General features: G+C 45.6%; 2 pseudogenes; both read right to left on the bottom strand.

The window, feature by feature from the left end:
- Window positions 1-33,737: 33,737 nt before the first annotated feature.
- On the bottom strand, window positions 33,738-38,015 carry LOC109749118 (wax ester synthase/diacylglycerol acyltransferase 4-like; annotated as a pseudogene).
- Window positions 38,016-38,774: 759 nt separating this feature from the next.
- On the bottom strand, window positions 38,775-42,882 carry LOC109749147 (wax ester synthase/diacylglycerol acyltransferase 11-like; annotated as a pseudogene).
- Window positions 42,883-72,089: the final 29,207 nt, after the last annotated feature.

Genomic DNA, 72,089 nt, shown 5'->3' with positions numbered 1-72,089 from the left:
TGACTCTAGTAAACTCTTTGGGTATTGGTCACATGACGATGTTAACTATGAGTGTGAATCACATGGCGATGTGAACTAGATTATTGACTCTAGTGGAAGTGGGATACTGAAGGAAATATGCCCTAGAGGCAATAATAAAGTTGTTATTTTATATTTCCTTATTCATGATAAAGGTTTATTATTCATGCTAGAATTGTATTGATCGGAAACTTAAATACATGTGTGAATATAAAAAAAATACCGTGTCCCTAGTAAGCATCTACTAGACTAGCTCGTTGATCAAAGATGGTTAAGGTTTCCTAACCATGGACATGTGTTGTCATCGGATAACAGGGTCACATCATTAGGACAATGATGTGATGGACAAGACCCATCCGTTAGCTTAGCATATTGATCGTTCAGTTTATTGCTATTGCTTTCTTGATGACAAATACATATTCCTTCGACTATGAGATTATGCAGCTCCCGGATACCGGAGGAATACCTTGTGTGCTATCAAACATCACAAAGTAGCTAGGTTATCATAAAGATGCTAGCTCTACAGGTATCTCTGAAGGTGCTTGTTGAGTTGGCATAGATCGAGATTAGGATTTGTCACTCTACTACTGGTTATTGACCGGAGAGGTGTCTCGGTCATGTCTACATAGTTCTCGAACCCGTAGGGTCCGCACGCTTAATGTTCGTTGACAATATAGTGTTATATGAGTTATGTGATTTGGTGACCGAATGTTGTTCGGAGTCCTGAATTAGATCACGGACATGACGAGGAGCCGCGGAATGGTCCGGAGGTAACGATTGATATATAGGACGATACTATTTGGACACCGGAAGAGTTTCGGGGTGTACCGGGTAGTCATCGGGTGACTTGAAGGGGTTCCGGTAAGCCCTGGGAGGTCTATGGGCCATATGGGCCAAGAGAAGAGAGCACACCAGCCCGCAAGGGGCTGGTGCACCCCTCTATGGCAGCCGAACCTAGGGGAGAGAAGGAAAGAGGGGAGTAGGCCTCCTCCTTCCTTCCCTCTCCTCCTCTTTCCTTCCCCCTTAGGGGAATTATGGCAGGGGGGCGCAGGCCAGGGCAGGAGCCTTAGGGCTGGCCGGCCACCTTTGTGGTGTGCTTGGCTGCGTCCCCTCTCCCCCACCTATATATATGTGGGAGGGGGCGTGATACGTCTCGGTCGTATCTACTTTTCCAAACACTTTTACCCTTGTTTTGGACTCTAACTTGCATGATTTGAATGGAACTAACCCGGACTGACGCTGTTTTCAGCAGACTTTCCATGGTGTTATTTATGTGCAGAAACAAAAGTTCTCGGAATGACCTGAAACTCCACGGAACATCTATTTGGAAAATAAGAAAAATACTGGAAGAAAAATCCACGTCAGGGGGCCCACACCCTGTCCACGAGGGTGGAGGGCGCGCCTACCCCCCTAGGGCGCGCCCCCTACCTCGTGGGCCCCCTGACGCTCCACCGACCTCAACTCCAACTCCATATATTCACTTTCGGGGAGAAAAAAATAAGAGAGAAGGATTCATCGCGTTTTACGATACGGAGTCGCCGCCAAGCCCTAAAACCTCTCGGGAGGGCTGATCTGGAGTCCGTTCGGGGCTTCGGAGAGGGGGATTCGTCGCCATCGTCATCATCAACCATCCTCCATCACCAATTTCATGATGCTCACCGCCGTGCGTGAGTAATTCCATCATAGGCTTGCTGGACGGTGATGGGTTGGATGAGATCTATCATGTAATCGAGTTAGTTTTGTTAGGGTTTGATCCCTAGTATCCACTATGTTCTGAGATTGATGTTGCTATGACTTTGCTATGCTTAATGCTTTTCACTAGGGCCCGAGTGCCATGATTTCAGAACTGAACCTATTATGTTTTCATGAATATATGTGAGTTCTTGATCCTATCTTGCAAGTCTATAGTCACCTACTATGTGTTATGATCCGGCAACCCCGAAGTGACAATAATCGGGACCACTCCCGGTGATGACCATAGTTTGAGGAGTTCATGTATTCACTATGTGTTAATGCTTTGTTCCGGTACTCTATTAAAAGGAGGCCTTAATATCCCTTCGTTTCCATTAGGACCCCGCTGCCACGGGAGGGTAGGACAAAAGATGTCATGCAAGTTCTTTTCCATAAGCACGTATGACTATATTCGGAATACATGCCTACATTACATTGATGAATTGGAGCTAGTTCTGTGTCACCCTATGTTATGATTGTTACATGATGAACCGCATCTGGCATAATTCTCTATCACCGATCCAATGCCTACGAGTTTTTCCTACATTGTTCTCTGCTTATTTACTTTTCCGTTGCTACTGTCACAATCACTACAAAACACCAAAAATATTACTTTTGCTACCGTTACTTTTGTTACCGTTACCACTATTATCATATTACTTTGCTACTAAACACTTTGCTGCAGATACTAAGTTATCCAGGTGTGGTTGAATTGACAACTCAACTGCTAATACTTGAGAATATTCTTTGGCTCCCCTTGTGTCGAATCAATAAATTTGGGTTGAATACTCTACCCTCGAAAACTCTTGGGATCCCCTATACTTGTGGGTTATCAAGACTATTTTCTGGCACCGTTGCCGGGGAGCATAGCTCTATTCTTTGAGTCACTTGGGATTTATATCTGCTGGTCACTATGAAGAACTTGAAAGACGCTAAGACAACAATCTATCCCTCAACTACGAGGGGAGGTAAGGAACTGCCATCTAGCTCTGCACTTGATTCACCTTCTGTTTTGAGTAAGCTTGTGACACCTAAACCTGCTTCTGCTATTCGTTCTGATATGTCGCATGTTATTGATGATGCCACTTCTGCTATGCATGATACTTATGACGAAACTACTTCTATGCTTGATACTACTGTGCCACTTGGTGAATTTGTTGATGAACAACTTGCTAGGGCTAGAGAGAATGAAATTATTGATAATATTGATGAAAGTGATGATGAAGACTCTTCACCTAATAAATATGAATTGCATGTTATGCCTGAGGGCTATGTTATGGATGAAGCGATTGCTAAAGAAAATTTTGCTTGCAAAGATAGACAGGATGTTAAGAAATTATTAGCTAAATGGAAGCAGCAATCTCTTAATGCTAGAATGAAGCCTGACCCTGCTTTTGCTACTTCACCTATCTGTGTTACTGATAAGGATTATGAATTCTCTGTTGATCCTGATATAATTACTTTGGTTGAATCTGATCCTTTTCATGGCTATGAATCTGAAACTGTTGTGGCACATCTTACTAAATTAAATGATATAGCCACCCTGTTCACTAATGATGAGAAATCTCGCTGCCTATATATCCTTAAAATATTTCCATTCTCATTAAAGGGTGATGCTAAGATATGGTTTAATTCTCTTGATCCTGGTTGTGTGCGTAGTCGCCAGGATATGATTTATTACTTCTCTGCTAAATATTTCCCTGCTCATAAGAAACAAGCTGCTTTAAGGGATATATACAATTTTGTGCAAATTGAAGAAGAGAGTCTCCCACAAGCTTGGGGGAGGCTTCTCAAGTTACTCAATGCTTTGCCTGATCATCCTCTTAAGAAAAATGAAATACTTGATATCTTTTATAATGGACTAACCGATGCTTCCAGAGATTACCTGGATAGTTGTGCTGGTTCTGTTTTCAGGGAAAGAACACCGGATGAAGCTGAAGTTCTATTGAATAATATGTTGACAAATGAAAATAATTGGACACTTCCTGAGCCAGTTCCTGAGCCAACTCCTAAGCTTATTCCTAAACCAACTCCAAAGAAGAGAGGTGTTCTATTTCTCAGTCCTGAAGATATGCAAGAGGCAAAGAAATCTATGAAAGAAAAAGGTATAAAAGCCGAAGATGTTAAGAATGTACCTCCTATTGAAGAAATACATGGTCTTAATTTACCGCCTGATGAAGAAACATATGATCTTAATCCTTTACCTATAGAAGAAACTCATGTTCTTGATAACCCGACACAGGTAGTAAAGGTAAATTCTCTCTATAGATTTGATGAAGGTGATATTCCTCACTATAAGTCTGCTAGACAATGCTTAGAAGAGTTTGATAATTTTATTGTCAAACAAGAAAACTTCAATGCTTATTTTGGTAGACAGTTGAAATACAATTCCGATACGCTTGAACACTTGGGTGATTATATGGCTAATGTTAAAGGTGAACTTAAACTCATTAGTAAACATGCTTCTATGGTTACCACTCAAGTAGAACAAGTACTTAAAGCTCAAAATGATTTGCTCAATGAAATGAATAGTAAGAATAATGACTATGCTGTTAGAGTGGCTACTAGAACTGGTAGAATGACTCAGGAACCTTTGTATCCTGAAGGCCACCCTAAGAGAATTGAACAAGATTCTCAGAGAAATAATATAGATGCACCTAGTCCTTCTAAAAAGAAGAAAAAGAAAAATGATAGGACTTTGCATGCTTCTAGTGAACCTATTGCCGAACCACTTGAGAATCCAAATGATATCTCTATTTCTGATGTTGAAACACAATCTGGTAATGAACATGAACCTAGTGAAAATGTTAATGATGATGTTCATGATGATGCTCAACCTAGTAATGATAATGATGTAGAAATTGAACCTGCTGTTGATCTTGATAACCCACAATCAAAGAATCAACGTTATGATAAGAGAGACTTTGTTGCTAAGAAACATGGTAAAGAAAGAGAACCATGGGTTCAAAAACCCATGCCTTTTCCTCCCAAACCATTCAAGAAAAAGGATGATGAGGATTTTGTGCACTTTACTGAAATGATTAGACCTATCTTTTTGCGTATGCGATTAACTGATATGCTCAAAATGAATCCTTGTGTTAAGTACATGAAAGATATTGTTACCAATAAAAGAAAGATACCGGAAGCTGAAATTTCCACCATGCTTGCTAATTATACTTTTAAGGGTGGAATACCAAAGAAACTTGGAGATCCAGGAGTACCCACTATACCATGCTCCATTAAAACAAATTATGTTAAAACTGCTTTATGTGATCTTGGAGCCGGTGTTAGTGTTATGCCTCTCTCTTTATATCGTAGACTTGATTTGAATAAGTTGACACCTACTGAAATATCTTTGCAAATGGCTGATAAATCAACTGCAATACCTGTCGGTATTTGTGAGGATGTGCCTGTTGTGGTTGCAAACGTTACTATTTTAACAGACTTTGTTATTCTTGATATTCCCGAGGACGATAGTATGTCTATTATTCTTGGAAGACCCTTTTTGAATACTGCAGGGGCTGTTATTGATTGCAACAAAGGCAATGTCACTTTTCATGTTAATGGTAATGAGCATACAGTACACTTTCCGAGGAAACAACCTAGTTCATAGTATCAACTCTATTGGAAAAATTCCATCGATTATATTTGGAGGTTTTGAATTTCCTCTTCCTACTGTCAAGAAGAAATATGATATTCTTATTATTGGGGATGTGCATATCCCCGTTGAGGTAACATAGTGTTAGTCGAAATTTCTCCGGTTCCATGTTATTTGGAATGAGTTTGTTAACAAGACTTGATCAACCTTGTTAGTGGATTCCTTTTGATGAGCATGAGATGGGTGAAACTAGAAGGCACAACCTTCTGTACCCTCTTTCTTCTTTCTGTTATTTAGTTGAAATAAAGTAAAATAGTATTTTTCTGTCTGTTTTCTGATTTATCCGTGCAATATAAAATACCCCGAAAATAAAAGTTCTCCAAATGCCCTGAAAATGAAATATGATTTTTTCTGGAATATTTGAGAATATCTGGCACTGAGAACACAACAGGAGGGGCAAGCACCTAGCCACGAGGGTCGAGGGCGCGCCCCCTGCCTCGTGGGCCCACGGTGGCCCCCTCCACTTATTCCTGCACCCACACACTTCTTCTTCCTCCCAAAAAAATCACCATCCAGCTCAAGCACGAGTTCTAGCTCATTTTGCTGCGATTTTCGATCTCCTTGCTCAAAGCACCTCTCACAAAACTGCTTGGGGGGATTGTTCCTTGGTATGTGACTCCTCCATTGGTCCAATTAGGTTTCGTTCTAGTGCTTTATTCATTGCAAATTTGTGCTGCCTAGGTGACCATGTTCTTGAGCTTGCATGTCAAATTTATATGGTCCCAAGTAGTTCTAATGCTTGATATAGTCTCTAGGAACTTGTAGGAGTAGTTGCTATCAATTTTGTTGAGCTTGATTCACTTTTATTTGAAGTTACTAAAAATTTCAGGATTTTTCAGAAAATAACGAAGAGATTTTTGAGGGGCTCATCGAGCCGAAGCTCGAAGGAAAAGCAGAATGAAGAAGCACAGAGGCCCAAATATAATTTGCCTCGCACCGCGGAGGTTCGGCCATGTGAATGGCCTTCCGATGATTTCTTGAGAGAAGCCGGGATTTATGATGATTTCTATTCATTGGCCGAGAATGCAGGCCTCACCGACTTCCTCCGCGATCAACGCAACCAGTATCTCTTACTCACCAATACTTTTGTGCAAAACTTCTACTATTATCCTAAGGAAACACCTCCTTCAGTAGAGTTTCATTTATATGATGTTGTTAAGAAGATGCCACTAGATGAATTTTGCAAGGTTTGCAAAATACCTTTTGAGGGTAGTTTAGATGAACCACATCGTAAAGATGTGGACGGGTTTATTGACACTATTACTGTGGGGGAAACTAGGAAGGTTTCCGATGCAAGAATAACTAGCATACATTTTCCTATTTTACGCTACTTTGCCATATTTGCTAGTCGTTGCTTAATTGGTCGCGGAAACTGTGGAAACCTTAGTGTTCCTGATATTATCATTTTGTTCCATGGTTTATTCCGCGATAACACTGTTAGTATGGGCGGAATTATTGCTAAACGGTTAAGTTTGAACCGTACGAAGGGCCCCATCTTTGGAGGTATTTATGCTTCACGCCTTGCTGCACATTATAACATACCTATTAGGCACTATGAAAAAGAAGGAAAATTGCTGCCCAATGCTTATTTGGATTATAAGAGTATGGTAGCGCATGACTTTATTGTTAAGAATAGGGAAGGAGAGCTTAAATACAAATTGTTCTTTGATAAACATCACCCTGAGACTATTACCTTGCCTGCTCCCTCCTTGTTTAATTTATCTACAGGTCCGTATCTCGTTCCGTGGGCGGCCATTCACGCCTACCGGAACCCTACACCAGCCCCTGAGCCGGAACCACAATTTGAGCCTCCACGACAGTCTGATTACTTTTGGGATCCGGAGATGACTACCAGCCAGTGGCAATCAGAGTCTTCTTCATCTTAGTACGACCCCGGCTACAACTATGGATATCCGCCAGGCCACCCGTGGCAATAGACCAACTTAGGCCAAAAGCCTAAGCTTGGGGGAGTACGTATTTCCCACCGACATTATATTTATGTTCACACACTCATTGCTAGATGTCGGGTGCTCATACTCTTTCACTGTAATATCCATGCTAGTTTATTTTCCTTTTTATGCTTTCTCCTTGTGTGTTTGAAAACCTTAAGAAAAACCAAAAAAAATAGTAGTAGCTTTTAGTTAGTTTACTTTTCTTGCTGTAGTAGTAATAATTAAAAAGTAAACCCAAAAATATTTCCCGTTCTTCTTTTGCTTGTTGGGAGCTTTCCCGTGTAAATAGTTTTTATTTCTTTTCTTTTCTTTGGGGGTCGATAGGAGAAGACCATAATTAAATTGTTGAAGTGGCTCTTATATGCATTGTTGTTGATTTAACCAAGAGCCCATATTGCCTTGTCTTCTCCTGTTTATTGAATGCTCGCAGATTCCAACTTAGTCCAATGCACGTGCACTCTTATTTTTATTCACATCGTTCGGTCGTGCAAGTGAAAGGCAATTATGATGATATATGATGGACTGACTGAGATGAGAGAAGCTGGTATGAACTCGACCTCTCTTGTTTTTGTAAATATGATTAGTTCATCGTTCCTGATTCAGCCTATTATGAATAAACATGTTTGCAATGACAATTAGAGATCATAGTTGCTCGTGCCATGCTTGATTAGCTATGAGTTATAATGGTTTACCTTGCGTGCCAACATGCTATTAAAATGGTTGTGATGTGGTATAGTGGGGTGGTATCCTCCTTTGAATGATTTAAGTGACTCGACTTGGCACATGTTCACATATGTAGTTGAAACAAATCAACATAGCCTTCACGATATTTATGTTCATGGTGGATTATATCCTACTCATGCTTGTACTCAATGTTTATTAATAGTAATGCATGTTCATGACTGTTGTCGCTCTCTAGTTGGTCGCTTCCCAGTCTTTTGCTAGCCTTCACTTGTACTAAGCGGGAATGCTGCGTGTGCATCCAATCCCTTAAACCCCAAAGTTATTCCACATGAGTCCACTATACCTTCCTATATGCGGTATCTACCTACCGTTCCAAGTAAATTTGTATGTGCCAAACTCCAAACCTTCAAATGAAATTCTGTTTTGTATGCTCGAATAGCTCATGTATCAACGAGGGTTGTCCGTATCTTCCATGCTAGGCGGGTTATTCTCAAGAGGAGTGGACTCCGCTCCTCATTCACGAGAAAATGGCTGGTCACCGGGATGCCCAGTCCCATGCTTTATGCAAACTAAATCAAAATAATTGCAAACAAAACTCCACCTAGGACTGTTGCTAGTTGGAGGCACTCGTTGTTTCGAGCAAGCCATGGATTGATGCTTGTTGGTGGAGGGGGAGTATAAACTTTACCATTCTGTTTGGGAACCGCCTATAATGTGTGTAGCAGGGAAGATATCGCCATCTCTTGGTTGTTATGTTGACAATGAAAGTATGCCGCTCAAAATATTATTTATCTCTATTTCAAAACCGAGCTATGGCACCTCTACAAATCCCTGCTTCCCTCTGCGAAGGGCCTATCTATTTACTTTTATGTTGAGTCATCACCCTCTTATTAAGAGCACTAGCTGGAGAGCGCAGCTGTCATTTGCATCCATTACTATTAATTTATATTGGGTATGACTGGATCTCTTTTACCATGAATTACAATGTCTAGTCAGTCCTTGATCTTTAAAGGTGCTCTACATTTATGTTTTGCGGTCTCAGAAAGGGCTAGCGAGATACCATCTTATTATATCATATTATGATTGTTTTGAGAAAGTGTTGTCATCCAAGATTTATTATTATTGCTCGCTAGTTGATTATGCCATTGATATGAGTAAACATGAGACCTGAGAGTTATTGCGAATGTGGTTAGTCATAATCTTTGCTGAAAACTTGAATGCTGGTTTACATATTTACAACAACAAGAGCAAACAGAGTTTGTAAAAGTTTTTCTTTATCACTTTCAGTTTATCAACTGAATTGCTTGAGGACAAGCAAAGGTTTAAGCTTGGGGGAGTTGATACGTCTCCGTCGTATCTACTTTTCCAAACACTTTTGCCCTTGTTTTGGACTCTAACTTGCATGATTTGAATGGAACTAACCCGGACTGACGTTGTTTTCAGCAGACTTTCCATGGTGTTATTTATGTGCAGAAACAAAAGTTCTCGGAATGATCTGAAACTCCACGGAACATCTACTTGGAAAATAGGAAAAATACTGGAAGAAAAATCCACGTCAGGGGCCCACACCCTGTCCACGAGGGTGGAGGGCGCGCCCCCTACCTCGTGGGCCCCCTGACGCTCCACCGACCTCAACTCCAACTCCATATATTCACTTTCGGGGAGAAAAAAAATAAGAGAGAAGGATTCATCGCGTTTTACGATACGTTGCCACCGCCAAGCCCTAAAAACTCTCGGGAGGGCTGATCTGGAGTCCGTTCGGGGCTCCGGAGAGGGGGATTCGTCGCCATCGTCATCATCAACCATCCTCCATCACCAATTTCATGATGCTCACCGCCGTGCGTGAGTAATTCCATCGTAGGCTTGCTGGACGGTGATGGGTTGGATGAGATCTATCATGTAATCGAGTTAGTTTTGTTAGGGTTTGATCCCTAGTATCCACTATGTTCTGAGATTGATGTTGCTATGACTTTGCTATGCTTAATGCTTGTCACTAGGGCCCGAATGCCATGATTTTAGATCTGAACCTATTATGTTTTCATGAATATATGTGAGTTCTTGATCCTATCTTGAAAGTCAATAGTCACCTACTATGTGTTATGATCCGGCAACCCCGAAGTGACAATAATCGGGACCACTCCCGGTGATGACCAAAGTTTGAGGAGTTCATGTATTCACTATGTGCTAATGCTTTGTTCCGGTACTCTATTAAAAGGAGGCCTTAATATCCCTTAGTTTCCATTAGGACCCCGCTACCACGGGAGGGTAGGACAAAAGATGTCATGCAAGTTCTCTTCCATAAGCACGTATGGCTATATTCGGAATACATGCCTACATTACATTGATGAATTGGAGCTAGTTCTGTGTCACCATATGTTATGATTGTTACATGATGAACCGCATCCGGCATAATTCTCCATCACAGATCCAATGCCTACGAGTTTTTCCTACATTGTTCTCCACTTATTTACTTTTCCGTTGCTACTGTCACAATCACTACAAAACACCAAAAATATTACTTTTGCTACCGTTACTTTTGTTACCGTTACCACTATTATCATATTACTTTGCTACTAAACACTTTGCTGCAGATACTAAGTTATCCAGGTGTGGTTGAATTGACAACTCAACTGCTAATACTTGAGAATATTCTTTGGCTCCCCTTGTGTCGAATCAATAAATTTGGGTTAAATACTCTACCCTCGAAAACTGTTGTGATCCCCTATACTTGTGGGTTATCAGGGCGCCACATATGGACACAACATTGTCTTAGCCTTGTGCGGCGCCCCTCTCCACAGTTTCATCCCTCGGTCATATTTTCATAGTGCTTAGGCGAAGCCCTACGGAGATAGCTTCACTATCACCATCACCATGCCGTCATGTTGTCGGAAGTCATCCAGTACTTCGCCGTCTTTCTCGGTCAAGAAGGCGAGGATGTCACCGAGCTGAATGTGTGCTGAACGCGAAGGTGTCGTACGTTCGGTACTCGATCGGTTGGATCACGAAGAAGTTCGACTACATCAACCGTGTTACTAAACGCTTCCACTTACGGTCTATGAGGGTACGTAGACACACTCTCCCCCTCGTTGCTATGCATCTCCATGGATAGATCTTGCGTGTGCGTAGATTTTTTTTGTTTTCCATGCAACGTTTCCCAACAAAAGCTTCGTTCGCTATATCCAAATAGACAAACTCGAGGAGGATTGAAGCCCAGAAGACAAACTCAAAGAAGAAACGCCACCATATTTCCGAGCATCGCACCTGCGAGGACTGGAAACTAACCGGAACAGACGCACCGGGATTCTCCTTCCCGCCGCCGGTCGCTAGCGAGATTGGTAAATGAGACTCGAATCCACAGACTCGTCAGTGAAATATGAAGAGGAAATATTGCCATAGCCGTCTAGGGTTAGGAAGAAAATGAGAGAACTCTCTGCGTTAACCAAGATGATTTCTTATTACGGAAACGTTTGAAAATGGCGTGTCGGCCGAAGCTTCGGCCGGCTGACCACGCGTCGTGTGATTGAGGCAAATCATACGGTGTGGCCTTTATCTCACGATGGTACATAGGAGGAGCACGTGCTGGTAGCCCCAAGCACCACATGTCACACCTTATACTCTTAGATCCGTTGCCCTCCGCTTGTTCCTATCTTCTTCCTCGAGACGTCTGATAACCCAGAAATATAGAGGATCACAACTTTTTCGAGGGTAGAGTATTCAACAAAAATTTATTGAATCGACACAAGGGAAGCCAAATAATATTTGTAAGTATTAGAAGTTGAGATGTCAATTCAACCACACCTGGAGAACAAAGTATCTACAACAGAGTGATGAGTAGCAAAGTAATATGATAGTTTGATAGCGATAGTAGCAATAGCAATAATAACAGTAACAGTTTTGTAATGATTGTAACAGCAACAACAACAGCAGTAACTTAGCAACGATCAATTGTGAAAAGCTCGTAGGCATTGGATCAGTGATGGATAATTATGTTGGATGACATTCATCATGTAACAGTCATAAGCTTGGACGACACAGAACTAGCTTCAATTCATCAATGTAATGTAGGCATATGTATTCCGTATATAGTCATACGTGCTTATAATAAGAACTTGCATGACATCTTTTGTCCTACCGCCCAGTGCCAGCGGGGTCCATAAGGAAACTAAGGGGTATTGAGGCCTCCTTTTAATAGAAAACCGAACAAAAGCATTAACACATAGTGAATACATGAACTCCCCAAACTACGGTAATCACCAAAAAAGTCCCAATTATTGTCATCATGGGGTATGCGGATCATAACACGTAATAGATGCATACAACTTGCAAGATAGGATCAAGAACACAAATATATTCGTGAAAACATAAAGGGTTCAGATCTGAAATCATGGCACTCGGGCCATAGTGACAAGCATTAAGCATAACAAAGTCATAGCAACATCAATCTCAAAACATAGTGGATACTAGGGATCAAGCCCCAACACACTAACTCGATTACATGATAAATCTCATCCAACCGATCACCGTCCAGCAAGCCTACGAAGGAATTACTCACTCCTGGTGGTGAGCATCATGAAATTGGTGATGGAGGATGGTTGATGATGACGACGACGTCGAATCCCCCTCTCTTGAGCCCCTAACGGACTCCAGAGCAACCTTCTCGATAAAGAACAGGAGGTGGCGGCGGCTCCATATCGTAAAACGGAATGATTCCTTCTCTCTTACTCCCTCTGTTCCTAAATATAGGGTGTATAGTTTTTGGCACGAAAATTAAAGAACGCACGTGGAGTGAAAATTTCACAAGTTATGGGCGAGATTTTACCTGACTAATTGACATGAGAAAATATAGGATATTGCATAATATAAGTAAATGTAATCAAATCCCTAAAAAAATATGCGAACGAGTGGTGTCATGCAATGCACCTTATATTTTGGATTTTTTTCTCAAAAATCTATACACCTTGCATCAAGGAACGGAGGGAGTATTTTTTTCTAGACGAATAGGTACTTTTGGAGTTGGAGTTAGGGTTGCGGGAGCTGCCAGGGGCCCACAAGCCTGTCAAGCGCGCCTTGGGGGAGGGGGTGGGCGCGCACCTGGGCTTGTGGTGCCCTGGTGGCCCTCCTCTGGTAATTTCCTTCGCCAATATTTTTTATATATTCTGAAATAATTCTCCAAAAAATTTCAGCTCAATCTGAGAACTTATATTTCTGCACAAAAACAACACCAACAAGAGCAAAAGTGTTTAAAAAATTAGATACGTTTGGGATGTATCAACTCCCCCAAGCTTAACTCATTGCTTGTCCTCAAGTAATTTAGTTGACAAACTGAAAGTGATAAAGAAAAACTTTTACAAACTCTTTTTGTTCTTGTTGTTGTGAATATGCTTAACTAATGCTCAAGTTTTCAGCGAAAATTATGAACTAATCATGTTCATCATAACGTTTAGGTCTCACATTTACTCATACCAATGAAATAACCAACTAGCGAGCAATAATAAGATACCTCAGATGGCAACAATTTTTCAAAACAATCATGGTATAATATGATAACATGGTATCTCGCTAGCCCTTTCTGAGATCGCAAAACATAAATGTAGAGCACCTCTGAAGTTCAAACAACGACTAAACATTATAACTCATGGTACAAAAGATCCAGTCATGTCACACTCAACATTAAATATACTCAATGTATAAGAATGACGATAGTGCTCTCCAACTGGTGCTTAAATGAAAGGGTGATGATTAAACATTAAAAGTAAAATAACATAGGAGAAAATGGATAGGCCCTTCGTAGAGGGAAGCATGGATTTGCAGAGGTGCCAAGCGGAAAGGTAAAGTTTACTCCCACTCAGCTGATAAACACAAGCCATGGCTAGCCGAATCCTCGGGTGCCTGATACGTCTCTGTCATATCTATAAATTTTTAATTTTTTCATACGAATATTCAACAAATTTCATATACTTTTGGCAACATTTTATATTATTTTTGGGACTAACATATTGATCCAATGCCCACTGTCAGTTCATGTTTGTTGCATATTTTTTGTTTCGCAGAATATGCATATCAAACGAAGTCCAAACACGATAAAAATTTATGGAGATTTATTTTGGAATATATGTGATTTTTGGCAAAAAGAATCAGCGCGAGACGATGCCCGAGGGGGCCACAAGCTCAGACGGTGCGCCCCCTACCCTAGGCACGTCGGGCAGGCTTGTGGGTCCCCTGTAAGGTAGTTGGTGCCCTTCATCGGCCGCAAGAAAGCTAATATCAGGATTAAAAATCATGTTAAAATTTCAGCCCAATCGGAGTTACGGATCTCCGGAAATTTAAGAAACGGTGAAGGGCCAGAAAACAGGAACGCAAAACAGAAGAGAACAGAGAGAGTGATCCAATCTCGGATGGGCTCCTGCCTCCGGGAGACATGGAGACCAAGGATCAAAGGGTAACCCTCCTCCCATCTAGGGGGAGGCCAAGGGAGAAGAAGAAAGAGGAGGGCTCTCTCCCCCTCTCTCGCGGTGGCAGCGGAACACCGCCGGGGCAATCATCGTGTGATGGCGATATACTTTTGGTTGCCACGAGGGGAGGTAGAGGGAGGCGGTGAACTGCGAGGTCGAGCAAGGGAAGTGAGGGCGGCGGGGTGGAGTGAGCAGTTCACTCCGTGGGAGGAGGCCCGCACTGCGACTAGGTCACAATTGCCATCTAGCAACCACAGTCGCCCTTCGTCGCTGGGGGAAGGAGGGAGGTGGAGCAAGATAACGATGGCGGCGCTCAACTGCGGGGGTGGGGGCTCGGCCCATTCCCGTGCGCCGGCAAGCCAAACGGTTGCGTACGGGGCCAGACAAGGCCTAGTCGCCGTTTTTTGAGTGCGTGTTGTGGATGGATCCAGGATTGTTTGTGGCTCCTCGACGGCGAGTGGGGCCGGCTGCAGTGGAGGAAGGAGCCGCATGGAAGCGTGGTGTCCGAGCGGGACGAGGAGGCGCGGGGCGGCAGGGTGATGCGAGCGGCATGGATCGGGATGGTGCGAGGCAGCAGGGTGGTGCGAGCTGTGTGGATTGGGGGCGGGATGGAGGCTGGGCGGGCCCGCAGGGTAGTGGCCTAGTCGGCTTCGCCGGAGGAAGGTGGTGGCGGTGTTGGTCCAGGCGGCGCCGCCGGAGAAGGTGGGGGACGACGCGGGGGTGATGAAGGTGGGGATGGGGTTGAAGAAGAAGCTCGGGGAGGTCGCCCGGATGTGGTGGGGATCGGGGGTGCAGTGGGGTAGGGGAGAGGGGGTTTGCTTCGGTTTGTTTCTGGTGCAGTGCGTTGCCTGGTGTTAGCAGAATAAGGCTCCGGTGTTAGCATCTTAAGGGTGTTAGCAGAACAGACCCACCACAAAAAACATTCTATACAAAACATTTAAAAAATGTTGACCAAGCATTCTAAAAATGATAAATATGTTTAGAGAAAAAGTTTATCACGTATACAAAAATGCATAAAAAATGTGTACAAACAAAATTGATCATGTGCTTAAAAAATGTTAACCTAGCATTTGAATTTTTTTGAACAAGTATTTGAAAACTTTTGATCAAGCATTTGAAAAATGTTAAATGTGTATAGGTCATTTATTACAAAAATGTTGACCATTTATTTAAAAAATGAAGAAATTTATGTATCACATATATAAAATGTTAATCAAGCATCTAACAAAATGTTGAACAAGTATTTAAAAATGTTGAACAAGTATTTGAAAAAATATATGTGTACAGAAAATATCCAGGTGTGGTTGAATTGACAACTCAACTGCTAATACTTGAGAATATTCTTTGGCTCCCCTTGTGTCGAATCAATAAATTTGGGTTAAATACTCTACCCTCGAAAACTGTTGTGATCCCCTATACTTGTGGGTTATCAGGGCGCCACATATGGACACAACATTGTCTTAGCCTTGTGCGGCGCCCCTCTCCACAGTTTCATCCCTCGGTCATATTTTCATAGTGCTTAGGCGAAGCCCTACGGAGATAGCTTCACTATCACCATCACCATGCCGTCATGTTGTCGGAAGTCATCCAGTACTTCGCCGTCTTTCTCGGTCAAGAAGGCGAGGATGTCACCGAGCTGAATGTGTGCTGAACGCGAAGGTGTCGTACGTTCGGTACTCGATCGGTCAAAAAGGCCAATCCGAGTGACGAGAAGACAAAAGTGATCCAGATGTGTGGGGGTCTCGGGATTTAGATGAGGGGTAGAAGTTCCTTCCCCGCCATGATCCTTCCCGAGCCGGTCCGAGGGTGGCAGTCGACCTGGTTCTACTGCAAAGATCAGCCAACTCCAGGTCAGTCGACTGGACTTCCCCCTTTTTCCATGGCCCGAGTGGGGAATCCTTCCGCCTTGAAGGTGATCCCGGAGGAGAAGGCACAAGTGAAGGTGCTGGTCAATCGAGTAGTTCAACTTGTCCGTGATGGGGTAACCGGTATGGATCTGGTGGAGGTCTTCCTCAGGCGACGCATTCAACCGCTTCAAGCTCATGACCATACGATGTGGATGTATTCGGGCACTGATGACACCACTCGGATCCATCCAGAAGAAGTCGACGAAGCTACGTTGGAGGGGTGGCTGAGGAGTATCACTCGCAACAAAGATAACCCCAGGGGAGCCAGGAGAATTCCTCCACTCGACCAATCTTACGAAGCAGATAAGGTCCAACTCTGAATTGCCGAGTGCTATCTTGATTTATCATGCAACTTTTTATAGTCAACCGACTGACTTTGTCTTGCTTGTTGTCTTCTAGGCCCTGACTGAGATGTACTCGATGCCCAACGGGGAGCAGGAGCAGGACCCAGAGGGAGAGGCGAGCGAAGGCGAAAGCGGCGAGTGGCATTCTGACGGTGAAGGGGACGAGGAGAGCGACGATCCGAGTGATGAAGAGGAGGTCGACTCACCTCCCCACAGGGAAAGGCGATCCAAGCTCACTCACGATCCCGCAAGCGCCCGCGACAAGGTAACCGTTCCGACTAGGCAGTCGTCGAAGCGTCCTCGGACATTTTCTCCAGCGCCGACTGAAAAGTCTCCGAAACAATCCAAGGTCGTACCGCAGAAGACTCGAAAGGCGCTGCCCAGAATCAAAATTGACATCCCTGTCGCCTCTGCGTAAGTGACTTGTCTTCAGTTTTGCCGAAATTCTGTGTTGTTTGTTTTTCCTTGGTTTGACCAATCGAATCTTGAAACTAGCAGTGCCGCTACCTCTGGGACCTCTGCTTACAAAAACGAGGATGAGAACATGGAAGATGCGGTCACCTCCCGCCCAGGTATAATCTTTGCGATCTTGTCTTTGCTTTGTCGTTTGAACTGCGATATAACCAATCAAAGATGATCTTTTGGCGACTGAACTTTTACAGCTCCTCTCAACGTCATTGACCTCCCCGCCGACGACGAGGACAAGCCACAGAGGCCCTTGGTGAGGAGAAACAGGAAAATGTCCGCTGGCAAGACACCTCAGTCGACGCCGGTGGTGGAACCGGTAACTCAGGACGCCGGCGATGCCAATCGGACTTCTGTCTCCTTCGCCATAGCGCCGTCGAGTGCTCAGCCTTCAGCGTCAGCCGCACAGACTCCCGTCGACCCACCATCCATTTTTGCTGCGCATCACGTCCCAGAGGACCAGGTGGGTGCTGCAGAAGAGGCTATATGCCAGGCGGGCATTATGATGGAGAAGATGAAGATGGTGCGGGAAGCCAGCCAAGTTGCCTATGATGCCAGCTCCACTCTCCAGAGCAACGTCCAGGTTAGCAGATCGTCGACTGACTCTTCTGGCTTGTTCTGTTAGGATATGGTACCTGAAAACTTTCTTTCCAAGAACCTTTGCATCTGTCTGCGCCTTGCATCTGTACACCCACTGGGTGTTTTGATTTGTCACTAAACAGACTCGCACTTTGAGCTGATAATGTTGTTGTCGATTGAATCTTTTGACCAGTGGGGGCACGCTGAGTGCACCCACTGGGTGTAGTCCCCGAGACCATAATTGACTGCGGGCAGTCGACTGTGGTCTGAGCATCGGAATTTCTTCACTCGGCCTGGACGGACCATGACGAGTGGAACCTGAACCAGTGGGGGCACGCTGAGTGCACCCACTGGGTGTAGTCCCCGAGACCGTGGTCGACTGCGGGCAGTCGACTATGGTCTGAGAGCAACTTTCTTTATTTTTACACTCAACTTGGACAGATCGTGTCAAGTGAAAATTGGACCAGTGGGGGCACGCCAAGTGCACCCACTGGGTGTAGTCCCTGAGACTACTGTTGGATGTTTGATTCAGCAGTAGTCTTAGAATTTATTGAGTTTAACCTTTTTTCTCTCCGAGTGGACTGACTTGCTCTTTGGGTGCAGAAATCTTGTGATCTTGGCGCTCGTTTTGCTGACCTGGAGAAGCAGCAGATTCAACTCAACCTCGATCTAGAGTTGGCCAAGACAGATCTGCAGAAAGCCAAGGATGACGCCGCTGGTAAGAAAGACTTGTCGACTAATTTATCCCTGAACCGGATTTCATTCTGCTTTTTCTGAAACAAGCATTATTTCTCCCAGAGAAACTGAACCAAGCTCTGGCGAAAAAGGATCAAGATCTGGCGGCCGCACAGAAAAAAGCTGATGAGAAAACCGCTCTAGCCGAACAGAAGTTGGCTTCAGTCGGCAAATTGGAGGAAGAAAACGCCAAGCTAAAAGCTGCTCTGGACGAAGCCAATAAGGAAGCAACTCGCCTGAAGAAGGACAAGGACAATCTGAACGAGAAGATGGAAAGCATTGCTCGCAGGAGGAACGATCTGGAGAGTTATCTGGGAAGCCTTGCTAAGAAGTTGTTCGTCATGCTTGAAGGTATTTTCTTTGATCCGACTGGTTTGTTCCTGTCGACTCGACATATAACCATTGACTCACCCTTGAACTGTGCATGCAGATTTTTGCCGGGACTTCGAGGAAGAGACCGGGCGAATTGAACCAAGCTTGGACCCCATCAAATCTCCAGTGAAGGATGAAGCTGCCATGAACGTGCTCCGACTGGAATCTCGCATCGCTGGTGTTGTTGATTATCTCGCCCGATTGAAAGTCGCAATGTCGCGGATTGACACAACTCTCTGGCCCATGGCAACACTCTAGAATGACCTCGAGTTTCTAATGGCTCGGCTCAATGAAGTTCCCAGTCGAATTCAAGAATGGAAGAAGTCCTCTGCCCGGTGCGGCGCTGATGTGGCTCTATCTCTGGTTCGCGTCCACTGCCGGGAAGTGCGGGAAGAGAAGCTGACAGCGATCAAGGTTGCTAACACCAAGAGGCATGACTTCCAGTCCTTCATGGAGACCTTCATTGCTGCCGCCACTCAGATTCCTGACGGAATCGACCTGGACGAATTCGTCAAGCCTGCCAGCCCTCCTCCTGCGGAGTGAACAAACTTTTATGCCCTGCCTTGAATTTGCCTCGAAATGCCGAGTGATTTTGTAATCGTTAAACTCCTTCGGGCTGAACGCCCGAGTACTTTGATCCGTGGTCTTGAACTTTAGGGTTTATCTGAACTTGATTTATCTCTGAATATGCTTGCATTTGCCTTCGAGTGGAATTTGTTCTCCACACGGAATAATCTTTGTGCTTGAGATGCAGCTCTGAGGTGGATACTCCAGTCGACCTGCACCTCGTCGTCCTTGCAGATAAGGGTGGAGAGCACGTTGTACTTGTGGCGCAGCTCCGAAGGAGAAGGTTGAAGTCGACCTGCACCTCGTCGTCCTTGCGGATAGGGATGGAGCGCACGTTGTACTTGTGACGCAGCTCCGAAGGAGAAGGTTGCAGTCGACCTGCACCTCACCGTCCTTGCGGACAGGGGTGGAGCGCACGTTGTACTTGTGGTGCAGCTCCGAAGGAGAAGGTTGCAGTCGACCTGCACCTCGTCGTCCTTGCGGATAGGGATGGGCTTCGAACTTAGGCGAGTACTGGACTGCAGCTAAGCCTCCGAGTGGGAGTGTTGCTCACCACTCGGTAGGATTTTTCAAACTTATGCGAGTACTGGACTGCAGCTAAGCCCCCGAGTGGGAGGGTTGCTCACCACTCGGTAGGATTTTTCAAACTTAGGCGAGTACTGGACTGCAGCTAAGCCCCCGAGTGGGAGGGTTGCTCACCACTCGGTAGGATTTTTCATACTTAGGCGAGTACTGGACTGCAGCTAAGCCCCCGAGTGGGAGGGTTGCTCACCACTCGGTAGGATTTTTCAAACTTAGGCAAGTACTGGACTGCAGCTAAGCCCCCGAGTGGGAGGGTTGCTCACCACTCGGTAGGATTTTTCAAACTTAGGCGAGTACTGGACTGCAGCTAAGCCCCCGAGTGGGAGGGTTGCTCGCCACTCGGTAGGATTTTTCAAACTTAGGCGAGTACTGGACTGCAGCTAAGCCTCCGAGTGGGAGGGTTGCTCACCACTCGGTAGGATTTTTCAAACTTAGGTGAGTACTGGACTGCAGCTAAGCCCCCGAGTGGGAGGGTTGCTCACCACTCGGTAGGATTTTTCAAACTTAGGCGAGTACTGGACTGGAGCTAAGCCCCCAAGTGGGAGGGTTGCTCGCCACTCGGTAGGATTTTTCAAACTTAGGTGAGTACTGGACTGTAGCTAAGCCCCCTAGTGAGAGGCTTGCTCACCACTCGGTAGGATTTTCAAACTTAGGCGAGTACTGGACTGCAGCTAAGCCCCCGAGTGAGAGGCTTGCTCACCACTCGGTAGGATTTTTCAAACTTAGGCGAGTACTGGACTGCAGCTAAGCCCCCGAGTGAGAGGCTTGCTCACCTCTCGGTAGGATTTTTCAAACTTAGGCGAGTACTGGACTGCAGCTAAGCCCCCGAGTGGGAGGCTTGCTCACCACTCGGTAGGATTTTTCAAACTTAGGCGAGTACTGGACTGCAGCTAAGCCCCCGAGTGAGAGGCTTGCTCACCACTCGGTAGGATTTTTCAAACTTAGGCGAAACGGATTCGCGACTAAGCCCCCGAGTGAGAGGCTTGCTCATCACTCGGCAGGATTTTTCAAACTTAGGCAAAACGGATTCCCGGCTAAGTCACCCACTGGGGGATTTGAGACGCAAACAAAAGCAACAACAATCGTTTAAGAAGACTGTAAAGCTCTTGTCTTTGATAAACAAACTACAAAGGTATTTCTTATTACATCTCATCAGAATGAGTACTTAATTATAAAAGGGGCGGAGCAACTCCGCATTCCAAGCCCGTGGCTCGTCTTTCTGATGCTCGACATTGTAAAGATGATATGCCCCATTGTGGAGAACTTTGGTGATGATGAAGGGACCTTCCCAAGCAGGGGCGAGCTTGTGTGGTTTCTGCTGATCCACTCGAAGAACCAAGTCTCCCTCTTGAAAGGCTCGACCCCTCACGTTTCTGGCGTGGAATCGACGCAAGTCTTGCTGATAAATGGTCGACCGGATTAGGGCCATCTCTCTTTCCTCTTCTAGGAGATCGAATGCGTCCTACCGGGCCTGTTCTGCTTCATCTTCAGAGAAAAGCTCGACTCGGGGGGCATTGTGAAGCAAGTCACTCGGTAGAACAGCTCCAGCTCCATAGACCAAGAAAAATGGAGTTTGGCCAGTCGACCGATTGGGAGTTGTCCTTAATCCCCAAAGAACTGATGGAAGTTCATCGACCCAGGCACCTACTGCGTGCTTGAGATCACGCATCAGTCAGGGTTTCAGTCCTTTGAGAATCAAGCCATTTGCTCTTTCCGCTTGTCCATTCGACTGGGGGTGGGCGACTGAAGCATAGTCGACTCGTGTGCCTTGGGAAGCACAGAAGGCTCTGAACTCATCAGAATTGAAGTTCGACCCGTTGTCAGTGATGATGCTGTGCGGAACTCCATATCTGAATGTCAATTCTCTGATGAAGCTGACGGCAGTACTGGCTTCAAGATTCTTGATAGGCTTGGCTTCAATCCATTTGGTAAACTTTTCGACTGCTACAAGCACATGAGTGAAGCCGCTCCTACCAGTCCTCAGAGGTCCAACCATATCCAATCCCCAAACAGCAAAGGGCCAGACGAGTGGAATGGTCTTCAGGGCTGACGCAGGCTTGTGGGACATATTGGAGTAAAACTGGCAGCCTTCACATTTGTCGACTATATCTTTCGCCATTTCATTTGCTCGTGGCCAATAAAATCCAGCTCGGTATGCTTTGGCCACAATGGTCCGAGAGGACGCATGGTGGCCACAGGTCCCCGAGTGGATGTCGTTGAGGATCACTCGACCTTCTTCTGGTGTTATACATTTCTGGCTGACTCCGGTTACGCTTTCTCTGAACAGCTGTCCTCTTATCACAGTAAAGGCTTTCGATCGACGGACGATCTTTCGAGCCTCTTCTTCATCCTCTGGGAGTTTCTTCCTAAAGATATACGCAATGTAAGGCACTGTCCAGTCGGGAGTGATGACCAAAACTTCCATAATCAGGTCGACCACGGCTGGGACTTCGACTTCAGTCGGATCTGTGGCACTCTTAGGCTGCGGGGGCTCTGCTGTGAAAGGATCTTCTTGAACTGAAGGTGTATGAATGTGTTCCGAAAACACATTGCTGGGAATGGCTTCCCTCTTGGAACCTATCTTCGCCAAATCATCGGCTGTTTGATTTTTCAGTCGGGGTATATGATGGAGCTCTAACCCCTCAAACTTCTTTTCCAACTTCCTCACTGCATTACAGTAACCAGTCATAGCTGGGCTTCTGACGTCCCACTCCTTCATCACTTGATTGACTACCAAATCTGAGTCGCCGTAGACCATGAGGCGACGGACGCCGAGTGAAATGGCCATACGTAACCCATATAAGAGTGCTTCATATTCCGCTTCGTTATTGGAGGAATCAAAGTGAATCTGGAGAACATATCTGAGCTTGTCTCCTCGGGGGGATACCAGTACCACCCCAGCACCGGAACCATTCAGCATCTTGGAGCCATCAAAGAACATGGTCCAGTGCTCCGAGTGAACTTGAGTTGGCAGTTGTTGTTCGATCCACTCGGCGAGGAAATCTGCTATTGCTTGGGACTTGATAGCTTTCTTTGCCTCAAACTTGATATCCAAGGGAAGGAGTTCAATCGCCCACTTTGCCACTCGACCAGTTGCATCTCAGTTGTTCAGAATCTCTGATAATGGAGCGTCGCTGAAGACTGTAATAGAGTGGTCAGAGAAATAGTGTGCAACCTTCTTCGTGGTCATATAAATCCCATAAACAAGCTTCTGATAATGTGGATATCTTTGCTTTGACGGAGTCAGAACTTCAGAAACATAATATACTGGGCGCTGAACCTTATAGGCTTTTCCTTCTTCTTCCCGCTCGACCGTAAGTACTGTACTGACAACTTGTCCAGTGGCTGCGATGTAAAGCAGTAAAGGCTCTTTGCTGATTGGGGGCAGCAAGCACCGGCTGGGTGGAAAGCAGGGCTTTCAGCTTTACAAACGCTGATTCAGCTTCAGGAGTCCACTCGAACTTATCAGACTTTTTCATCAGTCGGTAAAGAGGCAATGCCTTTTCACCGAGGCGAGAAATGAATCGACTTAGGGCGGCCAAACAACCAGTAAGCTTTTGGACATCGTGTACACGCACAGGGCATTTCATCCGGAGTATGGCACCAACTTTCTCTGGATTAGCGTCGATCCCTTGTTTGGAAACGAGGAAACCGAGTAATTTTCCGCCCGGAACTCCGAATGTGCACTTTGATGGATTGAGCTTGATAGCATACCTTCTGAGGTTGGCAAAAGTTTCAGCAAGGTCAGCCAGCAGGTCGGAACTTTTACGTGACCTGACCACAATGTCATCCATGTATGCTTCCACATTCCGACTGATTTGAGTGAGTAAACACTTCTGAATCATCCTCATGAATGTGGCTCCAGCGTTCTTCAAGCCGAATGGCATGGTGACATAACAGAAGCACCCAAATAGAGTGATGAAAGCTTTTTTTATCTCATCGGGTCCATACAGTCGGATCTGATGATACCCGGAATAAGCATCCAAAAAGGACAAGCGCTCGCACCCCGCAGTCGAGTCGACTATTTGGTCGATGCGGGGGAGAGGAAAGTGATCTTTCGGGCAGGCCCGATTGATATGCTTGAAGTCAATGCACATGCGAAGTGAGTCGTCCTTCTTGGGGACCATGACAACATTGGCTGGCCACTCGGAGTGGTAAATCTCTCGGATAAACTCAGCTGCTAGGAGCCGAGCCACTTCTTCACCAATTGCTTTTCTCTTCTGTAGGGCGGACCGTCAAAGATGTTCTTTGACTGGTTTCACTTTTGGGTCGACTCGCAAACGGTGCTCAGCCAGCCCCTGGGAACACCCGGCATGTCAGAAGGTTTCCATGCAAAGATGTCTCAGTTCTCACGGAGGAACTGGATGAGCGCTTCTTCCTATTTGGAGTCGAGTGTTGTCGAAATGTGAGTCGGAGCAGCATTTGGATCGGTCGGGTGAATATGAATCGGCTTCGTTTCACCAGACGACGGAAATGCAGAATCTATGGCAGGTTTCTTAGCTCGCAACAAATCACTCGGATCTGCATTTTTTTATATTCATGCAATTCCACTACTGCCATTTGTGCATCGGCGATCCTTGAGCCCTTCTGGAAGCACTCTTCTGCCTTCTTCCGATTGCTAGTGATAGTGATCACTCCTTTAGGACTAGGCATCTTCAATTTGAGGTACACGTAACATGGTCGAGCCATAAAACGTGCATAAGCCGGCCTGCCCAGAATAGCATGATAAGCACTCTGGAAATCCACGACTTCAAACGTCAACTTTTCTTTGCGGTAATTCTTGGAATCACCGAAAACCACATCGAGGGCGATCTGGCCGAGTGACTCAGCCTTCTTGCCAGGAATAACTCCATGGAAACTCATATTGCTTTCACTGAGTCTCGACATCGGGATGCCCATTCCCTTCAAGGTCTCCGCATACAATATATTCAGGCCACTGCCACCATCCATCAAAACCTTAGTCAACCGAGTGCCTTCAACGACTGGGTCGACCACCAACGCTTGCCGCCCAGGGGTGGCTATGTGCGCTGGGTGATCAGACTGGTCGAATGTAATGGCAGTCTGAGACCACTTCAAATAACTGGGTGTTGCCGGAGCAACCATGTTCACTTCTCTGTTGATGACTTTCAGTCGACTTTTGCTCTCAACATCAGCAAAAATCATCAGAGTGGAATTGACGTGGGGGTAACCATCATCGTCCTCTTCCTTATCCTCAACTTTGTCCGACTCTTTCTCCTTCTCTTTGGGTTGTTTCTCTCGGAACTGCTGGATTAGGAGCCGACACTGTCGAGTGGTATGTTTCGGGTAAATGAGATTACCCTCCTCATCTTTTTTGGTGTGAATGTGGCATGGTAAATCCAACACATCATTTCCATCTTGATCTTTTACTTTCTTGGGGTTCCATGGCCCTTTGGGCTTCCCCTTGAACTTTCCTTGAGTCGCGGCTAAGGCTTCTCCAGGAGCAGCTGGCTCGGCTTTGCGCTTCTGCTTCCGACTGGAGTTCCCTCCTCCAGTTTCGTGGGCGACTGTTTTGTGCTTGCCACTCCGGAGCCGATCCTCCTCTTCACCATTAGCATACTTGGTGGCAATTTCCATCATTCGACTCAGAGACATATCTCCGGTCCGACCGAACTTCAGATTCAATTCTCGATACTTGACACCTTCCTTGAAGGCACAAACTGCTTGGTGATCTGACACATTCTCCACCGTGTGGTGCAACGTGATCCATCTCTGGATATAATCCCTCAAAGTTTCATTCGGCTTCTGCACACAAGATTGCAGCTCTGTTAGCCCTGCTGGCCGTTTGCATGTACCTTCAAATGTTCTAACAAACACTCGAGCAAGCTCTTCCCAACTATAAATGCTGCCGGGCGCTAACTGATTCAACCACGCTCTCGCCGAGCCCTCCAACATCAGAGGAAGGTGCTTCATGGCCACTTCATCATTGCCACCACCAATCTGCACAGCCACTCGGTAGTCCTCAAGCCAAGTGTCAGGCTTGGACTCACCAGTGAACTTGCTGACTCCAGTCGCCAACCTGAAGTTGGGAGGAATCACTGCAGCTCTGATGGCTCTGCTGAAACACTCGGGACCTGAAACATACACTCTGCTGCTGGTCGGATAATCTCTATCGTGGCCATCTCTGCGTGCCCTGTTCCTGTCAACCAGACCTTGAACGAGAATGGATCTCGCGTCAAAGCCCGGCTCCCGGGGGTCGACTGGAATCCTTCGCCCACCACTATGAGGGCGTCTGTCATCGTGTTGCCGAGGCGCGTATGACCCACTCCTTGGGGGAGGCGTGGGCACTTGACGACGATCATACTGCTCACGGTTTCTGTACTGATCCTGTCGATCTCCACGTCCCTCACGCCTTGGAGGCGATCTTGGGCTGTGAGCCGACTGAACTGTGTCTGCCATTATAGATCTACTATGAATCCTATTCCGAGACTGTGAGACTGCTGTGTTCTGCTCCCCCGCCGCCCGGAGCAAAGCCCGGATCTGCATCAAACCTCTACCAGCCTCCGACTGGGAAGGCTGAATCGACTCTGCTATTCGGGCAGCAGCTGTGAGATTCTGGATCAGAGTTTGATATACCTGGGTTGGAGGCGGAAAAAGTTGTCGTCAACTGGACTCAGGAACTCGCTGCTGAGCACGCTCGTCGAGTGCGTGCTGTAGGTTCTCCAGTTGAGTGCGCTCAGCCAAGTTGGCCAGGCGCGCCTCCTCCAAGGCCCGGGCCTCGGGGGTTTCTCCAACGATAGGAGTGTGAAGTGCATCCATGTTACGGCGGTGAAGCTCTTCCCTCTGCTGCGAAGAGAGGGGCTCGGGGCGGTACTCCTCGTGGACATGCGACGGATCGCCTCCGCCATCACCACCGTCGTCGCGGGGGAAGCCAGGAGGACTGCGCGGTCCGTTGACCATCAGGACTTCCGCCGCGGGGTCACTGCTGCCGCACTCGGATGCAGTCTCAGCGGAGCTAGTCAAGCAGGTCGTAGAGAGTTTCGTCGGGCTCGATTGCTACGACTTGGGGGGTGGCCGACTGGCGAGCCACCGCGTGCCTCACCCACCGCTGGAGCCTCGACCGACCGGAATGCTTGCGCCGGCGGGCAGCAGGGAGTGAAGACGCCACAGGAGGACGCCGCGGACGCACGCGCGAAAGTGCGTTGCCCCGCGGACGGGGAGCGCCTCGACGTCGAGTGGAGCCTCTTGGAGCCAAGCAGAGTCGTCGGCGACGAACACGAGCGCGCCGAGACGGATCTCGCGGCCCTCGGCCAATCCTCCGCCTGAAACCATGCTGATGGGGATCGGAAAAATTGCAACTTCTCCAACAAGTCGCTAAGACACCTGCCCCAAGGTGGGCGCCAACTGTCGTGGTTCTAAGTCTGACAGTAGAATGGGGGTAGGTATGTAGAGGCAAGATCCTAGCTATGGAGAAGTTGTACGCACGAATTTTACGAGTTCAGGCCCTTCTCGGAGGAAGTAACAACCCTACGTCTCGGTGCCCGAAGGCGGTCGACTGGATTATATGCGTGTGTGTTACAGGGGGTGCGAACCCTTGTGCATGTGGAGGGGGGTGGCTTATATAGAGTGCACCAGGATCCTAGCCAGCCCACGTTACAAGGGATTTAAGGTACATCAAGAGGGGGGCGTTACTGGTAACGCCAGCAATAAAGAGACATAATGACCATTAAAGCTACGGCGTAATGTCCGATCGTTGCAGTACGGAGTGGCTTTAGATCTTCTGGCGGTCGAGTGACAGTCTCCATGGTCGAGTGACTTCGAGTCTTCCGAGTGGAACGCTCCATGGTCGAGTGGATGATGATTCTTCTTCAAATGCTTCTGGTTTTAGGGTCATGTCTTTGGGGAGGGTATCTTGGACATGCCCATGACCCTACCCTAGGTACATAGCTTCATCACCTCCCACTTGGGCTCGTTCCATTTTGTTTTTTTCTCAACCGCACATTTTTGGAGACACAGTTTCGTACATAAAATCACTCGGGCTATACTGTTTGTTTATTTGGAAGAGAACCGGACGGTTTTGTGAAGCTTATAGAATCTTTTGGCCAGTTTTGGGAAGCTTCTAGAAGCTTGTGGCCTGTTTTGGAAACCTTCTACAAGCATCCAGCCAGTTTTCCTTTTTTGGTTTTCTAGATGGTGTATATTATGTGTTTTCTTTTCTTTTCATTTCCCTTTTTAATGTGTGCGAACTTTTTTCAATTTTGAAAACTTTTTTAAAAGCAAAAGGAAACTTTTTTCTGAACTTTTCCTCAAAGTCGGAAACTTATTATTTGTGAAATTTTTTCCTAAAAATCGTGAACCTTTTATAGTTTTGTGATTTTTTTTCCAAAAATACGTTAACCTTTTTCAAATCCGACAACACTTTTTCCAATATTTTGAATTGTTGCTAAAAATCATAAATCTTTTATCATGTCCATGAAACAAGTGAGCCCTTTTAAAAAAAATTAACTTTTTTCAAATGCATGGTTTTTTAAATTCATGTTCTTTTTTGAAATAGTGAACTTTTGGAGTTTGTTCTCTCTTTTTCAGGTCCGTGAAACAAGTGAATTTTCTCAAAATTTGTGATTTTTCTTGAAATGCATGATTTATTTTTGGTATTCCCAAACTTTTTTGTGAACTCATGAACTTTTTTAAATTCACAAACTTTCTTTCAATCTCGTGAACTTTTTTTGGACCCATTAACTTTTTTAGGTACGCAAACTTTTTTTAAAAGCACAAACTTTTTGGATACCACGAGCTTTTTTGCACTCGTGGATTTTTTTCGAGTTCATGAACTTCTTTTGAAACCATGATCCTTTCAAATTTGTGAACATTCTTTTGTATTCTTGATAAAACTTTTTTTCCTCAAAAGGTCAACCCTCAATCGATCAACTGGTCAATGATGGAACGGTTAGCCATTGTCGATCAACTGCGCGACCAGTGAACAAGGAAAACTGGGCGTTCCGATCTCTTTTTTTACAAACCAAGCGTCCCGATCAAATGCTGCCTCCTCATGTAGACCGGCCCAGGAGGGGGTGCACGTGAGCGTCGGTTCCCCTCCCTGGTACCTTCTTAAGGTGCGAGTGAGGAGGTCTATATTTTCCGCCTGTATTGGGATATACGATTCTGAATCTATATCCGTATCCTTTTTAAAGATATTTATATACTTGCACAAATCCACCAAATATGGAGGCGGATACATCGATAATATTCGGCTGATGTGGATTATGCCATATTTTCACGGGTTAACTTAGGTTATCCAATAGGATTATTCGATTAATCTAGCCCATTGGACAAGCTCAAAATACCCAATTAGACCACTAATTACAATCACCGCATACAAATAGAATAAAAATCATAACCCTAGCAACATCTTAGGGGACTTCCAATTCCGCGCTTTGAGCACCGCCGAACCCATCTGGTGCTCACTGCAACACCCTGGTGGGCCGGCCCACGAACGTGCAGCGTGAGCGAAAAACCCCCTAAACACTTTTGCTGCGACCAGGATTCAAACTCGCGTCGTTGAATTCCTACACTCGCATGTCTAACCACCAGACCTACCTGGTAATAGTGATCCATAGTACCACAAAATACTTGAGACCAATTATAGCTGTGTTGTTCCTAAATTTGGAAGTTCACAGGTAAAAAAAAAAGCTCATGAACAATAAAAGAAAAGTTCACGAATTTGTTTCAAAATTAAAAGGTCCACGTACTCAGAAAAGTTCATGAAAATAAAAAAAGTTCACTGATTAAATTTTGATGAAATTTTTAAGAAGTGCATGAAGTATTGAAAAAAGATCATGAAAGTTTTGAAATATTTTGAAAAGCAGTTCAGAAATTTGAAAAAGAGTTAATTGATTTTGATAAAAAAAAAGGTTCATCAGTTTTGGAAAAAGATCATCAAAACTGCAAAAATTTAATCTATTTAAAAAATGTCGATTTTTCAAAAGGTTCGTCAAATCTGGAAAAAGTTCATTGATTTTTAAAAAAATTGACAAAATTTGAAAAAGTTCATTCAAATGTTTAAAAAGTTCAGCTATTTGGGAAAAAGTTCATGGATTTTTTGAAAAATTAATGATTTTTGAGAAAAAGTTCATCAACTAATAATCACACATTTAAGAAAAAAATCGAAAAAAAGAAAGAAGGAAAATAAATGTGAACTAGAGAAAGAATAAAAGAACAAAAGCAGTTACTACGCACAAGTGTTCTCTGTGAACATACAGGTCTCGTTCCATCACGGTCGCACCATTTTTTGCACTTTAAACAGATAAAAGAAAACCATAAAAATGACCCGGCCTAGCTCACAACGCTTCAGGCACCCATCAAAATGACCTATAACAGGTGGCTGAAGTGCCAAATAGAAACCATCGCACGTTAGTGTACGACCAGGATGAGTTTTAGTTTTTGTTGCATGCGGGCAAGCGTACAAGCTATAAGCACATGCATGTTGGCACATACATCAATACATGAATATATACAATCTGCGAACAATTTGTGATGCATGATATTTCTCTACTCTCGATATACACATGCTAAAACAAATTCATGTTCATATTGTTTGCGTAGTATAAAAAATATCAGGTCAGTGTTCGTTTTCGGTTCAACTCTGCTCCGGTTTCGCTCTGAATTCGTAGTCCGGTAAAATCAACAACTGGTCATTATCGGCTCCGCACTGGATCCGACAAAAAAAATATGATAAAAGATTTGGGAAAGTATTATCCGATCCGATTCGTTTACATCGCCGTATGATTGGTCCAGAATGGTTTTAGAAGCTTCCATGGCATTTATTTTCTATGTGTTTTCATATTAGTTTTTTCTTATCGGTTTTCAGTGTTTTCATCGGGTTTCTTGGTGTTTTCAACTATTCTTTTCATTTTTTTTGTTCATTTTTCTTTGCTTGTTCCTTATAATTTTTCCTTTAGTTTTCATCTTCCTTTTCAATACATAACTACTCTTAATACACATTGTACATTTTTATACATATGTAACATTTTTTCTTTACAAGTATTTGAATCTTTTGAAATACATGTTTAAATTTTCAAATACATGTATGAAACATTCATTGGATATGTATTAATAATTTTTCAAATACACTTTTTGTCAAATGTTATGAAACATTTTTCAAACTACCCGAACATTTGTTTACATTGTATAAATATTCTTATTTTTATCAACCTATTTTTTAAATGCAACATACATTTTTTCAAATTGTTAAAGTTTTTCTAAATGTCATTAACATATTTTTGGACGCATGATTATTATCTAAAATTTAGCATACATTCTTTTGTATGGTATGAAACAATTTTTTACTACACGTTTTTATTGACATCCTATAAACATTTTTTTCTAAAAAGTCACGTGCATCGTTTTAAAACACGTGAACTTTTTTAAAGTTTCACAAATTTTCTTAGTGCTATCAAGTTTTCTTAAATTACGCTAACAAAATATTTTTACCTCATTCTTTTTTCAAATCATTGTTTTTTTCATGGAGAATTGTTACAGATGTATAGCACAAACACGTGAATATATTTACACCGCATTCTTAATGCTATCATATTGGTCTCCTGTACAAAGCCTTGTGTGTGTTGTTGTCAAGGAGAATTTCTTCTTTCTCTTATTTTGGTGAGGTTTCTGAACATTTTATTTGATTAATAGCATTCTTTTAATAAGTCATAATGAAGCATAAGAGGATGCAAACACAATGAGCACACATCTGTTCTTAGCACCATTAGTATGCACACATCCAACACTAACACACACAAACACAAATGATCACATATCCAAAGAGAGCAAAGCTATACAAGACCAAAATTATGACAAGGCCGAGGGAAATACAACAAGAGACATAAACAAGAGCAACATTGATCGTCACGGAGCAGCTGCTGACCCAATGAAGATGTTGCACAATTATGCAAACATGAGTTTAGATGATTTGACTTGGTGGATTATTGGTAGTGTTTCCACCATCTTCTTTTGAGGCTCATATGAGTGACGGATCAATTACCGTGGGATGTAAATTAACCATCCCATAGCTTAGTAGGAAAAGTAGTAACAATATTCCGGCGGAGGACTCTATCTTCATACAATGGGATATCCCACTCTGAAGGTATGTCAAATTGCCTGGCTGAGTCCTCCCTGCGTCAAACGTGGCCACTTCTCGCAGTGTCTTGTTCCAAACGTCGATGGCCAGGATCCACGCCCTGCGGCCCCTCTGCTTAGCCTTGGCCATGACGTAAACGACATCTTCTTCGTGCAAGCTCAGAGCAGGTTGGCTTCCACGGAGCTTCCCCATGTCATGGAGATGAGAGGGCAACTCGGTGTGGCTCATCTCCACTGGCACCTTGAATATGTCGAGCCCGCAGTCCTTGCGCCAATGCTGCAAGGGATCCGCCTTCTCCCATGGTGTGGCTTTCCAACATTTGGTAACCAAGTCGGTGGTGCTGGTGAGGTATGCCAGCCACCGCGAGGTAATAACGGAGGTCGGGGAGCAGGCGAAGCGTCGACGTGGCGCCGCTGGCCTGGTAGACCAAGTACTCGCTATAAATGTCGGCCGAAGCGTGTACAGGCTGCTCATTGTGGACTCCACGCCTGATGCGAAGGAGGACCATGTCGTCCTCGGTAGCGATGACCATGGGGGGCTGTCGGAGATCGTTAGGCCTCAAGCCGTCGCAGTGGACGGTGAAGCAGGAGACGCGCGGCGGGCAGGCCACCCAGAAGGTCACCCAGAAGGCGCCACAGCCCGTAGAGCGGCACACGCAGGTGGTCGTGGCGTCGGTGCGAATGAAGACGTAGCCCCGGACGTCGAGGAGGATCGACTCGGGAGGCAAGCTCAGATCGTCGAGGTGGATAGGTCGGCCGGGGTCGTCGGCGTCGTCCTCCTCGTCCTTGGAGGCATCATCATCGTCATCCTCCTCCTCCGTGGTGTTCTCGAAGTCGTCGTCCTCGTCGATGATGAGCGACGAGAGATCGATTCGACTGTCTTCCTTCTACATAGGCGGCGGCGACCGGCTAGTCATCGCGTTCGAGATTGAGAGGGGAATTTTTTTTTTGAGGAACGAGAGGGGAATAAAATAGGCCTCGTTTCTGCGATGGTCCCTGAAACTCCGAACAAGGCTTGTGGCCCAAGAAAGTTTAAAGTGTTGATCGCATCAACTTTCTCTTTCTTTTTTAAAAAATAATCAACTTTTCTGCTCCTCATATCTATATTGTTACTATCTCTTAAAAAATCTATATTTTTCCCGAAAATATATAGATTTTTTACGCAAAATTTTTACTCCCTTCGTCCCATAATATAAGATGTTATTACATCTAATATGTGAGTGTATTTACCGCAAAAATAAAATAAAATGTGTGAGTATATTGTATGTAATATCGTCTTATATTATGAGACCGAGGAAGTATGCTGTTTTAGTTGTGATCATAGAACGGGGTTTGGTCAAATCCATTCTGCAATTAAATCCAAAGTTAAACAAATAAAAGCAAGATGTAAGATGAGTATAATATTATCCCTGTTGGTGCATCATTGTCCTATATATTACTGTACTTAATACATTTGACTTGTAGCCTTTTTTGGTACATGTTCTTGTTTTTACTTACTATGTTGCAATTCGTAATACACACAACAAATATATAGGAGCATATTTTTGTTCTTGTTCTTGTACAATTTTAGGAAGCACACTGATAGAACTGCATGTTGGTTATTCTTCCTTGATGGATGTTGAAAGTCTTGAACCTCCATCCTTAATGTGGCCGAAAGACTCAACAAAGTCATCCATAAGTTGAATATAATCTGGAATTATTTCCTCGTCGACCGTCAAACTAAGCGTAATAGTGCTATTGTAACTCTGACATTGCACAAGCAAAGCCTGCAAAACAAATCTTTCTGATTAGATACAAAATTGGGTGACAAAATGATTATAATTTTATAGGTTTACTTCTATTCATTTTATTTTTCATGATGACGTTTAATGTGTGTAGTTACAAAGAATTGAGCTTAGCTTGGTCAGTAGGATGTGCTCGTGTAATGAAGTTTTATGTCTAGTGTTACAAAGAACTGAGGTTAGCTTGTTGGTAGGGTGTGCTCGTGTATTCCCATCGAAGGTCGAGCCATGTCCTTAATTAGGTAGTCATACTGACGGAATATCAAGATAGATGTAACTTAAAATGCCTCTACCTTTTGTTGGTCTTGGGTTCAAGTTCACACATAGCAGAAAAAAGGAAGATGAAATGCATCTATGAAAATACTCTTACCTACCACCATTATTCTATAAACTCTATTGATGAGAGGCATCAGATTACAACTCTCCTTGTTTGAGTACTCCTTAACTCGAATTTGTTCCTTACAATTACATATATTGTAGTTACTCCTAGGTGCATCCATCATTTTGGAGGCATTATATCACGAAGTGATAAATTAAGCGTGCACATGCGGGTAGTTGATGTTTTGGGGTCATATTCTTGCCTTTTTGCTCCAATAACCTAGAGCACATAACTTAGCAGAGTTGTTTTGATAATTCAGAAAGAATTAGAGTTGTTTTGTGATCGAAAGCGATGCATGAGGACTAGTATTCACGCATTTTATCTGATAGATGCTTAGGTTGATAAAAAAGTAGAAAGGTTGATTAAGGTTGAAGGTTTTGCTGCAAGATCATGAGTGACTTACTTGTGAAGCTCCATAAACACTAGGTGCAATGACGACAACGGGGTGCCCATAGAACTCTATTTGTTCAGTTGGTCCAACCAGGTTTGAGAACGCAAGAGTTGTATTGGCAAACATACGACCAAAGATAAAAAATCCAACCAGCTTTGACTATCAGTGTTAGTTTGTTAAACAAGGTGCTGCTTAATTATGTCAGAGTTAATTGTAGAAAGAGAACAAAATAAACTAGTACAAAGTGGCAGCGAATATACCTTCAGACCAAACATTTTGAGAAATGATTCACCCATCTTACACGTGAAGATAACTTCAAGTGAGCTCGTTTTCCTATCCACGGTCTTCTTTGCCTTGCGAACATATGCAAGTGCGTTATCATGCATCGCCAAATGAAAAGGAAGGAGGATGTTGCCTAGTTGATTTCCCTAGTCCGCATCCTTGCTCTCACCAGAGTCTATCATTTCAACATATGTTTGTACAGTTATAAGAAAACATTAGACCAAAATAATGACATGCTACAAATTGGTAATGAAATGATCTAAAACCTCCATTCGGAAATAAATTACGTCCCAACAAATGCATAATCAAACTGAACACTCCAATATTGACTAGTAATATACATTGAAATTATATAGGTTGGTCCGGGCGAACATAATAATAATAATAATAATAATAATAATAATATATGTATATATATCATTAGTTGTCGGGAAACATATTTTTCATACATATAATGATTTCTATTATTATAATAAACATGTATATTTGTATGAAAAGTAATGATATATATTACGGCAATAACAAATATATAAAAAAACTGAAAATCTAATGGCATGCACTTCAATTTTTTTTTTACACATTTTCGAATAAAAACTTACTTGTAGGCTAGGGGTTGGTCTTGTATCAACAAGGAGGATAGACCGCAGACATATTTTGCTGGTGTCATTGGAACCTATGATAAATTGCAGGTAAGTTCACAAATGTGTATAGTTCATACGTAAGTATATATACAAGAGATCGCCCAACAGGAGAAACTATGACATATAATACACCTTTGTTTTGTTTCCAAACAACACTTACCAGATTTGCCAAACTAATATCTTGATAGAGCAGCAGAAGTCGCTCCGACTAGCGCATCATTGATGGTCTCCGGAAACAAAAGATAAATACATATATACATTAATGACTCTTCACGTGGGCTGCACGTATTACCTAGAAGGGTTAACTTATATAGTATGACCATTTTACCTTGGCTCAGTGGTTGGGTATGCAGTTGTGCAGCCTAACGACCTGGGTTCAATTTCTAGAATTGACAGGTGACGCATAGGCGGTTTGCCCTGTTTGTTGAGGATCAACCTTGGTGCATGGTGAAACCACTCATCAACACATATTTTGATACTCATTTAAAAAAAATTCTGAGGACCATGTTTGTCTTGGTACTCATACTGAAATGGTTGTATGCATCCCTAGTTGGTGTAGAGGCTGGGAAGTGAAAATCTCTCCCATTTTATGCGCCTCCCCTCCCCTCCAGATCCCTCCCGATCTCCTCCGCCTCCCGCCACCTCCCCTCCCCTCCCCTCCCCCTGCCTCCGCTCCTACCGTCGCCGGATCCCGGCTGGGCAAAGCCCATGCGGGGGGATGATGGCGGGGCGTCCCTCCGTCGCGGCTTGGAGGCTTGGCTATGATGGTGAATCTTGAGCGGGTGCGTCGGGACGACATGTGTGTGGCCATGGCGCCGGTCACGCAGCGATGTGACCTCCTCTACCTTTGGTTGTCTTCATCGTCAGTCCAAAGGGATCTGGTCGGTGGGTGTTGCCTCGCGGTGGCTTCCCGGTGGCGGATCAACTGGAGGAGGAGATGGTGGCCTAGCTGCTGAAGTGGGTGAGGATGCCACCATCGTCGGCGGCTCCCGTGGGTATCGTTTTCCTCGTTGGAGGCGATGGTGGGGGCATCCCTTGCTCCATTGTTTTCGGGGGAAACCTCAGATCTGGAGGAGGCTACCATTGACGCCGACGCCCGTGGGCGTCGTAGCCCTCGTTGGAGGTGTTGATGAGCCTCCTGGATCGGATGATGGCCACGCCTTTGTCGTCACCCCCGTGGGGGCATCATCTTTGGAGACATTCATCGATTCGACGGACATGTGGACGGCTTGGTGATTGCGTGTCGGTAGGTGGTGGAGCGGTGCTTCATCCTACACATCGATGGCGGCGGATCTCGGCGGCATGGCGCAATGAAGACTCGGCGTCCGATGGGTGGCGATAGACTCGCATAGGAGGATGACGCTACCTGGGGTCATGGTGGAGTCAATGGCAGAGAGGCCTGGCAAGGTCGATGCGTCAATATCTGATCTGAGGATGGATCGATTGTAAGGAAGTGACGGCCCTTACAGCATGCGCATGTGGTGCCCAATGAAAGTGCGCCGGACTGGTGTCTAACACAGTCCAAGTATTGTGGCTTGGATGAGGCGTCCGGCATTCGATGTTAGGTGTTGGTGTGATGTCTGTTTGATAGTAGGCTCGAACATTCAGCACCCCTTCATCACGGGGGTAGGAATAGCGACAGGTGTTGCTAAGATGGTGGCTTCAGGTTTACTGTTGTATTACCTTGTAAGGGATTTATGAATAATTAATAAAATGGTTGCATGCATCGCCCAGATGCAGAGGCCGGGAGTACATCCTTTTCTTTAAAAAAAGGCCATTTTTACCTGGCCCCAAGGATGCAGATCAATACACGGAAAATCACATCATAGATGAGGATTTTAGAAGAGTGGCATGATCGAACAGCTAGCTAGATATACTTACGCAGTTCATGGCATTCTTGATGAACTTGACGTCCTCCAAACAAAGGCTCCGGTGCACGAAGCGCCGGCTGGAGCTGGACATGGCACCGTGATCCACGTACTTGAATGGCGTGTGTGGGTCTCTCAAGAACGGAATGGTCGCGACGAAGAGGGTGACGTACGTCCACCACGGTGTTTCACGCGAGCACAAGATACGACCAGACCCACGCGAGGAACGCTAGGACACCCTTGGACCGTGGCCGCGGAACGTAGATGGCTTCTTCGGCATGGCGGGCAGGCGTGTCGGGTCGGCCGGTGCTGCGTGCGGACGCCAGGAGGAGCGCAATGAGCGTCGTCCCGTCGCCGAGGAGTGGTGCACGCGGATCACGGCGCTGGAGATGGCCTCGGCGGTCGGGAAGTCGAGGAAGTGGAACTCCCAAAGCGGCCGGGAGCGGTCCATGGGAGCGCGGACAGCGAGGCCATGTAGTCCTCCATGGCCCGGTCCGGGTCGGCCGCCACGGCAACAGGATCCATGTTCACCATCGTGAAACCTTAGCTCTGGCCTATTTTATGTTGTTACAACCTCTTCGATAATTGTTGGACCAGTAAACTAGAATGATTTGAGATAACAAAGACTTGCAGACATGTCCTTGCCAAGTTTAATTCACTTCCGGGAATCGATAAATCCTAGGGTCTAAGGGAAGAAGACATTATCTACATCCGAAACTGGTTCAAAGGTAATTAGGCATCTTAAATTTTTTTAGTTTGCATGCCTTGCGCCAATTCTTCTAGGGATCCGCCTTCTCGCATGATGTGGCTTTCCAACATTTGATAGATAAGTCAGGGGTGCTAGTGATGGCGCGACACTTGAACGTGAATTGCATCTCAAAAAACTTAATATGGCCTTGTACGACGATGATGTCCCACTCCTGGGACGTTTGACAACCAGGTCTTGTGCTTTTGTCTTGCCGATTGCGGAAGCGGGATGTAGCAAAGCACATCACCATCATCGTTGTCGACCATGAGAATTTCACATGTCAGGATGCCCTTGCTCATGTCGACCCTGGCCATCGAGCCACGTTCACCTCCGGTCGCGAGCACCTTGGTTATGAAGCTCCACGTCGCCAACCTACTCATATACCAAGGTGGAAGACTTATGTCGGGGATGACTGCTTTTGAAGAATGGGAATCAAAGGTGATGAGGATTAAGCCCCCTCAATAACCAATATTCAGAGGCGAGCGAAAAGATGGTAAAGTATGCGCTCTTCGCATTTATCATGGACACGAGCGATGGTGAAACTTTCACCTTAGGATGCTAGTAGGGTGAGGTGTCCGATGATGGGATATTCCCTTAGGCCAAGGAGCTAAGTGTAGAGCCACAACTTATGAGGTTCACCATTGGAATGACCGGAGATGGAGGAGAAATGTCGAGCACAGGGGATTGAGGCAAGTGATTGAGTGCATAGGCATGCCTGCGAATAGCATGACAACCAGGAGCCAGCCGTGGAGCAATGCCAAACCGAAGTTTCTCGGTGATGGTTTGGGACGGGGGAGTGGGTTAATCATGGAATTAACAAGAGAGAACAGTTGGTTAATAAGGTACTTAGGAGTGGTCCAACTTTATGTTTATTTTAGTTTCACGGAAGCGGTGCTTTTCATAGGAGTAGTGTAATATCCGCCGAGAAGTAAAAAAATATAAAAAAACAGGTAGTTTATAAGATTCCCCTATAATAGACCAATTCATCCAAAGCTCACCCTACTCGTTCCACTCATGATAGTCAGATTCCCCTGGAGAAAAACATTACACATTACATGTTCGAAAATCCGTACATTTGGTATTCCTTGGGGGGTAATAAGTACTTTATGTATTATGAATCTACCCCGTGGGATCCATAATTTATATACACAAAAGCGCAATATCAAAGGAGTATAGCGGATTATCACAATCCTAGCATAAAGTTATAGTTTACATTATTCCTCCTGATACATCATTCTCCAATAATAACAATGTAATGAATACATTTGACATGTAATCTTATTCTGTTTGAGTTCTTGGTTTTAAATTACCATGTTGTGACTTGTGATGCACACACATAATATATAGGAGTATACTCATTACACAGTTTTAGAAAGCATCACACACGATGAAGTTGTATGTTGATTACTCTCTGTTGATGGTGGGTGTGGAAAGCTCTGAGGCTGCATCCTTAATGTACCCGAAGGACTCAGTGAAGTCATCCAAAAGTTGAGTATAATCTGGAATGACTTCATTGTCGACTGCCAAAATTACCTTAATAGTGCTATTGTAACTCTGGTAGTGCACAACCAAAGCCTGCAAAATAAATCTAGGTGATTAAGTAAAAAAAAAAGGTGTCGAGAAGGTTTGAAAAGGTTTACTTCAATTTTTTTTAGTGCCTGCGATTAAGTTTTCTTATATTGTTACAAGGAGTTGAGCTAACTTTGGTTGATAAGGTGTATGTGCATCCAAGGTCAAGTCATCCCTTTAACTGTGGACCATCTAGTGATCAACTATATAGAGAGATATATCTAACACTGCTTCTAATCATTTTGGGTCATGGATTCAAGTTCACACTGAAAAGGAGAGGAAATGTAGCTACGCAAATACTCATACCTATCCTCATTATTCTGAAAACTCCACTGGCGAGCAGTGTTAAGAGTACACCTCACCTTGCATTGTGGATTGTGGTAGATGATTTGGGTTGACAAAAGTACATAGGTTGCTTAAGATTGAAGGTTTCGATGTAAGATCGTTGACGACTTACTTGTGGGCCTCCGTAGATACTAGGCGCAATGAACACAATTGGGTGGCCACATAACTCTATTTGTTCAGTTGGTCCAACCATATTTGAGAATAAAATAGTTGTATTGGCGAACATACGTTGGAAGATAGAAGAGCCCGCCTGCTTGTCAAGTTGAAAAATATAGACACTAACTAGGTAAGAGCATAATCAGGTTGTTAAACAAGGATGTACTTAACATTGTGTAATTTAATTTCAAAAAATAAAACATATATATAAGTACAAAGATGCAGCAAAATATACCTTCATGCCAAACATTTTGACAAACAATTCATTCATCTTATGCGTGAAGATAACTTCAAGTGACCTCTTTTTTCCTATCAGTTGTCTTCTTCCCCTTGCGAACATATGCAAGTGGATCATCGTGCATCGCTAAATGAAATGGAAGGAGGATGTAGCCTAGTTGATTTCCCCATGCCACATCGTTACTCTTACCAGCTTCTATCATATCAACATACGTCTGTGCATAGTTGTACAGAAATATTAGATGAAAATAATGATATATTACAAAATTGTAATCCATTGACTTAAGACCTCCATCCGGAAACGTTTTACGCTTCAAAAAGCGTGGAATCAAACTAGCTACTCTAATATTAACTAGTGCTTCCTCCATTCATTATTATAAGATGTTCTAACTTTTTTTAAATTGGATGTATATAGATGTGTTTACTGTGTTTGTTCACTCATTTCAATCCGTATGCAGTCCTTATTGAAATATCCAAAATGAATTATAATAGTGAACAGAGGGAGTAATATGCACAGAAAATATTTAGGTTAGTCAAGTGAACATATATCGCCCACAAAAAAAGATTTAAGTGAACATCTATAACATCATTAGTTTGTCGAGAACATATTTTCATAAATACCATGATTTGTAATCTTTTAACCAAACTCGAACTTTGGGGATTATTCTGATGTCTGAAACGTTAATTACATAACAAAGGAGTAACCATTTGGTGAAGAAATGTATTCCCTGCGTCCGGAATTACTCGTCGCTTAAATGGATATATCTAGCACTATTAGCGACAAGTAATTCGGAATAGAGGGAGTACAAATTAATAATTTATGCATTTAAAACCTCCTAAATATTAATGTATTTAAAATTATATATAATTAGAAAACTTACTTGTAGGCTAGTGGTTGGCCTTGTATTGACAGGGAGAACAGACCGCAAACATAGTTTGTTTGTCTTAGAGGAACCTAACATAAATTGAAGATTTATGTTACACGGTATATAGAAATACAATAAATCCACCTGCGGACTATACAGCCCTCGTTGCCAGAGGTACATCACTTACCAGACTTGCGAAAGTAATATCGTGATAGAGCTGCAGAAGTCGCCCCGACAAGTACATCATTGACAGTCTCCGGAAAAAATATAGAGACAAAATTAATCTTAATTCAGACAGAGTGTACGTACGGAACATTGGAAACTGAATGAACATTTCGCAAATGCACGATTTTCATCTGGCCCTCAGTATGCCGTACGTAAGAATACTACTGGTATACTTACGCAGTTCATGGCATTCTTGATCAATTTGACATCGCCCAAGCTAAGGCTCCGGTGTACAAAGCGCCTGCGGGGATTGGACATGACGTGGTCATCCGCACGTCTGAAGAGCGTGGGCGGGTCTCTGAGGAACACAATCGTCGCAGCAAAGAAGGCAACGTCCACCATGGTGTTCCATGCGAGCACAAGATACGGCCAAATCCATGTGACGAACGCCGCCAGGGCGCTCCCGGACGACTGCTGCCGGCGCCGCGGCTCGTAGATGGCGCCCGTGCGCTCCGGCTGCTCCGGCATGGCCGGCAGGCATGTCGGGTCGGCGGCACTACGCGCGGACGCCAGGAGCATCGTGATCAACGACATCCCGTCGCCGAGAGAGTGGTGCACGCGGATGACCGCGGTGGCGGCCGCCTCGGAGGTCGGGAAGTCGAGGAAGTGGAACTCCCAGAGCGGGCGGGAGCAGTCCATGGGGAGCGCGGGCAGCGAGGCCACGTAGTCCTCCACGGCCCGGTCCGGGTCAGCCTCCACGGCGGCGGGGTCCAGCGTCGGGACGATGATGTGATCGCCCACGTTCACCACCGTGCGCTCCCACCGCGGGTTCTTGCGCCCGTCTGTCACCTACCGTGCATGAAAGAGCGGGCTCACGGGTTAAACCAAGCTAGTGTCGGCAAGTAAGGTTTCAGTGGTAAGGGTATATATACTTGGATGCTGCGGAAGCGCGGGTAACGGGCAAGCTGGGTGGCGATGCCGGCGCTGAAGACGGGTACGTTTACCGGCGAGCCAAGGCCGATTGTAACGACGATGTATATGGCTTCCATGAGCCTTGCAGTAGGGCTCAAGGGCTCCTCCGCGGCCGCCGCCGTGGAATCGTCCGTCTTCGTCCATTCGGCCACTGCTGATCTTGGCGTGCGTATCGGGAGTAGCTGGGTTGTTGTTGGTAGAGCGGCTACCGCGGGGCTACCAGAACTGCCCATAACCACGTACTTTTGGTTTCAAGTGTCTGCTCGATGGATCGCTCAATGTATGGAGCGATCACCACGATCTGTAGGTGTATTATATAGACACGATGAGTACACGTTGCTTACAAAAGGCAGCACCTATAATACGCGAGTGTCGTAGGCACAGCAAAGCAAGTTTACCGGTCACCACGGTAGGAACACGCGGCAACGCTCTACGCGCAAGTTACAAAGTACTATGGAGCCATCATTCCATCAACCCTGGCAAAACATTTATTATTATGACGCGCCAGCGGCCCTTTTTTTGCGGCGCAATCGGCAGTGAAACACGTCCACAACTGATGTGATTTTGTGTGGCTCCGACAAACTATGTGGCGCCAGTTGGATTGGCGGCTATTAGTGGGAAAATATCAGTGATACCACCACTTAGATGCTCCATGATACCAATTTGAAAAACAATAAATTTAAATATCTCAAAAAATTCTGAAAATATCATGAATGTTTGCAATACATTTGTCTACTACCCCTAAAAAAGTCAAATCCAAAGTCGATATACACATTCAGAAACAAAAAAGATAAATCCAGATGTGAATAGTGTAGTTCTTCACACTCTGCATGTTTTTGTCTTTGTTGACACTACTCATATTGAATTTATCTTTCTTTGTTTCTCAACGTGTATCGAATTTGGATCTGAATTTTGTAGGGTTGTAGACACATGTGTTTGACCACTCAAAAAATTTCTCAGAATTTTTTGAATCCTTTAAATATGAAATTTTCGAATTGTTAGCATGGGAGCATCTAAGTGGTGGTATCATTTGATATTCTCACGGCTATTAGTATTGTAAGACCCTGGGTGTGGATTGTGATTAAGTTTGGGGTTTCGAAATCTCTAAGGTTAGTATAGATTTGGCTTGGGGTTTCGAAATGAATATTTGCAATACATTTGTCTACTACCCCTAAAAAATTTAGATTCAAAGTCGATATACACATTCAGAAACAACAAGATAAATCCATATGTGAATAGTGTAGTTCTTCACACTCTTCATGTTTCTGTCTTCGTTGACACTATTCATGTTGAATTTATCTTTCTTGTTTCTCAGTGTGTAAATCGAATTTGGATCTGAATTTCGTAGGGTTGTACACACATGTGTTATGACCATTCACAAATTTTCTAGGAATTTTTTGCATCATTTAAATTTGTTTTTTTTTTTGAATTGGTAGCATGGGAGCATCTAAGTAGTGGTATCACTTAATATTCTCCCGACTATTAGTATTACAAGACCCTGGGTGCAGATTGTGCTTAAGTTTGGGGTTTCGAAATCTTTAGGGTTAGTATGGATTTGGTTGGAATTAAGACATGAGATATACGAAAATGCTAAACTCACGGGCATTTTACTTGCTTTTACGGGGCCTTTCCTTAATTCTCTACCCCCCCCCCCCCCCCCCCGAGTTTCAGGTGGGTGGGGCCCGTTCCTCTCCCTTTTAATCCAATGACAACTTGCCAAGTAATAATCACCCCGTAACACCCCGTAAAAGCCTGTTGATGTAGCATTACTGTGAGATATACTCCAATTGGCGGGTATACTTTTTGTATGCACATCACGCGTGTTGCATGTTAGTAGTACACCTGTACGTAGGGAGTACATGATTAGCAAAGCTTGGTTCGATTATACTTGGTTACAAGGTGCTATTTATTACATAGGAATCCCTGTTTTAATTCATTAGAGCATTTTGATATTGTACTTGTTAAGCCGATATCACATCCATCGATCTATGTGGTTTCCTTCATGATATTAATATGTTTCTTTTTAAAAGAAATCTGTGTTGTCTACATTGCATATTTAGCTTGGATATTCTTGTCAATGCATAGTAAGTGTGCACGTGCGTGTTATCTTTCAATGCGCACAGTGGAGACCATGCCACTGCCTGAACCCATTTGTGCCACCAGGTTTTGTGAACATACTTCTAAGAAACACCAAGTCCAGAAGACGCGAGGGTAGCCCCAAAGTTGCCCGTCCTCAAAAGGTAGACCATTTTAAGGATGCTCGTTCTCTGATGCGGTTCACGGTGATGATTAATGAAGGTGAACTTGATTTTCTTGTCGTGCCAACTGGATCTGAGGATCACATTAAGGGTCCGATCGATCCCTCGAAACATAAAGGTGAAGACATGTGGTCGTTCCTCCTAAACCTTCTATATGCCATTGGGTTGACGAGGTTGTTTTCGGTGATACATTAGTCATAATGATATTCTCATCTACATGTTGAACTGAGACTTTGAGATGAAGCTTAGGATGTATGGCGTCAATGACTCCATGGAGAAGGTGATCAACTTCCCTAAACACCCTTTCTTCGCACGGGTTTATTAGGCATGGCTATGCGGTTTTAGTTGTGTACTCCCTCTGTCCCCAAATAGTTGGCAGATAAATTCAGTCAAAAAATCAATTCTCTATAAGTTTGACCATTTTTTTAAATAAATGGTTCATTGACTCAAAATGAAGAATCAAGGGGATAAAAACCATAATGAGCACACACACCTGGGCTCTGCATGACTAAGATGCACATAACTAACTTCAACGCACACACACAAACATCACACCTGCAAAGAGCAATGTCAATAAAGACCGAAGCCTTGCCAAGGCAGATGAATAAGAAGAAAGAAAACTCTTAAGTGGTCAAACCAACAGCGATGGATGAATACAAAAATAACCATCCACCCCAAAATTCTCTTGACATCACAAGACAACAAAAAATGTTCTTCGGTGACAATACCTTCAAGAAGGGAACGACGCTCAAGCGCCTACGTCGCCGGATCCAACCATCGAAGGCTAGATCATGGGTTTTCACCCTAAAGATCAAGTCCGAGTAAACTCCAAGCCATGCCATCAAGAAGGTAATGCCGCCATTGTCAGGTATAACCAACTACTGTCAGACCTAAGGTTTTCACCTTGGAGCTTGGGACCGAGTACTTGAGAAGCACCACCAAATCAAAGTCATCTTGTGTTGCCGCCTCCACTTTCCACAATCCCAACTGGTACATGCATGCATGGTCCTCGCTTGAGATGCGACGAAATCCTTGATGTTGGAGGAAGATCATTGCCATCGCGAAAATCCGAGTGTAGGACGATCTGGGAGCACCGCACTGCCCCCCATAGCTAGTGGTAGCCGACAGTAGATCTACATGAGACGTCACCACCACATGCCACCACCCTTGCTAGCAGTGCAAGACGACGTGCCACATGTGTTTCAAGCAGAAGACGCCCTCATGGGGACGCAGATGACAATTATCTAGACCTGTCGCTCCATCCTGTCACGGGATGTTACCGTACCGCCAAGAACCACTGTCAAGCCACTCGGAGTTGCCGCCCGACTGGGTGGTGAAGCTCTACGATGACCATTGGAGAGGTCAAGTCAGCCACCCACCATGGTTATGCGTGGTCAGAGAGACCAAACCGTGCTACCATGACATCACACAAGAGGAGCGTCTCACATGCTCGATGTGGGGACCAACGACCGACCACCGTGGTGGCTCAAACACCGCCTTTCGGATTGTCGTGCCACTCGCATCTGGTGGCCATCACCAAGGGCGTGTTTGGTTGCAGTTTGCAACAGTAGTTGCATTGCATGTCCATCTCTAGCCAGCCTGGTTGCTGAAAAACAGCCTCATATGTAGCTGATGCAACCTGTTTGGTTGCCTGCATCGCATCGAGAGGCACTTACCCCCTGTTGTTTGGTTGCCCGCATTTGTGCTTAGGGTGTGAGCAGATGCAAACTTCAGCTGTTTGGTTGCAAACAGCGTTTGTGTTCTGCTCACCCCATTCAAATGTCACTACTAGGAAAAGGCCTACTAATGGCGCACCTAATTTGGCCATTAATGGCGCATTAGTGGTGCGCCATTAGTAGCACGCCATTAGTATATTTTACTAATGGCGCACCACTGGTGCGCCATTAGTATCTGGTATACTAATGGCGCACCCCAGATGCGCCATTAGTATGCCTCCCAGGGTGCCATCTATACCCAGGTGCTTTGGCATACTAATGGCGCACAGCAACGGGATACGCCATTAGTAACTTCGGCATACTAATGGCGCACTGTTTAGTGATGCGCCATTAGTATGCTCTGGCATACTAATGGCGCACTATGATGTGATGCGCCATTAGTATGAATATTAGGTTTTTTTATTTTTTAGTTTCTGTTTTTTGCACAGGTTACAAAATGTATAATTGGACAAAATATAGACAGCACACATCAACAACAGATTCATCGAATACAATAGAAGATTATACAATTCATCATTTTAGTCTCCGAATACAATTCATCATATTAGTCTCCGAATTGAAAAGACCGAACAAAGATGGAACATTATATTACAAGTCTCGAGACCGCGAGTTTGTCTTCACATTACAAGTCGATATCGATCATCTAAACTACCATCACATAGAAGAGAGCTGCGGTCATCACGATGAGCATCATCACGATGAAACTCGTCTTCATCCGGTTCCTCCAACGCTCCCTCCCCTCTCCCTCTAGATAGCGGTCGTATCTAGATTCGGCCTCGGCCCTAGTGGCGTACCCTTTGTAACTGTTACCGCTGAATCGGTGAACCTGTCTCCGACACTCCTCCCAGTCGTCGTAGACTCCGGGAACCTTACCCTTGTACACGACATACCACGGCATCGCTATGCAGTAGCCAAACGAAACGTTAGTACCAATTCACAGACAATACATAAGCAATATATAAGTATGCAACAGAACGATCGGAAGAGAAAAGCAAGACATTAATAGCATCGATTACATCTAAGTTGAACGACTCTCGAAACCAAAGAGACATACTACAAGTTCATTAAAGTTTAATTACAACATGAGCCAATCGATGTTTCAGAACTAGACACAGCATCACTGCTTTCGACTCGACTCAAGGGACCGGAGCGTGGATGAAGCCGCCGTCTATCGTGGGAGTCATGAAACAACGGGCGTTGTCAGCCTGCATTTGTAGGATTGTGTCGATGTCACTGTTGGACGGTTGATTTCTGAGGTAGAACTGCCCCGAGGTACGAATGACATCTTGATGGATGATTTCCGCAAACTCCGACTGGATGCGAAAGAATTCTTGTCTGATGTCCGCGTCCTGGATTGCCCCCAAGCTTGCGGCCCAATCTTTGAGATTATTTGGTAGGAGAAGGTGATTATGGTCCCGCACGATCGCCCGCATGTGATGGATGGCGTAGTAGGCATCCTTCTGACCGCCAGGCGGCTGCTTGACGCAGCAGAACGTCGTATTGTGGGAGAACACGTGCTTGCCGTACTTACGAATAGGCCTGGTGAAGGTGCCTCCAGATTTGACGTAGCCGGGGAGAACATCATCAAGAACCTTCTTGACATTTGTGTAGTCTACGTTCGACTGACGGTCCGGGTCGAAATACGTGGCCATGGAATATTTGGGGCTTAGGAGGATGAGCGTGCAATGTGTGTCACTGCAGAAAACACGGAATGTTAAAAGAAAAACGATCGAAATCTAAGAATTCATATGTTACGGGGCGGTTGAGGGGAGGACTTACTCGGGAAAGTAAGGCACAAGGAAGTTGTCCTTATCTTGGTTTGCCAGAATGACGCCTTCGAGGTAAGAACTCGCGACTTGCCGGTCCCCAGCGCTGCCCAAGATCTTGGCACGCATGTAGAAGGGGTCGACTATCACGATGTCCGGGGTCTTGTCGCGAATGATCCGCATCTCCATACTCAGCGAAAATAGCCGAACGAAGGTGTAGTGCAGCAGATGAAGGTTCAACATAGCGTGGATGTCATCAAACCGCAGGACGATCGTACCCCCGATGGAGTTATCCACAAAGCCCTTGCCCTCTGGCACCTTGGCCGCGAAAACCAGGTATGCCAGATCCTTCTCTCGGAGACGCCGCTTCTCCAAAGAAAGCACACTGTCATGCAGACTCCGCATAGCACCGGTTGCAGCATCGAGCATATTTCTCGGTAGCATCGGCCTACCCGCCACATGCACCCTCCTCGAGATATCCGCAGTTGAAGGTGGCCCGTCCTGAGCACGGATCGTACTCGGTGCCGGCTGGCCCGCACCCTTGTTAGTCTTTCTTTTGCGTGCCTTCTTCTTGATCTCCTGTAATGGGACCGAGTTCTGCTCACAGACCGCCTTCTTGAGTGTGTTGGGGCTGATCATATTTGGCACCTGGCCTATCTGAGGCTCGGTGAAGTCGGCAGCTGGAGGCGTCTCCTGAGAGCTGAACTGCAGACGACGCCTGTTGCAACTTGGCTTCTCCGCGGTACCAGCTAGATCGCACACGTCTTTTGTTGGGTTGGGTTCTTGAGAAGGAGGCCCCATGAAGTCGCCACCGTCCCCATGATCGGCAAAGTACTGATCGACGTTGGCAAATGTATCGTCGTCGTCGTCGTTCTGATCCTGTGCCATATGCATGTTTGGATCCAGTGGCATAGGGATGTCCGGCACCGTTGCGGCGGTCTTGCCATGGGGCCGACTTGGCGCCGGCACGACTGGCGGTGTTGTCTTTGGGGTGGTGTCCCCCGCCCCCAAACGAATCTGGCTCTTTGGCCAAAGTAGGGGCCAGCTCAGGCAGGCGCTGAGATTCATCACGTCATCATCGTCGGCCCCCATGGGTCGAATCGGCGGTAACACCTCGTCGCAGCCTGGCAGCACCCGAACCAGTTGAACCCTAAACAAGTTGGGTGGCATCTGGGTACCGTGGAACAAGGGGTTGCCCGGTTGACCGATTTTGCCCTTGGCGACATCGACCAACTCGTTGTTCACGAAGTGCAGGAGAGTGCACGGAACGTCGGCGGCGCCCTGCGAAAACATGTAGGGCGTTAGGGATGCCCAGTCAAAGGCAAGGAGATGAAGTCCTCGGCCGAGAGAGGCTTAATTAGTTACCGTGATGATGGCGTCGAGCTCGGCTAATGTCGAGGCACCGCCAACGGCGGGCGTGCAGTTGACGGAGGGGCCGCTTGCTGCAGAGGTGCCGGCCGGCGTACACCCGGGTGCATTAAGCTCCCGTGCCGGCGTCGGAGACACCAATGCCGCCTCCGCCTGAGACACCAATGGCCCCGCCATCGCGTTCAGCGAGTTGCTGGCCGTGAAGCTAGGAATCGGGGGCGGCCCCTGTTGGCCGCCCGCAATCCACGCACTAATCCCCTGGATCAAGGTAGGCACAATGGTGGTGATCGTCGCTCCGAGTTGTTGTTGCACTTGCTCTTGGACAATCTCTGGAATCCGCGCCACCTGTGCCCTGAGTTCTTGAACCTCGCACGCCTGGCTTTCCGAGCTGGTCTTTTTCTCCTTTCGCCCAGCAGTGTCATAGTATGACGACCATTTTGTCGACAGCCTTTGCGGGCCACATGACCAGCTGACGTCGGCTTACTGAGCTTATCCTTGTTCTTCATTACATTCAACGCCCTATTTAGAGTGGTGTCCCAAGGGTTGCTCTTAGTCGACCCCGCGCTACTACTTTCAGTCGCCTGCGGAAGGAATGTGAACCATTTAGAAATTTGGCTTCATTAATTAGAATGCAACCATATGAGCTAATTACGAGGGGGTGTATTCCTTACCAGAACAAGCTCAAGCGCCCTGGTCTTCGGATCCGTGGTAAGCTCCTTTGTTTTCGGGTCCTTCTTGTACCGGGCCCTGACAAAGTTCCTGGTCTGCTTGTCACCGTATTTATCGAAGAGGGGCGGTAGGCCTTGCTCGGCACGGTCCGCCTCCTCCTTGTCCCATATAGGCTCCGCCACTCTGTAACCGCCGGGACCGAGTGTGTGTTCCCCTAAGTTCAGCTCCCGCATTTCTTTCCCCCACTTACTTGATTCGGAGTTTGCGGTGCTCGAGCAATTGATCTTGAAGTCGTTGTAGTCATCTTCGGTGATCGAAGGATTTTTCTCCTTGATCTTCTCATAACTCTCACCTTTATCGATCATTCTCTTCACATTGCTTTTCCAAGTAGACAGGGCCTTGCTCATCTTCGTGAGGGCAGCATTGTTCACTTTATTCCCTTTGAGGCTTGTGTTTTCAAATTCAGTGGGGAACTTGTATCGTTCGTGCAGCTTCGTGAAGAGGAGGTTGCGCAAATTCCCTTGGTCAGGATGCCTCAGGTTCTCGGTGTTGATCGAGACGGTGCTCCGGAGAATGCACCAGAGCTGAAGCGAGTACCCCTTGACTATTCGTTCGGGCGCCGTTGGATTCCCGTCGGAGTCCACTTCAGTAACTTCCTCCTTGAGGGTGCGGAGCACGGTCGGGCGCCGGTCCTTCCGTTGCCTCTTCGGTTGGCTGCCATCTGTGCGTGCGCCGCCATCATCAGTGGTGGCATCCTCGGCGGCACCATCAGTGGTGGCATCCTCGGCGGCACCATCAGTGGTGGCATCAGTGGGGTCATCCTCGGCGGTACCATCAGTGGTCTCAGGATCGGTGGGGAAGGCGGCGTCCTCATACAAGTGAGGTTGTTCCTCCATCTCCTGGGACAGCATCCAGAATGGCTTGACGCTCGAACCCCCGGCCTCATCGTTGTTGGCCATGTTTCTCTCTAAATAGGAACAAAGTTTGGTCAAAAAGTTGGTTATTGTCAAGGAACAAGATCATGGTCTCATCATTTAGGGTTTGTCGACACCGAGGCATCCTAAAAGCTAAGCTTTTATCATTGAGGGTTTTTCGACGCCGAGGCACCCTAAAAGCCTAAGCTTTCATCATTTCGGTTTTTATCGACACCGAGGCACCCTAAAAGCCATGCATTAGTCACAAGTACGCCGGGGCACTTGATCCTACTTAATTAACTACTAAGATACCCCGGCCCATGCATTAGTCACAAGTACCCCATATGTCCTATTTTTAGCAAAGACATGCTAAAATTCACGGAAAATTTCAGCATGACCTTTGCTGAAAATAGGACATATGGAGTACCCGAATTTGCCGGAACGGAAGTTAATCGACATTCCGGCAAACTCAAGGGCCTCTCGGGTGGACAAGGCAAAAAAGGCCTCCATCACAACATGGAAAATACACCAAGCAGTATCATCTCCAAGCAGTATCATCTCCAAGCAGTATCATATTTGTAATGACTGAAAATATTTACTTCAGGAAATATTTACTACTGTAGTTTCTGTTACAAACAAAAAAAAGACTGAAGTTTGTCCTAGCTATATTTCAGGATGATTTTTCAGTTGCTCATGCTTTTTACAAATTGTAGCTACTGTTTTTTATACCTAAACAAAATTGCCCTAGCTATATTTGCTACTGTTTTTATACCTAATTTTTTGCTACTGTTTTTTTAATTTGCTACTGCTTTTTTTTTATTTGCTACTGTTTTTATACCTAAACAAAATTTCCCTAGCTATATTTGCTACTCTTTTTTTATTTGCTACTGTTTTTATACCTAATTTTTTTGCTACTGTTTTTAAAATTTCCTAAAAGATTTCTAACTTTGCTAACTGTACTGTGCTAGATTTGCCCTAAAATCTATGCACAAAAACACAGAGAAGGCATTAGGCATTACACAAAAGCACAGAGAACTGCTATAATGTACAACAGGCTTTTGGTTTCTGGAACCATTTCATGCCCAAGTGATCTGATCCTTGTACTTTTGCTACAATGATACAGTGATACAAGTAGAATATGAAGGCATTAGGCATTACAACAAAAGGAACAGAGCTGCTATATTTACAACATGCTTTGATACATACACCACCAAAGTCCAAAGAGTAACCACTTATTAGCTACCAGGAGTAAGTAACTAACTAAATACACGACCAGAGAATAACTCACTTTGCCTCTCACTTGCTTCCTTCACCTCAGAGCGATCTTCTCTTATTACTACTCCTGCACAACATTGTCATAATTTTTATTATCTTCACAACCAAGGTACTGCATTCTGTAACAACCAACTACAAAACTACAAATCAATCAAGGATATGTGGTTATTTCCTCCGCACTAAATTGGCAGGTGAGTCACAAAAGGAACCCCGCCAAGTTTCATAGCACTATCACCCAAACAAGGTACTGAGTTTCTTGGAGCAACTCATAAGCTGGTCTGTGGTGCTAGTTCATGATGAACTATGCAAACGTGTACAGAGATACACAAGAGATTTAGTCTTATACTCCATCCAGCACTGTGTCCACATATTTGGCAATATCTGCCTAATCAAAGCGAGGTGCTAGTTTGCTCACTCTTACTTTTACTGCTCATTTACTGCTCATATACTGTTCACTCTTTTAGGACGCTCTTGGCCCATCTGACACGGAACATCGGGACCTTCTCTCCAGCGTAGCTCAGCTCCCAGATCTCCTCGATCCTTCCGTAGTATCTGTCCTTGTCGTTACCGGTGTAGGATTCCATCGTTACCCCGGAGTTCTGATAACCATCGCTCTTCATGTCCTTGGCCTCGGTGTAGAATGTGTAGCCGTTGATATCGTACGCCTCATAGGTCATCAGGTTGTGCTCGGTGCCCTGTGACAAGGCGAATATGAGTTGTTCTTCCGCGGAAGAATCCTCATGTAAAGGGTACGACAGAAGCTTCTGCTTGAACTAACGCGTGAAAGATGAGTTGTGCTCTTTGAGTATATCTCCGTCCGTCCTCTGTTGGCCTCGGTCATTGTACGTCTTCTTAATAAAGGTTTTGTGCTCTACCACCCAAGGATCGACCACGTCTATGTGTTGTAGCGCGACTAGGTTTGCTCTTTCAAAGTCGGCGAGTCGACCCTCGAAGTCGACATGCATTTCGCGGCGACCCTCACGGTGACCCCATCCAGCGAGCCTGCCGAGGTGCCTGTTGACGGGCAGACCAACGGGGTTCTCGATGCCTAGATAATTCGTGCAGTAGGAGATGCACTCTTCGGTCAGAAAGCCCCTGGCTATGCTTCCCTCTGGACATGACATGTTGCGAACGTATCCTTTGATGACACCATTCATCCTTTCGAACGGCATCATGCTGTGCAGGAACGTCGGCCCGAGTTGGATGATATCGTCCACGATATGGACCAGCAGATGCACCATAACGTCGAAGAATGCGGGCGGGAAGTACATCTCAAGCTCGCATAGTATCACCACGATCTCTTCCTGTAGCCTTCTGAGTTGCCTCACGCCAACAGACTTTCGAGAGATGACGTCGAAAAAGTTGCATAGGCCAAATAGCGTTTCATGGACGTGCGCGTCCATGATCCCACGGATTGCAACTGGAAGTATCTGCGTCATCAGCACGTGACAGTCGTGAGACTTCATCCCGCTGAACTTCAGCTTCGCTAGGTCTAGGTATCTGCTTATCTTCCCCGCGTAACCGTAAGGAAGTTTTACTCCTACGAGGCAGGTGAAAAACTGCTCGATCTCCTCCTGACTTAGAGTGAAGCACGCGGGAGGGTAGTCATTTCCGGTCTTCTTGGCCTTTTTGCCTTTGCGACGACTTTCCGTGTCCTGCTTCGCCTCATCATCATCATCATCATATATAGCGTGAAGCTCCTGCCTGATGCCCATTGATTTCAAGTCTGCCCTTGCTTTCGGCCCATCTTTGGTCCTCTCTGGCATGTTGAGCAGGGTACCAAGCAGACTCTCGCACACGTTCTTCGTGATATGCATGACATCAAGGCTGTGAGGCACACGGTGGATCTTCCAGTATGGCAAGTCCCAGAAAACAGACCTCGTTTTCCATACCTTCAGCAGCGGCTCTGGCGCCTTTCGCTTCTTTCCCGGCTCTGGCGCCTTTTGCTTCTTTCCCGGCAGTGGGCAGTCTTTCCAATTTTTCAACAGCTCGTCTATTTCCTCGCCGCTCCTCGTACGCGGGCGTCCTCGGGGCTCGGTTTCACCATCGAATAGATCCTTGCGTTTTCTCCACGGGTCATCGTCGCGAAGCCACCTTCGATGTCCCATGAACACGGTTTTCGAAGACCCGGGATCTCTATCTAGCTGGCGATACGTTGTGTCATCCATGCACCTGACGCATCCAGAAAATCCGTGGACCACCTGCCCCGCGAGATATCCGTAACCGAGATAGTCGTGCACCGTCGTGAGCAGCGCGGCTCTCATAGGGAAATATTCTTTCTCTGCGGCGTCCCACGTATTGGCTGGCGTTTTCCACAGCGTGTCAAGCTCCTCTTTCAGCAGCCCCAGATACAGATTGATGTCGTTCCCTGGTTGTTTCGGTCCTTCAATTAGCATACTCATGTGAATGTACTTCCTCTTCATGCACAACCAGGGGGGAAGGTTGTACATCCACACAAACACAGGCCAGGTGCTATGTGTGCTTCTCTGGCTGCCAAACGGATTGACTCCATCGGTGCTCACGCCCAGCACGATGTTCCTTGGATCGTTCCCAAATTCTAGGTCTTCGAAGTTCAACGCTTGCCACTGGCTCGCATCCTTAGGGTGACTCAGCATCTTGTCTTTTTTATCTATCTCCGGATCATTTGCGTCATCTTCTCGCTTCTTCTCCTCCCTATCCGCGTGCCAACGCAGGAGCTTTGCTACCTTAGGGTCCGCGAAATACCGCTGCAGACGAGGAGTGATCGGAAAGTACCACACCACTTTTCGAGGAGCTTTCTTCCTCTTCTTGTATCGAGTGACGCCGCACACCGGACATATGGTAGACTCCGCGTGCTCGTCCCGATAAATGATGCAATTGTTCATGCACACATGGTATTTCACGTGCGGTAAATCCAGAGGACACACGATTTTCTTCGCCTCCTCCAAACTGGTCGGGCACTTGTTCCCCTTGGGAAGACGTTCGTGCCAGAATGACATGTTCTCGTCGAAGCATGCGTCGGTCATTTTGTGTTTTACCTTCATCTCCAGAGCCATGAGCGTTACTTTCAGGCGGGTATCCTCGGGCCTGCATCCTTCATACAATGGAGTAACCGCGTCTAACTCAAGTTGATCCATCTTGGCTTTCTCTCGGGCGGCAGCTCTTGCGTTATCCGTCTGCTTGAGAAGCAGCTCTTGAATATGAGGGTCCTGCACCCAGCCCATCGATGGTCCAGCGTCGTCTGCTCCGCCGGCATCATCATCTTCATGATCATGCCCGTCGTCTGCTCCGGCATCTTCCTCATCATCATGTCCTGCATCTTCTACATGATGACTGTGTACAGCATCACCGTCGTGATCATCTCCTGGGGATTCTTCGTCTTCTCGCCCGCCCGAGCCGCGGTGGTTGTCTTCCTGCCCTTCCTCATTTCTTGCCCGGCCCCCATGGACGACTTCGTAGTCATCTTCATCACCTTGCCACCGATAGCCATCCATGAAACCACGCAAGAGCAGGTGGTCCCGCACCTGCCAGGATTCCGGGTCCGCAATAAGGCTCTTCAGCTTGCATCTTCGACACGGACATCTTATCTCCGTCTCGTTCTTTTGAAGCATCTCGGCCTTCGCGGACCTCAAAAACCTATTCACGATGCCTTCGGTCATCATGCGGACCATGGTCGCCTGCGGGGTAGAGCAAAACGATATTTTAGAACCAACAAAAAATTTGGCATGACTTTCCCTAAAAATAGGACCAAAAAGAATGCTTAATGCCAAAATTCTCGCCGAAACGGAAATGAATCAACATTCCGGCAAAATATTGGCAACTATCGCATTTCAAATACCGGTACACCTCCAAACACAAACACATATGCAACACCACAAACATATGCAACACCACGAACATACATAGATCTAGCTAGGCCATAAAAAGTGCATGTGCACATTGTTGTAGGGAGAACAACATAAATATAGCTTCCCCCCTTACTTACCTATCAAAACAAGGTAATTTAACCACTTAAATTGAATGAATCTATGGTGGAAATGAGGTGAAAAAGAGGAGGCACCCGAGACAAGGAGGAGGTGGAGAGAATGAAGTGGGGAGAAAGTGAGTGTGGGTAGGAGAGGCTGTCCAAAATATCTTGTTGCTGCCCACTTACTAATGGCGCACCAACTCTAGATGCGCCATTAGTAATCCAGGTTACTAATGGCGCACCTTCTGGTGGTGCGCCATTAGTATGTTTGGACAGGCGCACTAGTTAAAAAAAACTTTTTATACTAATGGCGCATCCAGGGCCAGGTGCGCCATTACTAGTTACAACTAGTAATGGCGCACTGTGTCTGGATGCGCCATTAGTATGTTTGGACAGGCGCACTAGTTTAAAAAAAATTGATACTAATGGCGCACCCTGGGACAGGGGCGCCATTACTAGTTACAACTAGTAATGGCGCACTGTGTCTGGATGCGCCATTGGTATGTTTGGACAGGCGCACTAGTTAAAAAAAATTCATACTAATGGCGCACCCTGGGCCAGGTGCGCCATTACTAGTTACAACTAGTAATGGCGCACTGTGTCAGGATGCACCATTAGTATGTTTGGACAGGCGCACTAGTTAAAAAAAATTTTGATACTAATGGCGCACCCTGCGCCTGGTGCGCCATTAGTAGTTTCAACTCTAATGGCGTATCAGAAAGTGGTGCGCCATTAGTATATACTAATGGCGCACCGCTTGTCTGGTGCGCCATTAGTGTCAATCCCATCTATAGCCCTTTTTCTAGTAGTGTGTGGTGGCCTTACCACCACACATGATCAGCACAACAGCAAGATCAAACAAAGCAAGCAATGTAATGACATCAAACTTAACACAGCAAACTACTTAACTAGATAGCATAAGTCTAGATTAAGAGCAGGGGCATCCTCCTTCCCTGCTGTACCAGGGTGCTGCTCCTGGCCAAAATATGAACAAGTTCCCAGCACAAGTCTCGCCACACACCCTAAAAGTTCTCCACTAACACCTGACTTAACTTAACTACATAGCCTGCTCGATGCCACCAAGGCAGTTGTGCCTGCTGCAACGATACCTGCACATCACCGACGAGTCGTGGTTGTAGATCTGAACCTTCAGTCCGAGTCCGGAGATGCGCACAACAATGAGGTCGCCGGGGACGATGCGGTGGCGGCGACTGAAGTAGTTCCACCCCCGGCCAAGCACCATGTGGCCCTCGAAGTTCTGGACCTGCACCCAGAACACGCACTGCTTGTTGGCTGAGAGCCCGACCACGCGCGGGAGTCGCTTGATGACCAGCCAGGTGTTCATCACCTCCATGAACTTGGGAGGGACGACGAGCATGGCGAGGTCTTCGTTGTCCTTGATCTGCTGGTAGAATCTCATCGGCTCCCTGGCTCCCTCCTCGTGGCCCTGCCTCGGAGATCGTCCCCTTGAACGAGGCACGCTCATGAAGGCGATCCTGCCAGGCAGGTCCACTGTCCTGAGCCACCTGTTCATGGGGATGAAATCCCCGGCGCGCTCAGCTCCGGCCACGACCTGAGCTCCTCCACCCGCCACATCCTAGTCAGTCTTCAATATTGTCAGGCAACATGACAAGTATTAGTATCAAACAAAGCAAGCAAGCAAGCAAACAAGCAAGCAATCAAGCAAGCAAATGCCACTGATCAGTGCCACTGATTAGTGATGAATGCTAGAATGCCCAACAGCAAGTGCCACTGATCAGTGGCATTTGCCCAACAGTAAGTGCCACTGATCAGTGGCATTTCCCAACAACAAGTGCCACTGATCAGTGGCATGTGCTCATGGCCAAATGGCAATGATCAGTGGCACTTGGTGTTGGGCAAGAGCACTAATCTACTTGTTGTAGTGCAAATGGCACTGATCAATGACACTGATCAGTGACTTGCCCAATAGCAAGTGCCATTGATAAGTGCCATTTTTCCCAACAGCAAGTGCCATCAATGACACTTGTTGTTGGGCAAGTCACTGATCAGTGGCATCTTCTTTGCTGCAATTGGCACTGATCACTGCACTATCCTAAACAAGGAAACATTTAAAAAAAGCAACAGCAAAGTGCCAATAGCACGCATGTGCAGCCATGCAGATTTGGGACCATCCTAAAATGGTCCTACTACATGCACGTATAACATCCACTCATGGCACAAACCCTAGCTTCAACATGCAACATGAAACAAGGACATGATCCTAACATGAACATGCCATCAGTCAACATGATTCTAGCATTCATCACTCAACATGAACATGATTCTAGCATGAACACAGCTACTAGCATGTAGCACAAATCTAGCATGTAATAGGACTCGGACTAGCATGATTCTAGGATTCTAGCATGAACATGAATTTAGCATGTAACACAGCTACTAGCATTCTAGCATGAACACAAGCAGTAGCACACGCACTGTACAAAACAAGAACAGATCAGTCCGGTTGGATTCGATTGGGATCGCATCCAATCGGATCTGCTAGAATCTTATCAATCCTAGCACATGCCTAAGAAATTAACCGCAAATCTACATCTAGGAGCAAGATTTGAGGGGATTTGACTCACCGGAGCACGCGCAGCCGCGGCGAACCGAGGCCGGGGTGAAAACCCCGGCGGGAACGATAGAGGTGGCGGAGCAGAGGACAAGCCGGCCCCGGCGACGGCCTGCGGCATCGGCCCCATGTTGAACGCCACGCCGGAGGTCGAGAAGGACGGCCCGCCGACCGGAGAAAACCCTTGGACGGGGGTCAAGAAAACCCCTGAGCCCAATGGTGTCCCAAGAAGGGGCGGCTCCGTCGACGGTGCCGGCGCCGAGCCCAGAACCACGAGGTCCGGAATCGGCGGCGGAGCAGGAGCGGCCGGCACCGCATTGGCCGGCGCTCGTGGAGGCCGGCAGCTGATGGGGACGGCGCCCGCAGCGCCGACGCCAGGTCGCGGCCCGAGTTCTGGAGCCCGGCTAGCCAGCGCTCCTGGATGCTGGCGATGCGCTGGTCGACCGGGGTCAGAGGGCGGCGAGGCGGTGGGCGTGGCGGAGCCATCGGAGCAGAGGAGAGGAGAGGGAGGGGTGGTGAGGGAGAGAGAGAGGGAGCGGTGGGAACAGTGCGCTTGGGCGGTGACAGGAGAGTGGGGGGTGAGTAATGAGACGTCGCCTCCGTCTCCCGCGCTGCCCGAGACGTGCAACTGCCCCGCACGCGCGGCCGTGCCCGGCCAGGCTCGCGAGAAACTGCCGATTCGGCAGTTTCCGCGGGGCCAGGCTGCGGGCTGCTTTGAGGTTCGTGCGGGCCTCAAACCGCATGCAGCCCAGCCAACCAAACAGGCCGCGCACATCCCGCGCGGGCCTGGTTGGGCTGCATGCGGGCAACCAAACACGCCCCAAGCCATGGTTGTGTGCTTCCTCTGGATCAAGCTTTGCTGCTGCTAGGCCATGAGCATACATCGCCGAGTGCCTTGCCGATGCTACACCACGACTCGAAGGTTGAGGGCAACACGCGGCCACCGCTGATTCCAGATCTACGCCATGTCGCCGATTCTAGATTGACGCCATGCGCTTGCTTGATTTCATCCCAACTGTTGCGAAACACTACGCTGCCGCTACTCCCGGGTCGTCGCCATGCCGCTGCACCTTTTGTCGCCGCCGTTGTCTTTGAGTCGCTGCCGAGGATGGCCGCCTTGGAGTGTCCCTGCGCCTCGCCGCCACCATGGCTGTTCAGGCTTTTCCCGGCACCATCATCCGGCTGCAGCGGGGAGAGGATGATCGGATAGGGAGGGCCAGAAAAGTTGGATCGAGATCACCTCCTGTGTCCCCCGTCCGGACGATGTGGGGGCAGTTTTTTTACCAAAATATATAGAAGAAAATAGCAACTAAATATTGACTAAGTAGATTATGAAAATATGTCTAACACTGGATATAGTGATATAAATTTGAAATTAATTATCTTCATATTTTTGTATATATACTTGTTCACACTTAGAATTGACTTTTCGACCGAATTTATACACCATCCAGTTAAGAACGGAGGTTGTATTTTGTATCGGGGTACAGTGACCCTCATGGTAGCCATCTTTTAGTTCATGGGTATGTAGTTAGAGCATCTATAGACGGTCCACTCATATCCTTCCTATACATCGGGGAGGACAGTCCGGTCATACTCGGACAATATAGAGAAGGAAAAATGTGACCTAGGCCTGTGGACACATCCGGTCAGTCCGTCTCGTAGGAAAGGTACCACCTCATCCCTATGAACGCACACACGCACACCCTACCCCTATGAGCACTTTCGAAAGACTGAGCCTGCATATCATCTTGAGATTTACGAAGTCACCGTAGGCGCCTCGTCGTCGAGGGGAACGTCTCCTCCCACTAAATGCGCATCGCTGAAAATCCTGAAATAAATTCAGGAATAAATGCGAGCACCAGGATTTGAACCCTGGTGGGCTGGGGATACCACAGTCCCTCTAACCATCCAACCACAGGTTGATTCGCCTTCCTTTCTCTCTCTATCCCCATCAACGTTATGCTTGTCACCGGAGAATGTGGCGACAGAGGCTATGTTTGACCCATAATAGGTGCTTATGAATTACTCCTATATTCAAGACGCATCCAAACCCCCAACCCCCCAACCCCAAGCTACCACGTCTGCCCCCCATCACTGTTACCCATCGCCGCGGATCGGTTGTCCCCACCATCGTTCTCCTGCATTTAGGTTCAGTCATTGGTATTGCGGTTAGTTTCTTCTAGTTCAGGCATCCGGATTAATCAAGTCCTAACAAAAGTTATTTAGAACAAAATATTCGGTGGCTGGAAAAATAAACGAAGTCGGCAGTTTTAAAGTGTAGGTTGTCCAACTTATTCTCTTGAAAGAGACAGAAAAGGAGAGGTGCACAGAGGTCCGGAGCATCTAACTGATCGCTCAGTTGTACCCGCGTCGATTTCTCCACGTACCTAGTACCAATGCTCCGCAGTCCGCACCAACGTCGGAGATGGTCATGTCCATCGGTGAGACACATGTAGCTAACAGAACGGACAATGATTACAATTAAGGACGCGCTGTGACCGCTGTCGAACGGAGGGAGCACACAGACGTTGATTAGGCTTGTTTGAACGTGTGCTTATATACTACTCCTACATGCCCGTGCGTTGCAACGGGGAACGATTTTTATCATAACTTTAGTCTAATAAGCATGAGTCAAGACTACCAGCGGGTTCAAGTCATCAATCTCGACACGCCACCCGATCTCACCATCACTGGCGATGGCCATGGTGATCACAGCACATCCGAACGTGACCAATTCGGCGACGATGAGCTCGTAACCACACGTGGCACCTATCATTGTGCCCCCACAAAGGAATGTTCTAAAACTTGAAAGGAAAACTAATCTAGATGAACTGGACATGACAAATGACCTCCATGATCACACTCCTCATTTTCGCACAACGCAAACAGGATTGGTCGGATCGAGTAACTGGATTACGACACATTGCCGGAGACCGAAGGCTCGCGGGGCGGAGTGGGAGGGAGGGTGTAGAGGTCGGACAGGACATGGCAAGATGTTGGGCGGCTAGTCGAAGCATATTGTGGGCAAAATAGGATACGGATCATAAAGCATTACCACGCGACACTGTTACCACCGAAGGATTGGCCGCGTGCCTTGACGTTTGACTGATGTGTACACTGTCGGTTACGGATATATGTCGTCCTGTAGTAGCATTTCCATTTAAAAAAATAGGCCTTTAGATTTATTTTTTGAAGGTTGGCCGGAATAGGTATGCATTCTCGCATGTGGCATCCACGTCGCCATTTTCCCCTCTCGAATCATTTTTTGCCTTAATCGATGACATAAATGAGTTTATGGCCTAAATTGACCACTTCTCGAGTTTTTGACCCAAAGTGTGCAAACAATTTAAGTTAATGAACTAATGACGCATTTTCAACCTCAAACCTCCTTAATAGGCAGTGCCGCCATGAGTCTACGTATTGGAGCGCGTTTTCATGGGCCGTGAAACTCTGAACAAACCATTAGTTGCCTAAAACAAATCAAAGAGTATGGTCGCAGCAACCTCATTTCCAGTTTGGTGCATTCGGTGCCAGGTGCTTTGGATCCAAGATCCTAGAAATCACAACTAAGAATTATAATAAAATATATTTGAGACATTTCTATGTGCTATCAATCTTTGTAAGATGAAATACCGTCAAAACTTCCATAAAGAGACTGTAACTAAGCAACGATACTTCGACTCATTCATCTGCACGAATTTGATTGCCAATAAAAGTTTCTCAAAGCCCCTTGAGTCACACTTACAAAAAGATGAAGTCATGATCGATGAAATTATTTGCGCCGGGGACAAGATTTTCTTCTCAATCGAAAATTTCCTGTAACCGACCAGTTACCTGTTTATCCGAACCCCGCCAAGAAACACTACTGCCATTTGAACTTTTTTGAATAAATTCGAATTTGATAGTAATAACTAGACCAAATAGAACAAATATGTATGTACATACACTAAACACCTTACTGTCGCGTTGATAAGCAGCTTTCTCGAGGAGAAGCTCGCGCGCTCGAACTCCGATGTCCACAATTTTTGACCAAGTTTTTACTATCATTGTTAGGTGGGCCATATGTTACCAAACAAGGAAAAAGAGCCAGTTGTCGGAAGAGTCAAACTCGAGAGCTTGGGGACAAGCTCGATCATGCCGAGCCAACGAACCGCATGATTTCAGTCATAAGTGGGGTGTAAATTTATCTAGCCTTTCCGCAAAGATTCTGAATTTAAATTTAGTTTGAATTTTTTGGGCGGTGAACCACCAAGATTTTTTTTGGGAAACCGGGTTTTCTAGTAGCAATCTATAAAAAACAATAAAAATAAACCTTGTTGAAGATGTTCCCCTAGAACTGCATGTCGATGAATCACAAAATCTTCACCATAATGTCAAATAAATATTTCAACTCCACAAAAAAATAAACTAACAAAAGAAACATAACACAGATAGCATAAACTCATAAGCCTCTGAATAATTGGCTTTGCGAGAGCTCACCTATTGGCGTTAGGCCACGTATTTGTTGCGAGAATAGTTCATTATCGGTAGAGCGCGCGACAACTCTAGCGATAGGTTTTTTATGGGCCAACCCATGGAACTTCTATCGAATCCTGTTTGGGAATCTTCCAAAAGCTTTCAACCTTGTTTTTCTTTCTTTCTTTTATGTATTTTTGCTGGTATTTTACTTGATTTTTGTTCACTGTTTTATTTTCTGTTTTTTTATTATTTTTACATTCATTTATTTTTTTGGAATTCCTCATCGTATTCTAAATTCTGTGAACATTTTTGGAAATTGCAAACTTTTCAACTTTGTGATTTTAGAAAATTCAAATATTGTTAAAAATTCATGATTTTTTTTAAAAATTTACAAATTTATGAAAACTCTTTAACTATTTTTTGCATGCATGAGTATATTTTGAATCCACAAAAAAATTTGAATGTACGAATTATTAAATTATAAAAACTGGAGGCCGGTTTTTGAAGGAAATATGCCCTAGAGGCAATAATAAAGTTGTTATTTATATTTCCTTATATCATGATAAATGTTTATTATTCATGCTAGAATTGTATTAACCGGAAACTTAGTACATGTGTGAATACATAGACAAACAAGAGTGTCCCTAGTATGCCTCTACTTGACTAGCTCGTTAATCAAAGATGGTTAAGTTTCCTAGCCATAGACATGTGTTGTCATTTGATGAACGGGATCACATCATTAGAGAATGATGTGATGGACAAGACCCCTCCGTTAGCTTAACACTATGATTGTTTAGTTTATTGCTATTGCTTTCTTCATGACTTATACATGTTCCTATGACTATGAGATTATGCAACTCCCGAATACCGGAGGAACACTTAGTGTGCTATCAAACGTCACAACGTAATTGGGTGATTATAAAGATGCTCTACAGGTGTCTTCGATGGTGTTTGTTGAGTTGGCATAGATCGAGATTAGGATTTGTCACTCCGTGTTTCGGAGAGGTATCTCCGGGCCCTCTCGGTAATGCACATCACTATAAGCCTTGCAAGCAATGTGACTAATAAGTTAGTTGCGGGATGATGCATTACAGAGCGAGTAAAGAGACTTGCCGAAACGAGATTGAACTAGGTATGATGATACCGACGATCGAATCTCGGGCAAGTAACATACCGATGACAAAGGGAACAACGTATGTTGTTATGCGGTGTGACGGATAAATATCTTCGTAGAATATGTAGGAGCCAATATGAGCATCTAGGTTTCGCTATTGGTTATTGACTGGAGATGTGTCCCGGTCATGTCTACATAGTTCTCGAACCCGTAGGGTCCGCACGCTTAACGTTCGATGACGATTTGTATTATGAGTTATGTGTTTTGATGACCGAAGTTTGTTCGGAGTCCCAGATGAGATCACGGATATGAAGAGGAGTCTCAAAATGGTCGAGACATAAAGATTCATATATTGGAAGGCTACATTCGGACACAGGAATGGTTCGGGTCGTTTCGGATAAGTTTCGGAGTACCGGGGGTTACCGGACCCCCCCCCCCCCCCGGGGAAGTTATTGGGCCTCATGGGCCTAGTGGTGGAAGAGAGGAGGCAGGCCAAGGAGTGGCGCGCGCTCTCCCTAGCCCAAACCGAATTGGACTAGGGTTGGGGGGCGCCCCTTCCCTTTCCTTCTCTCCTCCTCCTCCTTCCCCCTTCTCCTTGTGGGAATAGGAAAGGGGGGGTGCGAATCCTACTTGGAGTAGGACTCCCCCCCTTGGGCGCCCCACTCTTGGCCGGCCTCCTCCTCCGTCCCTCCTTTATATACGTGGGGAGGGGGCACCCTAGGACACACAAGTTGATCTTTTAGCCATGTGCGTTGCCCCCCTCCACAGTTACACACCTCGGTCATATCGTCTGTAAGTGCATCTAGTGCCCCTTAGTGATTTTGGTGTATTGAAGACTTATAGGTTAAGGGACTAATGTGTTTATGAGTGTACACAGGTCTATAAGTCTATGAGGAGTTTGATATTTACAGAGAAAGTCGACCCCTAAAAATGAAGTTCTTCGACTGAATATTTTGGATTTCTGAAGACTTTCTGAAGACTTTGAAAGTGAAGAAATTGGTGTGACCTTGAAGACTTGGTATTCATTTGAGGAACATGAAGCGTAAAGACTTTTGTTTTTGTAGTTTCATTTTCTCTTTCTTGAGTCTTAGGAAACATTGTACTCTTAAAGGGGGTCGAGGAAATACTAAGGAAAAATTTCCATTTGATGCTCAACTCAAAATCCTACACCTACCAATCCCTTCGAGTGAAGCCATTGGAAATCTCATACAGTTCAATCATATTCTTCAGTGATAGAGACGAAGTTCTTCTGGTCTCTGAGGAATTTGTTCTGACTGAGGAGTTAGGAATTCGCCAGTGCGGATTGCCTACACACTGAGGAACATGATAGCCCTGAGGAATTTGATACTCAAATTTCCGACCGTTGCTGTGCTATGCGCCAGCTGTCCCAAAATATCTACCCACCTAACGGTCATATCATTCAAGGGCATTTATGTCTTATCATGACGGGCTGCTCCCTAGGCTATAAATAGCCGCCCCCTACATCCACTAGCTGGTTGGCTGCTCCGAGAGAAACTGACACTTGTCATTTGAGAGCATCCCATCCTCCGAGGACTTTGAGCGAAAATCATCAAGTGAGGAAAACCCAAACCCAAACACCTACAAACCCAAAGTGATTGAGCATCACTGAAGAGATTGATCCTGCGTGGATCCGACGCTTGTTACCTTTGAAGACTGTGCTTATTCCAGACGGTTAGGCGTCATGGTCTAGGGCATCCAAGAGGAAATTGTGGATCGCCGAGTGACCGAGTTTGTGAAGGTTCGGAAGTCACCTGAAGAATTACCACGAGTGATTGGGCGAGGTCTGTGTGACCTTAGCTCAAGGAGAATACGGTGAGGACTGTGTGTCCGGGACTGTGTGTCCTCAGGTTTAAATACCTAGCCGCTCCAACCAGATGTACAACTGAGAAGGAAGTTGGAATTGGTCTACCAAATCATTGTCTTCACCAAGCTTACTGGTTCTATTTCCTCAACTCTTTCATTTCCTCATTACTGCGTTGTGTGCTATTCATATCTGTGTTTGAAGACTTTGACTGAAGACTTTCTCAATTTCCTCAGTTCAATTTCTTCAGTCTGTTTGTCTTCATCCTGTGTTATCCTGTGTTTACGCTTTCTGTACTCAGTGCTTATCTTTATTTCATCATGATGACCATGCTTGTGTTCCGTTATGTTTACTTCTGAGTACTTATTCCGCTGCAAGTAGTTCTTCGCTAAGGAATTTCCTCACCCGCAAATTCCTCAGTGAAGAATTCATAAAAATCGCCTATTCACCCCCCTCTAGTTGATATAACGCACTTTCAATTGGTATCAGAGCAAGGTACTCCCTTGTTCTGTGAGATTTTGGTTTAACCGCCTGGAGTTTTAGTTATGTCGACCGCAGGTATGATCAAGGTCTCTGCTGGGTGTCCTACCTTCGATGGGACGGACTACCCCTACTGGAAGAATAAGATGTGAATGCATCTTGAGGCAATTGATAACGATCTCTGGTATGTTGTGGAAAATGGTGTTCCCTCTGTCTCACCCTCACTGAACGCTACCGATATGAAGAGATTCAAGCAACTCGATTCTCAAGCGAGGAATATCATTTGTGGCCATCTGAGCAAAGGACAGTATGGAAGAGTGAGTGCTTTGGAAACTGCTAAGCTTATCTGCGATAGGCTGTCCAAAGTCAATGAAGGAGTCTCAACACAGCGTGACTCTCGAGTTGATGTTCTTCGCAATCGCTTCAACCGCTTCAAAAGACTCGACAATGAAAATGTTCAACAAACCTTCGATCGACTCACTGACATCTCAAATGAGCTTCAAGCACTTGGTGCCACTGACATCACCGACCATGAGGTGGTGAAGAAACTGCCGAGATCGCTTGATTCCTCATTTGATACTCTAGCATTGATGATACAAGAGCGTGCTGATTACAAGTCACTTGATCCCGCTGATATCCTCGAGAGGCTAAATACTCATGAGTTCCAGCTTGCTGAAAAGAGAGATCTCTATGGTTCGAGCTATGGCAGATCACGTGCACTGAAGGCCAAGGCAGTTTCTGAGTCTGAAGATGAAGACTCTGGCAGCAGCCTTGGTGATCCTGAAGAACTGAGCCATGAACTAGCACTGCTCGTGAAGAAATTCCAGAAGTTCTCAAGACGTGGTCGCTTTGGAAGACCCTCAAGGAGCAATGATTCCTCATCCAGTGACTACAAGAAGAGGCTTTGTCACAAGTGCAAGAAACCTGGACACTACATTCAAGATTGTCCTCAGTGGGAAAAGGAATCAAAGAAGAAGAAATACAAGGATTACAGTTCTGATGATGCGAAGAAAAAGAAGAAATCCTCAAAATCTTCATCATCAAAATCCTCAGTGTCTTCATCTCACAAGAAGAGCAGCTCCAAGAAGGCTCGGGCATTCATTGGCAAGGAAATGGACTCTGAAGCTGAATCTGAGGAACATGAGAAAGAGGAGACATCTGAGGAGTCCGAATCTGGAGTAGCGAGTCTAGCTCTCGCTACTGCATTCGTCAGCAAGTCTATCTTCAACTCTGAAGAAAATGGCTTCACCAACAAGGCTGATGAAGGCAATGATGACTACGCTCCCACCTATTGCTTCATGGCAAAGGGTGCCAAGGTACTCAAATATACCTCCTCTGAATCTAGTGAGAATGAATCTGATGAAAACCTCAAGCCCATCTACTATAAACTTGCTAAGATTGCTGTGAAACAACAAAGGGCTTTTGAAAAGGTTCAAAACATGCTAGACAAAAGTGATGATATGTTGGGTGAAGAAATGGATCGCACTAAAACCTTGACTGAAAATCTTCAGAGACTTCAAACTTGGTTTGACAACCTTCAAGGTCATCATAACACTCTCTTATCTGATCATGAGAAGCTTTCTTATGAATTTCTTCAAAGAAAGCAAGATCTTGAGAAGCTAAGAGTGAGTTATGAAGATCTTCAAAAGGAGCGTGATTCATTACTTGCTCAACAAATCAGCGCTGCTCAGGACGAATTTGTTCCTCCATGTTTGAAATGCATTGAACGTGAATCTGCTAATTCTTCACCTGAATGTTCAAATGCTTCTAATGCTACAAATTCTTCAACTGTCTCTGCTATCACTAATTCCTCATCCGAGGACATTGCTAGTATCATTGACGATGCATGGCTGAGGGAATTGTACATGACAGGCATGTACAAAAGCCTCAAAGGGCATCAGACTCTTTGTGATGTGCTTAAAAAAGCAGATCCTCAACAGGAACCCTAGGAAAGAGGGTATTGCCTTTGAGAGGAAACTCAATGTTGATGGTACATATTGGAAGCCTGAGCAGTACCCCAAAACCTCATGGGTTGCTGCAAAGGGACCTCCAGTTGATCCATCTAATTTATCTGGCTTTACATGTGAATCTTCTCATTCTTCTGATGAGTCATTTGACTCCAACTATAAACTGTTTAAAAATCAGAATGGTGAAGTATTTGCTAGATATGTTGGCACTAACTGCAGGAACGGTTCTCCTATGAAGAAAATCTGGGTTCCCAAAAGGTGCCTTGAAAGTCTTCAGGTGAATGTCCTCATGACACCACCTGTGAAGAATAGGAACCCCAGATCAAATTCATCATATGGACCAAATTCTTCATATGGATCCAACTCCTCATACGGTCCAATTTCCTCACATGGATCAAATTCCTCAAAAGGATCAAAATCCTCATATGAACATTATCGTGCTAACAACTCTGTTTCGCAGGGAAGAGCTAAGGGCTATGAATATGAGCATTATTCTTCTAATCATTATGTTCATAAGTCCTCGAAGAATTTCTCTGCTTATTCATATGCTTACCCTAACTCCTCTTATGTGAAACGAAATGGATTGGCTTCTATGCCACATTTCTCGTATGGAGCTCGCAGAGTGATGAACTCTTTGCCACCCCTTCAGATGTGGGTGGTGAAGAAAAAGAACTAATCTCTTATGCAGGGTCAGGTCTCCAGACGTACTTAAACGTCTGAAGAATTTGCTGGAGACCTGAAAAGTGCCTGAAAGGATGCAGGCTAATCATGAAGAAATGAACTCTCATTTCTCACGTCCTCATACTGCTTTATCTGTTGCATTGCTTGATGAAATTGGTCTGATGAATTGTGATGTCATATTCTTCACTGATGAAGTATATGAAGTTTGTAAGCTGCACTAATTCATCTACAGGATGATCAACCCAAAGCCACTGAGTGGGTCCTCGATAGTGGATGTACAAATCACATGACTGGTGAGAAGAATCTATTGATGGATGCTCCCTTATCACCATCGCATCTGAAGCATATCATCTTCGCTGACAAAGGCAAAAGTCAGGTATTGGGTCTAGGTAAGGTTGCGATCACAAAGGATCGACACATGGACAAAGTCATGCTTGTTGAGTCTTTAGGATACAACCTTATGTCTGTCTCAATGCTTTGTGATCTTGATATGGTTGTTGTCTTTGGCAAGTATCGTTGTGTTGTGGTTATGGAAGCTGACAATTCCAAAGTCTTCGAAGGCTTTAGGAGAGGAGACTTGTATATTGTTGATTTCTCTACAGGACCGCAACCAGCCGTGTGCCTACTTGCAAAAGCTTCAGAAGGCTGGCTATGGCATCGATGACTTGGTCATGCAGGCATGAGGAATTTGCACACGCTTGCGAAGAAGAAGCATGTCATTGGCATTGAGAATGTCAAATTCCTCAAGGATCACTTGTGTGGAGCTTGTGAAGCTGGAAAGATGACCAAGGCTAAGCATCCAGCGAAGACTATCATGACCACTACTCGACCATTTGAATTGCTTCATATGGATCTCTTCGGTCCTAACCATTACTCAGCTGTCACGAATGATGCATCTCTCTACGGCTTTGTTATTGTTGATGATTACTCTCGTTACACATGGGTACACATTGTTACTTACAAACATAAAGTGCAGGAAGTCTTCAAACGATTTTCCTCGAGGGCTTCAACCAACTTTGGTGTGAAGATCAAGCACATCAGAAGTGACAATGGAACTGAGTTCAAGAATTCTGGTCTTGATGACTATCTTGATGAACTTGGTATTACTCATGAGTTATCTGCTCCTTACACTCCTCAGCAGAATGGCGTCGTGGAGCGCAAGAACAGAACTCTTGTTGAGATGGCTCGCACTATGCTTGATGAGTACAAGACGCCTCGTCACTTCTGGATTGAGGCAATTTATACTGCGTGCCACATCTTCACAAATTCTTCAAGAAGACTGCCTATGAACTCCTCACTCACAAGAAACCCAATGTGAGTTATTTCAAAGTCTTCGGTGCTAAATGTTGGATTAGAGATCCTCATCAAAATGCTAAATTTGCACCGAAAGCACATGAAGGTTTTATACTTGGTTACGGAAAGGACTCGCACACCTACAGAGTATTCAACAACGTTCTTCACAAGGTTGTTGAAACTGTAGATGTGCGGTTCGATGAAACTAATGGCTCGCAAAGAGAGCACCTACCCTCTGTGATAGATGAACCAGCACCTGAGGAAACTATCAAGTTCAAGGCTACTGAGGATGTCATTCCTACCGAAGAATCTGCTGAAGAATTCATTCCAGAACGTGAAGAACGTCGAGCTAATGCACCTGAAGAAAATGCTGAAGAAAATGCACCTGAAGAAAATGCTGATCAAATTCCTCGACGACAACCTACTCATCCTCGCGTTGCAAAAGAAGTGCAAGTTGAAAAGATCATCGATGACATTGAAGCACCAGGTCCTCTCACACGCTCAAAAGCTTCACATTTATCTAACTTTTGCGGGCACTATGCTTTTGTCTCTATCACAGAGCCCACTAAGGTAGATGAAGCATTTCTGGAGCCTGAGTGGATTCACGCCATGCAAGAAGAATTACATCAATTCAAACTCAACAACGTCTGGGAACTAGTTAAACGTCCAGATCCTCGCAAGCACAATATCATTGGCACAAAGTGGATCTACCACAACAAACAAGATGAAAATGGCCTTGTGGGAGAAATAAGGCACGGCTTGTAGCTCAAGGCTACACACAGGTTGAAGGAATTGATTTCGATGAAGCTTTTGCACCTGTTGCTAGACTTGAAGCTATTCGCATATTACTTGCTTATGCTAACCATCATGATATCACTTTATATCAAATGGATGTGAAAAGTGCATTCCTCAATGGTATGCTTGAGGAAGAAGTATATGTTGCTCAACCCCCCAGGTTTTGAAGATCCAAAGCATCCTGACAAAGTCTTCAAACTCAATAAGGCCCTCTATGGCCTCAAGCAGGCCCCTCGGGCATGGTATGATACTTTGAAGGAATTCCTCATGAAGAAAGGCTTCAAACCCGGTTCACTCGACCCTACTCTTTTCACTAAATCTTATGATGGTGAATTGTTTGTGTGCCAAATATGTGTTGATGATATTATCTTTGGCTGTACTGACCAACGTTATAGTGATGAATTTGCCTATA

This window comes from Aegilops tauschii, chromosome 5 (genome assembly GCF_002575655.3).
Source record: "Aegilops tauschii subsp. strangulata cultivar AL8/78 chromosome 5, Aet v6.0, whole genome shotgun sequence".
In the NCBI taxonomy this organism is placed as follows: Eukaryota; Viridiplantae; Streptophyta; class Magnoliopsida; order Poales; family Poaceae; genus Aegilops; species Aegilops tauschii.
The sequence above is the reverse complement of the archived record's forward strand: the minus strand, read 5'-3'. Positions and strand labels throughout refer to the sequence as shown.